Source organism: Sander lucioperca, chromosome 4, assembly GCF_008315115.2.
Source record: "Sander lucioperca isolate FBNREF2018 chromosome 4, SLUC_FBN_1.2, whole genome shotgun sequence".
In the NCBI taxonomy this organism is placed as follows: domain Eukaryota; kingdom Metazoa; phylum Chordata; class Actinopteri; order Perciformes; family Percidae; genus Sander; species Sander lucioperca.
Genome location: NC_050176.1, coordinates 27101982 through 27162929, shown reverse-complemented (window position 1 = coordinate 27162929; position 60948 = coordinate 27101982). Strand labels below are relative to the sequence as shown.

The following is a 60948-nucleotide window of genomic DNA, read 5'->3' as shown; positions in this document are numbered from 1 at the left end:
TAATGTGCTTCTTGCAACAGAACGTGTGCGTAAAAGGCTGCTGGGGGTGACTTCAGCGAGGACAGAACAGACAGAAGGATACACACGGTGGACAGTAGAGGAGCAGAGTGTGAGTAAAAATGATCTGCCCACCATATTCACACAAGTCCGAAAACAAAACCGGTACGTGAATATGCGTCACGTACGCCCCACCTTCCTTCCTTCCCTCTCTCTGACTGCCTCTCTCTCCCAAATACTTCCCTTCCAGCCTGCACACTTTCCATTTCACACACCCCTCCCCCTGACATCAGAGGAGGCAGAGGCGCTCCTTCGCCCCGGTCCAAACTCCACTTACAAAGCCTGACATTCTATCTGTCAGAGAGGAGACCTGCATGGACAAATACCGGGGACTAATACCCACGTTTTCGTGCGTTTTACGGCGATGAGGGATTCCAGAGGCTTAACGCAACTCCAATTACCAAAGAAGAGGCTATTAAGCTCAATTATTTGTTAGAAAAAAAAAGAGTGGGGGAAAGGAGAAGGGGTGTGCATGTTACTCGGTGGGCTTCATTTCCTCGGTGCTGCAGAGCAGGAGCTGGATGACATGATGCTGCAGAGTCCGCTCACCTCCACGCCGTTTTCTGTCAAGGATATCCTGAAGCTGGAGCAACAGCAGCGGCAGCAGAGGCAGTGCGGGTCCCTAGAGCTCCAGCTCCCGATCCATACCCAGCAGCAGTTAGCCGGCTCTCCTCCCCAGCAGCAGCAGCATTTCCAAACCCCGCCGTCCTGCATGCTCGCCGGAGCCCGGGACAGTCCTTCCTTCTCGGACGGAGAGGACAACCTGGCCTACCTCAGCGCGCTGGCGGTGCGGGAAGAGGACCGAGGGGAGACCAGCTTGTCCCCGGACATGTACGTCCACCCCGGCCTGCAGGGAGCCAAGCTGGAGGCCGCCGAGCTGGACGAGCAGGAAAACAGTGAGTGTGAAGCACAACGGGCCGAACAAAAGGCATACAAAAGGACACGTGAAACAATAACTATTACAAAAAATATCAATCAAATGTTTTTACAGAGAAATATCAAAGTGCAACAACGTGAATTGTAAACGTAGGCAGCTGATTTGGATGTTAAATCTTACATTTCCAGTGTCCAGATTAATAATTTGCATGTTTAGCCACAAAAACACAGCTTAACCTGAAACCGGTTGTCACAGTGTAGAAATGTTTCTTCTGTTACGCACAAGTGGATTTGTTTTGTAAATTAAAATACAACTCTAATCATATAGCTTAATAGCCAAGTGATAGGTACGTTTTAGCCATTTATCTATAAAGCTCAAACACACTGTGAGCCAACTGGAAAAAAGAACATTTTCTAAATAATCCTGCAGCTCTGTTATGGCTTATTATTCCAGTATTTTAATTACTATTTGATCACTTGGGTGACCTTAAAGATGAACCGTCACTATAGTTCCAAATATAAGTTGTGCAAAAAAAAAAATGTTCTGATCTGCACAACAGTGTCTGTGCTCAGAGAGAGAGTGAGGCCTGTTCTCGGCTGTTCCACCTCCAGACGACAGACATTATCCCAATAAAGAGCTATCAAATGGTGGACGTCAGTATCACCGCGGCCAGAGGCCTGAGACGAACCCAGTAAAGTCTGGAAATGTCAAACACTTTCTAGTGGTTCAGCTGCGCGCCCGTTGTGCGGAGTCTGTTATGATGTGTGAACCATAAACCGACAATTAGTTTAAAGAGGCTTGTAAAAGAAATGACACGGCGAAGTAGCGCTAATAAACACAGTCACAGTCAGACACATCTTCTTCCCGTGGTACATATAAATATTCATTAGATATAAACAGTTTAAAAAAAACGACTTTTTAAGCTGATCGTGTCTCTTTCTAAGTCACTCAATTTTATACTATTTGCCTAAAACTTATAATTAGCCTATTCTGTATTTTAGACAAAAGAGATTTTTTTCCTCCTATTTGTTGTACGGTTTATCCTTTAAAGCTCAGCCTCCTTGTGTTTTATATTTTATTGTCTCATTATTTCTTTTTTTAATAATAATTGCTTAGCAGTGTTGTTGTGCACTCTGGCTAAAAGCTGTTGTAATTGTATAGGCCATTGCTAATGAAACTAATTTACCAGGTTTAAGTGTTAATTGGGGAGTTGAGAAATATTTATTGAAGTTTAGAATAGGCACTATATATATATATTTACATTTCATGATTTGAGATACAGAACATACGTATACATATAGACGTCTTACGTAACTTTCCAACCTACCCAGAGAGCTGTGGTTTGGTGTCCCGGGAGGAGGCATCGGAGGGCGGGCAGGTCGACTCGGAACGGCCGATGCAGAAGCAGAGGAGCCGGCGGAGACCCAGGGTGCTCTTCTCCCAGGCGCAGGTCTTCGAGTTGGAGCGGCGCTTCAAGCAGCAGCGCTACCTGTCCGCCCCGGAGCGGGAGCACCTGGCGACCACCCTCAAACTCACCTCGAACCAGGTGAAGATCTGGTTCCAGAACCGCCGCTACAAGTGCAAGCGGCAGCGGCAGGACAAATCTCTGGAGGCGGCGGGGCAGCACCACCCTCCCCCGCCCCGGCGCGTCGCCGTACCGGTGCTGGTCAGAGATGGGAAGCCGTGTCTGGGCGGTGCGCAGAGCTACGCCGCGGCTGCTGCCCCGTACGGATCCAACCCGTACAGTTATAACGGATACCCAGCGGCATATGCATACAACGGCCCCGCTTACAACACCAACTACAGCTGCACGTACACAGGCATCCCTGCCCTTCCTCCGTCCAACACCTCCAACGCCTTCATGAACATGAACTTGGGAAGTGTAAGCGGCCTCGGCGGCTCCCCACAGGCCCAAACACACCAAGGGACAGCGGTCACATCCTGCCAGGGCTCCCTGCAGGGGATCCGGGCCTGGTAGCCTCACCAGAACAGATCTAGCGTCTCTTTTTATACTTTCATTTTCGTCAACCCACACGCTTTTAGAAGTGTGTTAACTTGTGAAAACGCCTCAGAAAACAGTATTGCTTACATAACGGATCTGAGTTTGGATTCTCCTGTCAGATGACTTGAAATTTCACTCATATTTCTGGCTAGTTCAAGTGTATTTTAGCCGAAATGAGTGCGAAAAAAAGGCTGGACGTCTCACAGAGGCATCTGAACAGTCACACAGCTTGGGTGAAATTGTATTTTTTTGGTCCAATAATTGTCGGTGCTCTACTTTGGCACTGGTAGGACTGAAGCACAGGGGGGGGGTTACGCACACGCTTGCGCATTTCTCCTTATTTGAACTCAAAAAGATGATTTGTATTTTATAAACGTTTGTTTCCAACATGGTATATTTTTTAGGCTATATGGAGAGATTGAATTGCTTTAAAGTGTTTTTTTGGTTCAACAGAGATTTGTTTTAGTCTATTTCACATCTATTCAAATAAATCAGAGAAAATGAGAAAAGGTGCGTTTTGATTCTGTATCCGGGCAAAAAAATATTATTTTCTTTTGGATGTTAGCTTCACTGTGCGGTTAAAAATAATGGCAAGCACTTCGCCATCACGTAACTGTATTTCTCCCTGAAGAATGAAAAGAAAGAATCATATAATAACAAAGAATAATCCAATAATGATTGCTCCCACTGTGCCCAGAAGTGAGTCAGATGCACGGAGGCAAATTTGGCTCGTAAACATTTTAAGGGGAGAGCTGCTGGAGGAGGCCAGGCCACAGGGACTCTTTGTCCCGATGCCAGGCGACGTGAAAGGAGGACGTAATTCTCCATTTGAGGTCCTTAAAAAGGACGCGATTAAGCACCTAAAATACCCCCGAAGAGCGAGCTGTAGCCGGGCTAGGGAGCGGGAATAATGGCTCTTATTGGATTGTCGGACAAAAGGTGTGTGGTAGGCAGAGCCGGGTACTCAGCAAAGACAAAAGCGCACAGGGGCCGCGAGATTGACGTCCTAATATTCCAATTTGAGGGACATTCTGCGAGGAAAAGGGGACACGGAGGAAAAATGTGGTCACTTTTGTTCCCCTTCAGGAGGCTTTTTTTGTTCGCGGAGAAAAGCTCTCCGAGATGCCCAGCCGCGAGGCTTCGGGGGCAGCCGGGCTGGAGGTTATGGCAGCGGGGAGGCGTTTTTGTGAAAGAAGGGGGTATTATTGCTACAAGTTTCACCATTTATCCCGATTTGGAAAATGGACAGGAAGGAGGAGGGAGCGAGGTTCGTGTCCTGTAGGCTATTATTTCAGTTTAAGAGGTTTTATTTCAGATCAGACCGTTGTTATTCTCACAGGTAACAGAATAATCCTGGGGGGGGGGAAGAAAAAGAAAAATCCTATCATAAATACGTAGACGTAAATGTAAGAAATATTACAGACGAACTCGAATATTACAGAGATTTCACGTGTCAAAATGTCCTTATACACACCACACAGGGATATTGATTTATGGATTCAATGTTTTCTGGTTACAAAAGGATCTTCTTGGAATGTTCAGTTATTGATTAAATGAGTTATATAATCAAAAAAAAACTAATGAAATTTAGTTTTTTGTTTGTTTGGTCAAAGCTTGGTTGAGTCCTGAAATAATTCATTCAGAAAATCAATGGACAACAATTTGACTTATTTTTAAAACAAAAATGGCAAACTTTATTTCATTCCAGCTTCTCAAATGTAAGAATGTGCTGATGTTCTCTGTTTTATGCATGCCTTATTGTAAACTGGACTGCGGGTCGCACAGAAGAAGGCATTTAAAGACATCACTTTGGGTTCTAGGAAGTTAAAAGTATCCTTGACTATTTTCAGACATTTTCTAGACTAAATCCTTTTTTGATTATTCGAAAAAAAATGCAAGTTATAAATGAGGGCAAACTAGAGCCAAAACCCTAATTTGGTTTAAAAATGAGCGATGTTTAAAAGGTTAACGTGCTTCTTTATTTAAGGTAGTGCAGCCTAATTGGGGCCCATAATGAGCCATTACGCACAAATAAGGGCTAAATAAATTACACGCAGGGGTCAATTTCAGACCAAGCTCCTTTCAAACCTTTGTTTTTTCTCGTTAACGGGACAAAAACCTGCCAACTGATAATTCTTAAGAAGAAAAAAATGACCATGGAAGTTGTGTTAAAATGAGGAAATTAACCATCAATTGCTGTTTTCCACTGTGCGTAATTGTTCCTCCGGCCTGAGAACAGTTGTTTCCCACACCCATTCTTTTATAATTACACCCACACGCACGTCCTAATGTGAGACAGCAGCTAAGACTGAGAACAAACAGCAGGAGCCACATTTACTAAAACATCTCCCACTGAAACCTCCAGACCCCGTTTACACTGAGAAGAGGGGGATTGTGGGAACAACTCTGATGACTGACAGGAGTTCAGTACTGCGTCAAAATCATTCTTTTTTTTTTGGAAGAAACAGTCACATAAAATGCTCTTCATGTTGTACTATTTTAAGTACAGAGATCTTCAACAGGGGGTCCGCTACCCCTAAGTGGTCCTCAGAGGTACTGATTATTGTTTGATCATGTTTTCATAGTTTTTTTTTCTTTCAAAAATTCAAATATGTCCGAAAATATACATTAACGTGAACCTAACACATTATTAGCAAAGCCTTTTTGCTTAAAAAAAAAAAAAAAAGAACATTTAATTTACACATTATTGATGATAGGCCTATTACAAAATAGTCTGTTACAAGTAAAAGTCCTGCGTTGAAAATGTTACTTAAGTAAAAGTATTAAAGTATCATCAGGAACATGTACTTAAAGTAATAAAAGTAAAAGTACTCAGTGCAGAAAAATCCTCCCATTTCAGAAACTGGAAACGATCCAAACAGTTGTGTGTTTGATGGTCTAATCATTCCAGCTGGACTTTCAGGCCGTTATATTGTTGGCTAGTTTAATTTATAATAAAACATCGTATTTTATAAACTACATGTGTTTTGGGTGCAGGAATCTTAACTTGTAAAGTAACTAAAGCTGTCAGATTAATGTCTTGGAGTAAAAAGTACAGTATTTCTCTCTGAAATGTAGCGGAGTAGAAGTAGAAAGTGGCATGAAAAGAAAAGACTCAAGTAAAGTACAAGTAGCTCAACATTTGTACTTACATACAGTACTTACAGTAAATGTACTTCGTTACATTCCACCACTGTATGTGAATGTCATTTTTCATCCATCCGGCCCAGTTTAATATGCAATTCAATCTTATACAATATATGTAGTGTGTGTGTGTGTGTAGGGGGGGGGGGGGCTGCTCCGTCTCTCTTTTAGCTAAGGGCTCATTTGCTTAAAAAACTTTGAAGACTAAGTTATTATGTCCAGACTCCACGCATAAAATAATTGTTGTTCCTCTCAATTAAAGCTGATTTATGAAGACCAGATAGAAGAAATACATGTTACTAAATGTCGCTGTGTTATCGGCAGTGATCTGTGCCGCTCCTCTCCGTGCCAGACAGCCGGTCTGTGCAATGGCCGAGATTGAGATCTGTCCGTCTGAGCTGTTAACCAGCTGATCCCCTGTTTGGGGACAAAACAACGTTCGAGTCCACCGGAGCAGCCCTAAAGCCTTCTCCTTACTAATGGGGATTAATTGAGAGGTAAACAGAGAGCTGATAAGGCTCCATGCGCCCCGAGGTGCTGCCCGCACCGGCCCCAGGACAGAGACTGATGGAGGGAGGCAAATAAAGGCGAGACACAGAGGCGTCTGCCAGGTAAACACTACTGCCTGCTAGGCCGCCATACAGCGACAATACTAATACTAATAAATAATAATAATAATAATAATAATATGAGTAAAGAAGATCAACAACAAGAAGAAGAAAAAAGAAGAAAATGTGATAGACTGATTGTTAGATTTTTCCACTTTTCCACTAAAACATATCAATAAAGTAAATGTTACTCCACAACAAGTCAGTGTCATCTTAAAAAGTTCTATTTAGTAACTTACTGTAGCTATGTTAAATTGTTATATGTTACTTTAGACACTTATTGACACGCTCTTTTCTTACTCTTATTGTACCTTGAATTTGGCTCTGAGCAACTGCAACTAAACTATTTCCCTACAAACAGACTACAGGCTACTATTGATTTCTGCCGGGCTGTTGTTTTGGTTTCAACTGTTACAGGTGTTCCTGTTATTGTGTCCACCCCCCGGAATATAAATGACGTCATCTAGTCTCTGAATCTAAAAATGTATTCAAACTTCCTGACCTTCTAGTAATGTTAATATGATACTTTAGTACTACTATGGCACTTATATTACTGTTATTACTAGGGCTGGGTCTCGCCAATGAGTTCCCCAAAATGATTGGATTCCGATACACACGGTTTGAATTGATCAATTGGGGGAAATTTCAGTTCCAATACCAATTTTGCTTGGCTATAAAAGAGAACTTCTGCTGTAAATTATACGAGCAAGAAGCAAGCCTCAAATAGTTTTTATAATGCACCAGGTTAATGTGTACATTAAGAATTAAGTACTTTTCCATGGTGAAAAGGCATATATTAAAAGATTGGTTTCAGGATTTTCTTAATCAATATCAGATCACTCAAACAAATATTGATTTTAATTGGAGAATCCTTTACTTTAACCCAGCCCTACACTAAGATTGATTTCTGCTCTCATATCTATACTAGTAGTATTCAGATTCTTTACTCAAGTAAAAGTGCCACATTTTAAAAACACTCCATTACAAGAAACAGCCCTGCATTCAAAAAGTAAAAGCCCACAAGTATTATTAGCAACATATCAAAAACTATAAAAGCAAAACGAGTTGGATTATTTTATATTATGTCATTTGACTGACATGTCAGCAGTATTTTTACTGTTGTGGCTCATCGAGGTGGATAGAGTCATAAAAATGACTTTATGTACTGTTAGAAAAAATCATCATGTTCCTTAAGTAGCCCACTTTAAAAAAGTACAATATTTTCCTCAGAGTATAAAGTAGCAGGAAATGGAAATACACAAGTAAAGTATATGTATCTCAAAGTTGTACTTGATTACATGAATGTAGTTACATTCCAGCACTGCTAATAAATACTAATAATAAACACTGTTCACAAACTGCTCCAAACAGCTCTATTGTAGTCCAGCCTTTACTTCAGAGACAAACGTGGTCACTTTGTAACACACGTTATAATGCTCGCCTAGCTGCTAGCGTGGCACGCCCTCATACTCTGCTTCTGACTGGCTAGTAGTCCTTACCTAGCTACTGCGCATGTGCGACTCCCAACAAAGATGGAACAGAAGTGTGATGTCTCACTCTGTAGCTAAAACAGAGAGCTCAACACACAGGGTGAAAAGAAGAGCTGCAGAAATGTGCAGTACAACAAAAATATGTTTTTTGAAAATTAAACCATGTAAACCTATTCTGATATAACCTCTAAATACAATTATGAACCTGAAAATGAGCATACAGTAATACAGTAATATGAGCACCTTTTGCATACAATTGACATTTACGTTCAGAGTTTTGCACACAAACCAGTTCTCTTTTTACATAGAGACAAAGAAGACAAAACAAACACATAGGATACTAAAGATAATGACACAATGAAAAGAAGGTAAATAACATGAATCCGTTTTGAAAAAGAACATATGTACATACTAAAAAAGGGTAATGATAAGAGCAAGAATACGAAGAAAAAATGAAATAAATAAAAACGGTATAGCCTATACACATCCATACTGTAAATAACCCCCCCCCCCCCAAAAAAAAAACAAAAACAAGAAGTTGTGCTTCTACACTAAACTCTTATTACTGCTGCCAGTGCTACTTCTCGGAAACCATGACACTAATCCTACCTAAAGGCCATTCGTTCTTACACAGACATACAAACTTGCGACACAGTTTTTATTGTTTGCTCCATCTGTTAGCTTGCTGATCTGTTTACACTCCACCCAACAGCTAACCACAGCTGCTCTCTGACTCTCTGCCCGGTCACACAGACACCAGTCATCAGTGGTACTGTACACTGTGTGTGCATGAGGGTGCGTTTGATTTTCATACTCGGATTTGTTGAATCTCTCTCAGATTCCTTTCAAGATTGACTGTTCTACAAAGTTCTCCACACATATGTGAGTTCCATTTGAGTTTCGGGGAACAGTGTGAGGGGTTGCACGGTCTCCAGGATCCAACTGTGGCACACAAATCACTCTGATATACTCACTGATATGCTCTATGTACATTTACACGGGCACAGGCTCTTAATCTCTTCATCTAACCTCGATTTGTTACAATCTGTGTTTTACATCTCTACTCTGGGGCTGTTTCCAACTGCTTATCATTCATTCAAAAATATTCTTTCTGATTTCAACAACAGAGACAACTTTTGTGTGTATTAAATACTTACCTAGGATCATCACTGATCAGTAAACCAAGTCATTGACGGCACCCCCTGGCCGCACACGTCACCCATTCTGAAGGGAGATCCAGCGATGCTGATCAACACATTATTGGGATTTTGCTCTAAAAACATGGACACAAAGTAACACCGTTTACTATTAAAATAAACCAACACTATTTAGGATTGAGATCTGTAAAGTCAGTATGTGAAAGTTCGGATTTGGATAACATTGCTAACTGAATCTCCTGTTAATATTTGTTTTAAGCAAAGATTATTTATTATCATGCGTTTTAAAACCCATCATGTTTTTTTGTTTTTATAAATTGCAATGGAATGTAATTTTAGTTGTTGTAAACAAGACAAGAATGTAATGTGATCTTATCTAGTGCACATGTATTTATATTTGTATTTAACGTCATGCTCATGTTAGGGTGCCTATCATTGTTTTTAAGGGAGTCTATTGTAACAGCTGGCCAGGGACTGCAGATGAAAACTAGCCTTTTGGCTAATTCTGGCATATTTACAGAAATGTTTATTAATATGCACTGTCCCTGACAAATACAGATACAATTAAATTAAATCTAGTAACAGTAAGTGTTATATATTGGGGAACTAAAATGGTAATCTCAAACTGGTCTGAGCTGGTATTATAGAAGAAAACATTATAAAAGACCAGCCGAGCATGATTCCTTTAAGTCTGTCAAAGACTTTCTAGATCATGTCTAATTAAGACTCTTTCTCCAATTAATTATTTCTCTATTAGTTTAAATGCACAATTGTGGAAAATTGAGCGGGAAATTCTCAAAGGTTATCAGTTATCAAAAGTATTTCGTGTGTATAGAAGAAGCTTTGTGGGGAGCTTAAAAACTGATTTTAGAAAAATATAATGTTGCTTAAAGGTGTGTCACTGAATATATGACATAACATAACCCAAAACATGTTTAATGCTCTCATTTCTAAAAACATTAAAGCTTAAAATGTGTTACACCTGCAAGCTTTACATGTTTGATGACACATTTTCTATTCAAATGTTCAAAAAGTAGCTCTTCAAATGCTAATTTCAAAATAAAAACGTCACCAGTTTACATTCAGTTCTTACATTATCAGCTAGTCCCCATCAACTTATGTTAAAGTGCTCATATTATGCTCATTTTCCGGTTCATAATTGTATTTAGAGGTTATATCAGAATAGGTTTACATGGTTTAATTTTCAAAAACCACCATATATTTATGTTGTACTGCACATTGCTGCAGCTCCTCTTTTCACCCTGTGTGTTGAGCTCTCTACAGAGCTACAGAGTGAGACCTCTCACTTCTGTTCCATTTTTGTTGGGAGTCGCACATGCTGCAGTAGCTAGGTAAGGACTACTAGCCAGTCAGAAGCAGAGTATGAGGGCGTGCCCTGACAGTAGCTAGGTAAGGACTACTAGCCAGTCAGAAGCAGAGTATGAGGGCGTGCCCTGACAGTACCTAGGTAAGGACTACTAGCCAGTCAGAAGCAGAGTATGAGGGAGTGCCACGCTAGCAGCTAGGCGAGCATTATAACATGTGTTACAAAGTGACCACGTTTGTCTCTGAAGTAAAGGCTGGACTACAATAGAGCTGTTTGGAGCAGTTTGTGAACAGTGTTTTCTGTTGGAGATGGTAAGTCCCTTTGGGGTGGACTTTGGGCTTTTTCACTTTGTAAACCTATAACGTACACAAAAAAGATATATAACACAATAAAGGAAAGGGAAAAAGCCCAAAAGCATAATATGAGCACATAATTCTATTAAAACCTAAAACGTACATTATGTCTCTTTACTCTAACATGGATACTGAGGCTTTACTTGTTATTGCACTCTGTGCTCTATCGAGTCCAAGTTCAAACTAAGTCGTGTTAATGCTTCTCGTCTTTTAGTATCTCGATCAGTTTGGAGAGTGTCTCCTGGCTCGCTCTGTCATAACACCCACATGTTGGTGCAGGAGGTGTAGTCATTTGCTGTTTACTGTATGATTGGTCATTAAGGAGCAACCCCCCCCCCCCACCCATCAGAGGACGATCAATGAGCCGCTCAGGCTGCAGAGCGGAGTACCGACAGGCCCAGACAGGCTGCATTCACACACAGAGACTCCTCAGCTTATGGCAGATGGATCTGAACTTACAGCAGAGGCTCTTACTGCGGGGGGGGGGGAACGACACATTATAACCGGGGCTTCTGGGGGTCGCCCCGGTTGACAAAAGTCAAAATCTTAATTTCCTTATCTTAATAATAATTAATCTTAATAAATCCGTAAAATGAAGAAAAAGTTCTGGCAGCATATTACCCAGACTTTGCTGTAATACAAAAAAAAAAAAAAATTAGATGTGTAGCTGCAGTTAAAATATAGAACATTTTCTTTTAGGCCTATATAAACATTCTCTTATACGAAGCTGCCTAGTTAATAAACTTCTGAAAACGTTGAAGAAAACTTCAAAATTGTCCAAAAAAGGGCGACATACATCGAAAAAAAACATTGAAAAAGAAAATCGTCACAAAAGGTTAGAAAAAGCGACAAAACACCCCCCAAAATCCCCAAAATGTCATAAAAAAGCGACATGTGAAAAAACAGTGACAACGTGGACTTAATCTCCCAAAAACAATCTTTTTTTTTTGGGGGGGGGGGGGCATATCCCTTGCATCCCCCCAGAAATCTACGCCTATGACTACAACAGCTGCTTCATCAGCTATCACTACTACTGTTCGTGGCCTGCTACAGGGCCCCTAGGGCAGAAATGAGCTGCTGGTACCCTATACACCTCCCACTCCTCCCCCTCTCGTTATGTGCAATGTTTTTATACAGGAATAATGCCTGGATCCAGATTTTAATAAACAAAATGTATTCAGGCATATGAACAGTGCAAAACTGTCTCAGGGATCTTTCTTAAGTTTAGGTGGGAGAGCTGGACCTGGCATTAAAGGGGGCGTGTTGCTTCAAGCCCCGGCAGTGAGACATAAAATATAATCCAGGGAGTCTGGATCATATTTTATCCTGACATCCTAAAGCTTAGATCGGGCCCAAAAAATCGGCCCGACACATTAACTGTAATTATGAGCCTGAGACCGATTTAAACCTGACAATTTTTTAATACGTGGGCCGTTATAACTGACGTTCTCAACTACAATTCTGAGTTGTTTGAACTATCTTAATGAATAATGCAACAAGGACGAAGCATGTAAACAGTATTGTTTGTTTATTCAGAATGGAATGGATTGCAAATGGATCCGAATTAAGAAACGTAAAAAAAAAACGAGCTTGATCAAGGGCCCGGCCCGGCCAGAGGATAGTGGCGGGAAATATCGGCCCGACCCGGCCCACGGGCTCGAGCAGAGAATCTATCTCTATGACATCCACTTCCACTCTTTGTGTGTTGCCGTTCTCTAAATCTCTTCTTCGGTGAAGAACAACAGACTTCGAGCTATCGATACACGCTGAAAATGTCAAGTTTTGAAGAAAAGTTGGATCGTGCAACAAGGCATTCTTCTTAAGACATTTATGAGACAGGAGTCTCAAAACACAGTTACCATAGCGTCCTCCATTTTGGACTCTTCAGCTCTCTGTTCCACTAAATGTCAGCACTGTCAAGTGTGCGGGTCAAAGTTTTGTTGAACTGTATATAAATTGTGCCGATCTACTTGGCGCGTGCGATCAAATCCACTGGCTGCAGAGATTCCGTTAAAATGAACTACTGTTGGCACAAAATGTTGGCATTAGCGAGCTTAGCATCAGCTAACACTGACAGAACAGAGCCCAGACTGACAAATATGCTCAGTCTGACAAGCTGAATCTTAAGATGGCCATTTTTCATCCCTCCAATGATTAGTTTTCTGGTGTGAAAAGAGCATCACAGCCTCACACAATGTATATATGTGGCTGTATCATTTAGCAGTCCATTGCCGTTTCCTACATCTTGTAAAAGAACACTGGACAACACTAATAAACTGTCAAATTTAAAGAAATTATGGCCGATAAATATCAGCTATCAGTTGTATAGGCATAATCCATATTTGTCAAAACCTTGCTAAATATCAGAGTAACCTCCTCTGTGCTAATCTCTGTGGATCGCAGCCTGTGGGAGTTTGGCTCTTAAATGAGATATCCACCAATTGAAAATTTGACACCTACAAGCTTCAGTGTAAAGTGCTCTTCAGAGACTGCACAGTGTCTTCTGAGTCAGCTCACACACACACACACACACACACACACACGTAATGCTCACTGACTTCAGCGTAATAGATGTTGCAATGGACGTGGATGTTTGGAAATGTCTTTTTAACTGCTTTTCCCGTTTTCTGGGATGGGAGACGGGGAGGAAGGCCAGCCAAGAGAACGGATTCGCCTCGTCCATCAACCCCCCCCGAGATATCTAAATATTTATCCTGTGATCCACATTTATCCATTCACTGCTGCAGCTTTCTGGGTCAAAAAACGTTATGTTTTCTGGGAAGATACACGAGTATACTGTGTTTATCCAGTGCTATCCACAGAGATTTATCCTAAACTGTCAGGGTTTACAATAACACACATAAATTGCGGTGCGTGTCTCACTAAAAATCATTAGAGTCATTAATTTGAGATCTGCGCCAGCTGGGAAAGTCTGGGTAGAAATGAATGAGTAACGCTTTCGCTTTACATCAGCAACTGATAGCCAGGTGCTCTTGAGCAAGGCACTTAAAACAAAGCTGATCAAGCTGATTAACCAACAGCAAAACGATCACGGTTCTACCAGAATGAATAACATGCATGTCAGCTAATTTCACGTGAATAAATTGCATGAATTCTAACAGGCACACTTCTGGAGAATGGTGATTTTTAAGAGGAAAGAGTTGGGCCTTCGTCCATGAGAAGGGTGCGGCACAGAAATCCAACTCAAGGCACTCAAGTGGGGCGGTTGACAATAAAAAGCCTTCAGTAAATAGGGCTAATACAAACATGAAGACACTCTGAAAGGACACCATGCATTCTCACTTTGCGTTGGTGTATTTTTATACACATTAGCTCATGATTAATGGCCTAATACCACCCAGTTTAGCGCCAGGAATTTTCATGCCACACCCTTTCCATGGATATATTTCTTTGCCTTTTTATTCTGAAAGTTTTCTTTTAAAAATTTATATAACAATACATAACAATCGGCGAACAAAAAAAAGAAATTGATGTGGCAGAAAATCAAAAACTCCGTTGATTTGGCAGGTGAAAAAGCCAACAGTCTACTAAATGCTTAAAGTTGCCCATATTATGAAAAAAAATCACTTTTTCTGGGGTGTTATTTTGTGTCTCTGGTGCTTCCACACGCATACAAACTTGGAAAAAAAAACATTCATGCTGTTTTGAGTGAGATACAGGTTTCTGAATGTATCCTGCCTTCAGGACATTTGGTGTGTGCTAACCACTTTAGCTAATACCACATCAGCTAGCTGTTCCTCCAACTTCGGCCTGTACAAGGCAGGATTAGCCGGGAGACTTCCTTTTAAACGAGGGCGCACTTCCAACTTTGTGTGGAATACCTGCAGACGAGCGACATGTAAGTAGTTCTATACAATTTCTTTTGTAGATTAGGGTGAACTCGTGTGTGTTGTAGCAGTGTTTTGCCATTGAGAACGGGGTGGCTAACCGCTAACAGCGCTAGCTTCTAGCTAGTAGTCCTTACCTAGATACTGCGCATGTGCTACTCCCAACAAAGATGGAACAGAAGTGAGATGCCTCACTCTGTAGCTAAAACAGAGAGCTCAACACACAGGGTGAAAAGAGGAGCTGCAGCAATGTGCAGTACAACAAAAATATGGTGTTTTTTTTTTTAATTAAACCTATTCTGGTACAACCTCTAAATACAATTATGAACCTGAAAATGAGCATAATATGGGCACTTTAAGTTTTGTGATTTAACACTTTTAACAGTAATATAATAATAAATATTAATGAATATTAATATAATAAACTATTATATGGTTAGGGATTATATACAAAAAATCAGGATGCTGTGCACAAAAAGCTACATTTAATTTAAATAAACACCTACGTGTGTTTTCCTTTATAAAAGTTAGTTGCAAGAGTACTTATTAGCATTGTTACTTCCCTTTAAAATGAAACGTTTCTGGTAAACAGTTAGTGGCAGGTTGTCGGCAGAAGTCATCACGGTATTTTTACTTAATTCTTAGTTGTACTTCAAAAACAAAGAAAGTAGAGAATGACCCCTAGAGGCTGCAACATTCATTCCAGACTGAAATATCTCAACAATCATCAGATGGATTGCAGTGAAGTTTTGCGCGAATATTAATGGTCTCCAGAGGATTTAATCCTGATGACTTTGGTTATCCTCTGACTTTACATCCAATGGCAATATGAGCTTTACATTTTTGTGTGTACAATTGTGTTTAGTGCTAGTTAGAAAATGTTAAACTAAAGCTGGTAAACGTATAAAAATCAACATACTCACACTGGCATTGCCTTATCAATAGTGGGGCAAACATGTACCGTTCCCCCCCCCCCCGAGGCGGTTGCTAGAGAAAAGACCAAAATCAAAAGCGTTCACCCTCTGGAGAGTCAGAGAGAGTAACTGAACCATTTGAAAATATCTCGTATACATATGAAACCATATTTGGTCTGATGGTGGCCAATAGACAAAGGTCAGAGGAATCACCAAAACCATTAGGGTTCATCCTCAGGGGATCATGAACAGGGTGCAAAATTCACTTTTTGTCCACCGGACGGCTGGTAGCATGGTGCTAATTTTTTTATTTTCACAAAATGTCCCCAGGGGGATGAATTAAAGATGCAGTAGGTAAGACTTATAAAACTAACTTTCTGTCATATTTGCTCAAACTGACCCTATGTTTGAGTAGAACTACATGAAGCAGGTAATAATAATAATAAAAAAAAAAATCTGGCTCCTCTGGCACCACCTACAGCCTGTAGTGCGATTTGCAAAAATCCACAGCTCCCTGTTCAGATGCACCAATCAGGGCCAGTGGTCACTGCTCATGCACACGCATTCATTCTCCCTTGTGGGGGGAGGGGCTTAGGAGACAGGAGACAGAAAGGGGGGAGGGACTGACAAGTTGTCGATGTTCAAATTCTTTGGCTAAAGCCTGGATCTTCACAATCCTACCTACAGCACCTTTAAGTATATTTCCATCTAAAGATGTGGCCAGTAATTGGATATTTTGTTCTGGACCAATGTGTCGGACGGACCAACCGACATCCAGAGACCCATCGACCAACAGTGGCATCCTGCTAGTGGAGATCAAAGTCAATAATAAAAAGAGAAGAACTGAAAAAGTCATATCAAAAGACAAAAAAATGTTAGAGCAAAACAAATGTATATTCACTTACGTAATGAAAGAGGTGTGTAAATTGTATACTAGTTTATAATTCTAAGTGGACGCTGTCCATGAAGTGTTATATACTGCATATACTACTACTGTTATATACAGTACACTGCAGGGGAAATCACATGTACCATCCTCTGTGGGTTTCAGGGTGTGTTCCTCTGGAGTGGTCCACCTGTAAAACATGGCACTTCATGAGGCAAACAGCATGTGGGGGGCACTAACAACATGCCACACTGCTATTCTAAATTATGATTTATGCTGTTTATATTAAACCTGCAAAGTAATGTGATGTGCGGTATCGTCTATACAGTATTTGTGTGACCTGCAGGCGGAGCGTCACCGATGGAGAGATTAGAAACTCATCCCATATTTTAACACCAAAAACAAACCATTAATCAAACGAAGGATGGCAGGGAAGCGTGTTGGTTCAAATCACTTCTTCTTTCTTTTCTAGCTAAACATACACACATATATTCTCCGGGGTAATTGTTTGGAGGGATGTGCAGAAGGTGTGTTGGGTTTCTGTCACCTCATTTGTCTCTTTGTATTTCATCTACACACACACACACACACACACACGCCTCATGTTGACCTTGGCTCTGACCAGACCTGCTGCCGTGCGCCCTCCAGACGAGGGCCTGACCTCACTTGCCAAGAACCTTCCTGTCCGACTAAACGGATCGCCTTACGTTTCAGAGCACCGACGCTGAAAAGGAACAACAGTAGGGAGGAAAAGGGGTGGCAGCAGAGGGGGGTAAAGTTAGATGAGAAACGAGATGAAAGACAACATTTTAGCTTGTAGGCCGCGGGGAATGACAACAAACATGGGGCCTCGAGTGAAACAGGATCTGCTTCTGTCTCTCTGTGTGGAGGCCTGCCTGTCAGCTTTCAACCAGGAAGCACGGGAGCTTACCCTCTACCCAGAACTGCAATTGTTTAGCTACGGAAGGCCCGAGAGGACACAAAATCATTTTGTTACCTCAACCAAAAGCTTTTGTTGTTGTACCCCAACTGAGCAACCATACTGCAAGTGTAAAACACGTCATTATAGTTTTTGTTTCATGGTATTAACACAATTCGAGATCATGAAAGTAATAAAGATACTATACTGTGATTCGGGCTGTGATTAATGATTCTTTTCATTGTCGATTATTTCCCCAATTAATCAATAAGCTGTTTGGGCTATAAAATGGTTAAACATGTGGATCAGTGTTTCCCCAAAAAGCCCAAGATGACGTCCTCAAATGTCTTGTTTTGTCCACAACTCAAAGATATTCAGTTTACTGTCACAGAGGAGAGAAGAAACTACAACAATATTCACATTTAAGAAGCTGGAATCAGAGAATTATTACTTTTCATAAAAATGACTCAAACCGATTAATCGATTATCAAAATAGTTGCCGATTAATGTAATAGTTGACAACTAATAGATAAGTTGTTGCAGCTCTATTTGTGATAAAAAATAAAAATAATAATCCTTTTTGATGTTTCCAATGTTAGAACAGAATATAATCAGGTAAGTCCCACTGAGACCTCATTTTCAAGGAGGACTTGAGTGCAAAACAGTTTTTGTTGTAGGGACAAAACCAATTACGGATTATTTTCATTATTGAATAATAAAAAATAAAAAAATATATATTCATCCATTAACTTATTCATTTGGTCTAAAGAATTTCAAAAAAACTTCAAATCCTTCATCGGACAGGTTCAGAGCCCGAGGTGACATCTCAAACTCGCTTGTTTTGTCTGATCAGTCCACAAGATATGTAAAAATAAAAACGTTTTCTAGGGCTGTGCTCGATTAAAGAAATTCGTAGTCGACTAACACTCATTCAATTGTATCGACTAATCGATTAGTTGATTTAATCGACAGATCTGTAAATCTGAGTTTCTCTGCAAAGTCATGCAAAAGCACCACTTTAATTCGTGTTTACCAGAGATGTGCTCGTACGTTTAAGCATAAAACATGACTAATCGACTAAAGAAATCTAAGTTGACTAAGACCAAAACGACCGATTAGTCGACTAATCGACTAAGAGGGAGCAGCCGTAACGTTTTCTATGTGCTCTGACTCTGCAAAGTGCTCTCTATTTAGAACCTACATCACACCGTTACATACTGCTCAATTGTGGTCTAATTATAAGAAAAAGAGTATGCAGAGGCTCAAGGTAGCATACAATGATGCAATGAGTCTGCTGCTCTGTGTCCCTAGGTGGCAGAGCGCCAGTCATTTGTTTGTGTCCACTAGAGTGCCAACCTGTGAGGCACTCTTAAGACAACTGATGTTTAGTTTTACATGTCACCTGGACAAGTCAGAGAACCACATAATTGAAGCTCTAGTCAGCCCTCTGAAAAGCTGCTATAGATACACTTCTAGGTTACATTGGTGTAATAGCATGTATATCCTACAGGCTAATATGCAATTTTTATGTATTCTTGTATCTCCTTTTTTATACCATTTATACTGTATGATGTGCGATATGGACCTGTGTCTGCAATAAAGCTTTATTATTATTATTATAATATTCAGTTTACAATTATAAAAACAGGGAATCCTCACATTTTAAAAACTGGAACCAGCACGTCATGAACTAGTTTTTTTAAATATAAAAAATGGTTGTCAACTTTCTTCCAGTTGATAAATCAAGGTATTGTTTTAGCATTACAAATTATAACTCGCAGTAAGAAAAACCTCTCATGTCAACGTCTGTATTTTCTGTCGACATGTATCCTGCATTGACTGAAAGTTAATATTGTCGATGGCATCGGCTACTGTAAATCATGAAAAGGTTCAGTGTTTTTTTTTAACAATCTGGGTCTTATCTTTGTAGAGTTGGCCATCATTCTACTAGTTATCATAACAGTGCTGACATCTGTGCATACCAACCAACAGATTTGGCAGCGAGGGTCGTCCCCGTATCAGCGACACCTGCTGGTTGATTGGTAGACCGACATTAAAGTTGCACAGGTCAAAGAAATTGAGATGAGAAAAAAAAAAAAAAAAAAAAGTAAAATTTGCTCATCAGAATTTTTCTAAACCAAAGGGTGACTGACCAATATTAAAACAAAACAACAATATATACTATTTACGTTCACATAACGTATCTTATGTGACATAAGATGAAGAAAAGCAGCAAATCCTCACAATTTAAAAGCTGGAGCTACCTAATGTTTGGCATATTTGCTTGATAAATTAAACCAATTGAAAAAGATCTTTTATTTTTTTTTTTTATTTCTGTCAATCAATTCATTGACTAATAATTGGCTTTTAATACTTTCCAAACCAGCCCAGCCCTATTTTAGTAGAGAAAAATTATCAAACATAATCTACAAGTTAATACAAGCAGCCACATGCATCACCCGAATTAACTTAAAACAACCTGTAATGGCAGAAGTTCCAGCCTAAAAGTCTTGTGCCTTGGGGGGGGGGGGGAAGAGTTCAATATGTGGAAAGGGAGCAAGGAGAAAAAAAAAGTAAGACAAGTAGACAAAAGTAAGTTCTGTCAGCGCTTGATGAGCCAGCACCAAGAGAAGACCCTGCTTCTGCGAGGAGCTGCCTTAGCGAGTTTATTTACAATTCACAAAATACAGGTGTCGCTCTCAGACAGACAGTGTTCAAGCTTTTCACATTAGTGTCGTCCTCTGACAAACCAACAGTTCCTCTGCTGTCTCGGTCTCTAGCACTCTCAGTCTTTGGTTTCCCCGATCCTGAAACTTGGCTTCACATGAGCAACACAATCATTTTTTTATAAATACTCCTTAGCCGTTTAACTTTTTCTCCATACTCGTATGTCTGAATTTAAAAGAATCCAGGTATTCCTTTGTTGCTACCTTCCAGGAGGGAGGATCTGTAGACTTTCTACAAAACAACCCTCTACTTTTACAGCGCAGTCTTGATAAAATCTTCTGTTTCATATATTCGTATAATTCAAAATACAGGTTAGCTTCAAAACTTAGCTGGTTAGAGAGTTTGGGTATATTATCTAGATTTGTCCGTATTTATATAGAATATATATTATGTACAATTTCATCTTCTTTACAGGCTTCAAAACACAAAACGACGTCTCTATCCGAGGATCTCTTTGTGGTAGTTGTGCGTTTGATGTATAGCGGCTAACCGAAGGCATGTAAAAGTAATGCTACTTTGTTCTGTGTACTTGTTTTAAGGTCAAAGTTATGTTTGTTTTTGTCCTAACAATAACTGCTATTAAGTGCTAGGATGTTGTGCATTTTAAAAAAAAAAACATAATAAAAACGTAACATGAAGTGACTGTCTAAGGTGAATACTCATGCCGTTTTTGGTCCATCTGTAATTCTTGTTCCAAAACTCTACATATGCATAAAAAAAAAAAATCTTAGATTATAAACACTTTGCCATTTGTAGGAGTGTTTACATTTTGTTAACCAAGGGTTAACATTTTCTTAAAAGATGTAGCATTATTTTTTTTTTGCTGCGCTGAATCTTTCTGATGCGGTATCTTCCATATGATCGATAGATTGTTTTAGAAGAAAAATGGGATTTAAAAACGTAACCAGCACGAGTCTACAAGCCTGTCAGTGATGTGTCCGTGGCTCCACCCAGAGACAATCCTTCACGTGTGCGTGAATTTGAAAGCAACCCGCAAAGATACAGAAGTGACAACATGAGACCGTTAAAGCAATAACCTCTTTCATACGGTCCTTCAAAAGAAATTGCACTGTGGTCAGACGCTCACCAGAAAGAAAGCTAAATATGTTATGTTTGTGCGTTTTTCCTTTGAAGGACAACGCAAAGTGGATAGCTCAGTTAGGCCGTGCTGAGACCGGATCGGGTCAGAGTCGCGGCCGAGCTCTATCAAACGGATCCAGTCCACCTCCGCTCATCCAGTCACTGTAACACACACACACACACACACACACACACACACACACACTCCGTTCCACTCAAGTGTTGAATACTGGAGTATTTTTTATCCAGAAATAATTTTTGACCTACAAAAAAAGAATTACAGGCAATGTGTCGCCTTCATGACTGAGGGATTTGAGTAATTTCTAGTTTCATTTAAGAAAAAAAAAATGTAAGTAGAGTGTTACTTAACACCAGCACAAGTATTCAAACTATTTTGATATGGCTGATTGTGTAACCTCCAGTTATTTCTCCATTGTTTTGCCGTTGAGCTGTACGCCACCACGTGGTCAGAGTGTATTATGGCAATAATACCTTGCAGCAGTGCAACATTTCAGAGAGGGGTGTAGCTCAGCTCATGGTGCAGTTCTTAGAACTTTGATTGTGATGAATTTTCGTCTTGGCTCTGTACTCAAAACGCACTGGATTGTAACTATGAGGTTAAAGTGCTGACTTTCCCCATCAATGTAGGATTGCTAGCCCTTTTTATCCTTTTGGCGGGTACGTATGACAAAAATGCTATCATTTCTACACAGTTCATTGGAAGTGAAAGTAAACACCATCGAACTAAAGCTCAAAGTCAGCACTTTAACTTAAGAGTCATAGTTTCTTTCTTTATCCAGTGTACTTGAGTTCAGAGCCAAAACAAAGTCTAAAACGCTAACAAACTGCGCTGTCGCTGGTTGAGGGGAAGAGAGCATTTCTTTGATCAAGTGGCCAAATACAACTTTGCTTTTACTCTGCCTTACCCTCCATGAATAAGAAGCTTTTTGAAAGCCAACATAGGGAGTTTGTCAAGTTGAACACTAAAATGAAAAATAGTTAAAGCGTCATCATTTAGTGGGGCGAGTTTAGGAATCAGGAACTTCCCGTCAACCCCTTCGAGGCTCTTTTCTTACCGATAGGTATTGACGGACATTTCGTCAACATCTAGAAAGGAAGAATTTAAGACTATTTGCCTCCTAGGTGTACGTGTCCTCACCTGCTGTGAACTAGAGCTGACCGTGCTTAATAGATCTCAGGAAACAAGTTTGCTCAAAGAATCTAAAGTTCAGGAGCTTTTTTTTTTTTTTTTTTAAACCTTTAGATGTTTAGTGATCAATACCGATTGAACCGCGATCGATTGCAATAAACCGTTGCGTTGCCGATACCCAATCTCATGGCGCGGTGTTTATTTGTCGCCGTCACGATCCCCGCGCAGCCGTCTCTCGTGCTGGCGCTTAGTGATGATGTATTTGAAGAACTCGTAGACGGACCAGCTGATGGCCGTGGAGGGCATCTGGTAGATGATGCGGGCCTGGACGCCTTTGAAGAAGGCAGGCATGCCTCCCGTTCTGTACACCGTCCGAAAGGCCTCGCAGAGGCCAGAGATGTGGCGGCTGCCGGAGGCAGCGGCCGCCCCAACCGCCCCGGATGCCGTTGCGGCCTCGGCCTGGATCACGTGGATGGCCTGAGCCTCCTGCGTGTTGAGGAGGGTCTTGCAGACGTCGAGGGGCGTGGTGGCCGCGGCGGCCAGGGCTCCGGCCAGCGCGCCCGACACAACGTGGGAGGAAGGGTTGTACTGTCTGTGGGGGTTGAGGAGCTCCTGGAGGTACTCGTAGGTGATGAAGTGGAGCGCCTGGAAGGGCACGTTCATGGTCAGCTGGGTGGTGTAGCTGCGGTAGAAAGCGGCCGGGCCGTCGTGCCGCCACAAAGACCCCACGCAGTCCAGCACGCCACGGTAAGGAGAGTTGAACATCTGCATTCGCTGTTTCACAACTGAGGGGGAACGAGGTGAAGGAGAGGAAATTAGCAGGGAAAACCCCAAAGTATTTATGTCACATGATTACACAATCAAACCGGACACTGAAAAGAGGAAGTGGGAGGAAGGCAGGAACACTAGAAAGGAAAGAAAGACGTTTAACCAAACTTTGTCTTTAAAAAAAAAAACCTTGTTTTCTTAATACAATTCATGGCAAAAACGGGTGGAATACGTGGGACTAAAGTCACATAAATAAACTGAAAACAATCACTCATCAATTGAACAATAAATTACAACAATGTAGCAGAATTATTAAAAGGCCTAATGCTTGAATATCGAGGAATATTGTTGCAGATGTATTAGCATTTTTTATAAGCTTTAAAAAAAACTTGAAAAATCATACAACTCTTAGCAGAAATAAAGTTTAACATCAAATAGGATCGTTGAAAAGACAGCTGTGGTCAAGAAAGTCTATGTTACTGTGTTGGAAAAAAAATGCAAAACGGGCTAAATCTTAATGATCAGAAATATTATGATGACGATGCTGTAACGCTGATAAACTATATTATCAATACATATTTCAAAGTAATTATGTAACTCTTCGACTGGTTTGTTGCAGTGACATTTTGGTTAACAGCTCTCCAGTAACACATCTTGAGTCTGGAGCTCCACCAAGTGTCCTGATGGCAGAATAACACCAGAGACTTTCTACAAGGGCCTTTGAAAGAGGGTGAGAACTTCTATACATAGACCAACAGTAAGTCTTCACCGTGCAGAATATACCTAAGTGTGTGTGTGTGTGTGTGTGTGTGTGTTTTACCTTCGGCTGGGTTCATGGCGGCGTCGTGCAGCACTGTGGCCATGCAGCCCGCCACTCCTGCAGAACAGAGAGAACAGTGAAGCGGATGTTAAAGCCTCAACCACAACAACCTCCTCCCATGGGTCACTCTGTAGGAAAACGTAATGGCAGCTCCACGGCCATATAATGGATAGGATTGGGCAATCGAGAACCGATTCCTGCTTGGAATCTCTTCCAAAAATTACGATTCCATCGGAATCGCTTGGAGGATTTGGTTTCAAAGCCGATCATCGGTTCCAAATTTAACATGCGCAAGTTTTGGTTGTGTTGCAGCCTTGGACCACAGTAAGCGGCGCTCTAGTCCTAAAAACGTTCCTCTTATTTGGGAAATAAGCATGTGACCCGTTTCAACTCCACCACTCAAAGAATCGGAATCAAGAATCGATAAGAACCAGAATCGAAAGGAAGAATCTGAATTGGAATCAGAATTGTTCAAATCAAAACGATGCCCAACCCTAATAATGGGTATGGATTTTAAGAGTGAGAAAAGAAATATTTACCAAGTACTTGAATTTACTTTTAAATTGAACATTGAACATATTATAATAGTACTCTCATATTTAATAGACGACACGTAATAGATACACGTAACCCTACCTGTACAGTCGTATAAAGATCCATGTCACACCAAATAGTCAATTGTAACATTAAACACACTTTTATGACTAAAAGGTCTAGAAAAAATGTAAGACCTTTGTAAACGAAATTCAATACTTTTAAGGCCTTATTTTGAAAATGCAATACTTTTTTTTTTAATACTAATACTAAAAATACTAATATACACTAATAGTTACTTAAAACCCTGTATTGTCACTAAACCTGCCTTAAAATGAGTTGTTAAATTGTTTTTAAAAAAAGTGAGTGAGTTACTTTTGAGCATCGTGAATGAAAAGTAACATTTTCATTAAGGTCTGTGTGTGTCTGTTGGAAGACACCTTACCATTTGCAAAGTGGCTGTTGACTCCGGGGTGAATGGCGTCACTCAGCGAGAACTTGATCTTCTCGTAGCAGGCAAAGTAGAGAGCATGGGCAGGCCCCGCCCCCACCGCCAGCACATTCACACCTCTGATTGGCCGCCACACACCCTCCGTCCGCACAATCTGCCGAAGGGCGTCCATCACGTTCCTGTAGCGCGCCCCTGGCTCGGGGTGCAGGCTCTGCATGCGAGTCTGGTGTGAGAGGAACAAAACGCAGACACCAACATAAAGGACATATTTATCCCAATTGTTTTCACAGAAAGGTGTGCAGAGTTCACAATTCCTGACTTCGCAGAGCTACTGAATTATTTTTTTAGATTAGATCGGTATCAGATGTTCTTACAAAGAAAAACAATGAGCTCTTCCACCATCAGTTGTTCCAGCTGTCCCGGTAATTCTTAAACAACAACATGATTGACTATAAAACTGAGACCGTGCCTCGACATCAAACTTCCGAGAGAAATAAAACGACTGCAGACAAAGTCGCCGACCACAAACCACGAATGAGGACTGAGAGTGCTGAACGCAACCAGGAAGTGGTGCAAAAACAAAAACACTAGTATTGCTCAGATAGGTAGTACCGTTTGCTGCAGAAGGAACATCAGTGAATCAATGGACGTGAATTTATTTAGCGCTTTTCTAGTCTCAACGACTGCTCAAAGCGCTTTTAAACAGTACAGGAACCATTCACACACGGTGGCCGAGGCGGCCACACAAGGTGCCCGCCTGCTCATCAGATAAACCTTCACACACATTTACACACTGATGGCGCAGCATCGGGAGCAACTCGTGGTTCAGTGCCTTGCCCAAGGACACCACCGACCTTCCGATTGGTAGACGACCGCTCTACCGCCTGAGCCACAGCCGCCCCCGCGTGTGTATAAATAAAGCGGCCGAATACGGGAGCAATGAATGAAATTCCACAGCCGCAGACCAAGATGGCGCAATATTTTAACTTTTCATAACATGCAATAAGGGAATTGCCCGTGCCTACACCCTTCCCCCCTCAGGGGTGATTATTTACAGCGGCTGGGTCCTGGAGGCTTACATGCACATTCCTGCTCCCTGCTTCTGGGAAATGATAACTCAAATGGAATTTGCCCAGTCATCCACCATATGAGCAGTGTATTCAAGTCTGGTGGAGTTTTTCTGGAGCACCAAACAAAGAGCCAGATAGTTATACCAAAAAGCAGAATCAGATGCCAGTGAACAAAAAAAAAACAACACAAAGGGCTTTGTGTTCATGTCACTTTTTCCACATACATAAATTATCTTGACATGTACCTTATTGAAAAGGACAGATATTAAGACTCAAGTACAACAGCTGAAGCTTGCCAAACAAGAGTACTGATGCCATCGCAAAGCTGTATTTGCAAAGATTTAAAAAAGGCATGAGGACCTCGGTCAAGCAAACAGCTGAAAGGCAATCAAGATGCAGTCATTGACTCACTTATGTAACATATAGTGTTATGTAATTGCTAACAGGAAGTGGAGGAGGGCATGTTAAATGTATGTAGTGCTTGACAATTTAACTACACATCTGACCAACACTTGTAGAGCTGTATAGCTGTTTTTGTGCCTTCAAAATAAAACTATACATTGTCAACTTGTCATCTTGTCGTGCACTACATAATATTTCACTTTTGGTCCGACTCCATATTGGATGTGTCTATCTATGTGACGGTGTCTCTCGTTAAGTTTGCTTTTGGCCTGTAAGATGACAGACACTAACCTCTGCGACTCATCTTCAACCTGGCAGCTACAGCTGACTCTCCTCTTGCTTGGAAACAAAAAGGCCCTTGATTGGATGACAAAAGGAGTAATGCTGGTAACATCTACTATCCACACAGCCGGGAGAAATGTGTCTCTGCGGTCAAGTTGTTATAGCATATAGTAAGTAAGTAGTAGTCACTAGTAAGTGAGATAACTTTGGGGTAATTTGCACTACAAGGACAGAACGAATGTTATTATTACTTTTTTATTTTTTTTTTATTTTCTTTGTGCCATGTCAAATGACAACATGGTGCCCTTTATTTTGTGCAGTGTGAGAATATTACTTCCTCACAGCGAGACATTTAATCACAATATACAAAGTATATTAGTAATATAACAGCCACACTGCATTGTGCTTCGCTAACTTTCAATCAGACTGTTACAGGAAGCAACAGACATTCCTACTAGGAAATACATCTCTGACATTTAGGTGTCTTTGCATACGTCATTGTCTAAATACCGTGGTGTACTGTAATACCTTGATACCGCCCAAGCCTAGTAGGAATGTAGCAACTTAACACCAGCTGAAAATCCTTTTTGCTATCATGAAGTGGTTGAAAACATCACTGTAATGATGGAGAGAAGTGTACTCAGGGTGCGGTCAGTATATTTTGACATTAAAGTTGGGTTCGGTCAGAGGTGCAGCCGAAACAATGCGTTAATCCTGGTTTTAGGTTACGAGCTGCGAGCAATGAGGAAACAGAGTCTGAAATTAGTGGAAAGAATCAACTGGTAGATTAAAGATGTTGGCCAACCTGCTGTGTAGGAACACGGAACTAAGATTGTGAAAATCTAGAAATCTTTGGGAAAGAGGAAGTTGAGAGCACAACATTACTGTAATCAAAAACCAAACTGGCTTCCTTGAGAGTTTGGGCCACACAAATTTCTAATGCACTTCCTCCTCCTCCTCCTCCTCCTTTGACTTTGTGGCTGAAACAGGCAGCCACTGTCTGTACCGAAGGGGGAACAGAGAGTTATGGGAAAAAGGACCATTCAAAATCTTTCTTGTCTTCAAATTGCCTTGTTGCTGATATGTGCTATAGAAATAAAGCTGTCTTGCCAACGATCACATTTCTTAATATTTGTACTAATTAATCCAGGTCCACGGTGCCCATTTACAAGCCAACCAGAACAACAAACTTGTTGGACAAAGGAGTACAAAACCTGTGATCTTGCCAGGGTGGGTCTTGAGCTTGAATTTAAGGGTAGACGTTAAACTGTGCCTCATTTCTTTCTTTCTTTTTATTAAGAAAAAGGCAAGCTGTTTTAACATAAATTACTTTTCTTAAATATCCACAATAAAAATTCAAAGATATACTGATGCATTTTGACAAGTCCTAACCACAGGGTGACCATTTCAAATGGCAATATACGCCTATCATAATGTGATAAAGTAACATAAATTCAATTTATCATATACTTTAAAAAAAAAGAAAAAAAAGAATATGTTTTACTATTACTTTTTCAGAATTCGGAATAACTACAATTCTGTCCGGTGATAATCGTTTCAGACATCTGAGGAGCTTTACACGACATCTTCCACCGATTTGCAACGCTATTGTAAACAAGGGGTGATCAGGTTTAAGGTTGCCATGCCAAAAAAACGTGCCAACTGGAAGAGCTAATTACCAAGGAATTTGTAGTGAACAAGAGCTTTGTTTGAACTCAACAGCAGTCTGGATAAAGAGAACCAATGTCCTAAGAACAACCAGTTGCAGACAGCAAGACCAATACGCATTTGGTCTCGATGTCGACAACTGACTTTTGACTAGAGAGGTCGATCATTCTGACGAGTCATTCCTAATTCTTATGAAAGGAGGTGACGGTGTCAGTCCAACACCTTTGAGCGTTGAGGTACGCAGCGAGTGGATAGTTTGCCGGCTCGGTTCAGGCCCAATAAATGGTTCCTCATTTGACATGTTGCAATTCCAAACAAACACTGCACAGTCTGTGCTATTTATGCTTACCTTCGTAGTATAATGTTTTTACAATATAGGTGCACAGGAAATGTACTGTACGTTCTTTTCCCCTTCTCGGGAAATAACAAACGTAAACCAATAAACATGAGCAGAATTCTTTTTGTTTTTCTGAGGATTCTTGTTCTCACCACTGTCCACTATTGGTTTCAATTTCTTCCACTTCGAACATGAGTGATTGGTAAGACAACTGTGTACACTATCACAAGCCAAGGTGTGTTTTATTTCTCTATACTTATCCATCTATACTGTCGACCATTCATCTGGTGACTCCGACCCATGTGTGTTAATAATTTACTACTTAGTTTTCTTCACAAATGGACTTTCCACATGATGGCCTCAGACAGTTTTCCCCTCATTAAATTCTCAGTAATGTCTTTACAAATCACAAACAGACCAACGACTAACAGCACCATATACACAGGGTTCAAAATTACAACCACCCATCCAACAGCCAAATACTGGTAAAATATGCACGTGGCTGGTAGATTTGTTTCAAAAGCCAAAAAAACGAATTAGCCATTTGGCTGGTGGACGAAACGTAAATTTTGAACCCTGCATGTACATCTACTACAATTACATCTTTGTTTAGATTACCTATGCTAATTTGTTTGGTATGTTGAACCTATTCTTCCACTGACAGACACATACCTGTATCTACCCATGAAATGTTAAATGTAGCCTACACTTTGCCGGCATTATTAAAACATATCGGATTCATAGATGATTTTAGCTAGCTGTAGGGAGAGACTAGCCTGGGAAAACCCTGACAAACTTCCGGCAAATTTGAGATTTGCTCTGCAAGTCAGTCTGGCCAAGAGCCCATTCAAGCCCATTTCCACTTTTTACAAATCGAGGCAGCCATCACAACCGTTGAGGCGGGCTTTACACGATGACGATAGCGCAGCGACGGCAAGCAGCTTTTTGTTTACGTTCAACACGACGGCCACCGAAGCGCAGCAACCTGTTGATGCCGCTGTCGCTGCTACGTCACCCGGATCGTTGGTCTGATTGGTTGAAGGACTATCCAATTGCGCCCAGAGGCATTTGAGCGGCGTCCGTTGGTGACGCCCCTTTGGAAATGAGCTGCGGATGAACCTTCCCCAGACCCACTCTCAGTTACAACTGAGAAGGGTCTGGTGTCAACCAGGCTAGGGAGAGACAGAACATGGAGAGAAAATAAAGAAACGTATGTGATAGTAAACAAAACATTGTCACGCATCAATGCATATTAGACCTACTGTTCCAGGCATGGAAAATTTAGGTTTGGAAATTCCATGACTTTTTCCAGGTTTTCCACGACTGTGGGAACCCTGTGTATGTAGCGTGCTAGCTAAGCGAGAAGAGACCATAGACTGTGAAAATAACGGACTTAGCAGCAGTTATGTCACCCATTGGTTGTGGACTACCGTTTTGAAGCCTCAAGTTTAGAAATTTGGCCGTCGCCATCTTAGTTTTTCGAAACCGGACATGACAATTTTTGGACGTGAGGGTGGAGTTGGGGCGAATGACGTGGCTAAGCCAGCGTAGTCTATGGTTTTTAAAGCGCTGCGCTAAGCCAAATGTTAAAGACAGAAAGTTGCCGTAGTTTTACCGCTAGCTAGCTTAGGTGGCAAGGTGCCACCGAACGCTGAACTAGACATTTTTAAGTGACCCATATGTTCCAATTAACTTTGATGAAGTGAAAGTTAAGGCTCAAAGTTTAGGGTGAAAACATGGACAGAACCTAATAAAAAGTTCCTGGCTATTTAAACGCAAACGGTACCATGGTTAGCATTGCTAAGCCTTTACCGTTGACAGTTCGGCATGTAGCCAGCCCTAAAGCATGCCCGTTTTTTTGTCAATTTTAAATGGGACCATAATTTATAAAATGAACAGCATGCTGTATTGAAGAAGACTTGAAACTAGCAATTAAGACAAACTCATTAGAAAAATGTTTACTGGAGGTAATAAATAAAGCCATTTTCTCATAAACTTCTATACAATCCGACTTATTTTTTGCAATCGGTGGAGTCGCCCCCTGTTGGAAATTCGATCGAATGCAGGTTTAAAGAACTTGCGCATTGGCTTCCCTTTTCAGAGCCGGAAGCTCCGTCCATTATTTGTACAGTCCATGGAGGAGACGCATCTGTCAGTTTGTTATTAAACAAAGTGCGACCAAAATGAAAGCGTAACTGCGCCAAACATACATACTCGTATATGGAATTTTACTTTGACCACCTTGTGTTGCGTTATTTCCTGCTTAGGTAATGCTAGTTAGTTAACTGACCTCTGTTAGCAAGGTTACTCCATCTGCTTGTAGCCTGCTTACGGTAATCAAGCTCAGGCTTGTGTTCAGGCCTAGCTACGTTAAACAACCAGTGGCTGCGTTCCGTGTGACATAAACTGGGCATGGAGAAATATTATTTCAAATAAGCGGTTTTTTGTATGTCTTTGCTTAAATACCTTAACACAGTCGATGGGGTACATAAGGCAGTGCTCCATGATTCCAGCCACGGCTCCAGCCAACATGTGTGTGGTGGTGGCTGCTTCCTGTGGTAGCCCTTCGTAGTCTATTTCTGGCTCGATGGAGGTCGAGGTTTCGGGAGTTGCTCGATGCAACACCGGAGCAAAGCCCTGTTCCCCGGCCATTCTCGGTGAAAGAGACCCAACAAATCCTCCCGTGGTGTCCAGGAGCCTTCCGCCCATCCATCGAAACCCTGCACCGGCTGCAGCGCCAGTAACCCGGCTTTCGACGCCCGGTGTTTCCACGGACGTTCGGCGGGACACGAAACCGTCCGCTTCCATTCAAGTGAAAAGGATATTAGTCCGTCTAGTCTGTTATAATCGGCGACTCTAGCGACCCGCTTGTTGGTGTAGTCTTCCCGGCAATGTAATTATTATCCCAACCGGCCGGAGAGACTTGGCGGGTCGCTGCAGCTTCTGCGAGACAGCAGCTGTGTAGAAAGTCCGGGAAACGGGAGTCCAAGAGGGTGGGACTTTTGTGGGTTTACCAGTGAGTCACACTAAAAGCTGAATTATGATTCGACAGGCTGACTGTCAATCACTGATAGTCCCCTCAATTGGCCAATTCTGTCTAAAGTGGGCGGAGCTCCAGCATCAGTGGGTGTTGACGATTTTGTAACATTTATGTCACATGAATATACGGGAAGTTTTAAACAGGACGTCCCAAATTGGAATTCATGTCACTTATTATACTTATATTATTGTTTCATTATGGTGTTGTATACAGAATATTCGTAGTAAGTAGAAGAAAACTATTTTCTGATACTGACCTGAATTATTCATTGGCCTGTATGATTCAAACACATTTCAATCTATTTTTGACAGAAAGCCAACAGTACAACAAAACAAAAGCAAGATACTAATATATTCACATTTATATATATATATATATATATATATATATATATATATATATATATATATATATATATATATATATATATATATATATATCTTTATTTCCGCTGTTGTGGTCATGCTGAATAAAGGGACTAGTGACAATCAAAAACTGGAAATAATCTACAGCATGTTCTCATGTGTCCATGTGGTGGCGTATGTTGTTATGTATGATCTATCTATCTATCTATCTATCTATCTATCTATATGTAGTACATTTTACCTGGATAAAGAAATAATTCTACAAAACATTATCCATCCATTTACCAAAACATGTCGTACCAATATGACGCATATGCCTCTGATATGCAATAATAAAATGCATAATCCCTCAAAATTTTCAAATGTTCCAAAATTACATTTGAAAGTCTCAAATTGTCACATTTTTGTCTTTACAGTGACTTTCTTTTCTTTATTTCCCTTACTCAAACCCAAATACAGTAATGCATCATAGAATACAAATGGAATAATGTTCATATTATTTGTTTATAATAACATATAATATATGTTCAGTGAATATATTTTATAAACAAAAGGAGTGTTTTTTAAATTCACCACTCATATTCCTACAGCACTTGAATGCAGCAGACGTTCAGCGTCAAGATACGTGTTTGATGACGTAGCACCCGGGCCGACAGGAAGTCTGTTGGATGGTTTCGATCCAAGGGGGTTAGCTTCGCCTCAGAACTCGAATCTCCTATGGCGCCATTTTGATGCTACAAAGCGATCACCCGACGTTAGCATTCCATTGACTGCCATTCATTTTGACGTCACTTTGACAGCGAATAACTTTACATCTGAAGCGTTTAAAGACTTTATTTGTCCGTTGTTTATTTCTAAAGAAACACAACAATGTATAAAAGGCTCCATTACCTTGTACCTCACGTTATGGCTCCGTAGTATACGTTTTTGTAAAATAGGCTAACGATTGTGTCATAACCACGCGACTTACTGTCGCATAGTAGAGGAATTACCGTATAGTACAGGAGAAGCTCACAGGCAGTTTGGACTTACATTAGCTGTTTAAGTGTAATTACTAATGTTAACTAGCATTTTAGTTAGCAATAATTAGCCTGTGTCCACGTTATCTCCTTACATATACATATGCTCTCCTTCTCTGCAAGATTGGGAATGATTGAGATTTCTCTTGGCACAGCTACCAGAAGACTTCCAAGTTTCAGACACGTTGCTCACGGCACATTTACGTTGTTTCTCTCAGTTGGAGGCTGCGCAGTAACGCTCAGCGCTCACCGGAAAAGTGCTTCTAACGGCCTTCACTGGTCTCCGTCCAGAGCAACGGGATCTGTTGGTCCATTCTTATATACAGTCTATGTTTCGATCACTTCCTCTTCATCGTCTCCTGTCTTCTGTCTTTAAAACAATCTCCGTAAAGCAGCGCGAGAGAAGAACATATTTCATCATCATTTCGGGTCGTTCACTGTCACTGACGGACTGTGCTGTCATGGCGGAGGTTAGGCATATTTAGGTAGGTTTACGTCGAACAGTGATAGCATAGGGAATGGATACACTGTACTCAATTAACGTTAGTAGTTCACGAAAACCTACCGTAACTCAACAGTTGCTAACTTACACATTCATACATAGGTTTCAAAAGCAACAGTTGTAGCTAAGTTAGGAAATTAATCAACTGTAACATGGTTCTGTGTGCTGTTTGTTATGTGAAACTGTTCTTCTGTCTTATGTAACTGGGAAATAACGTTAAGCCTCCTTCTACTGGCCTGTATTTAAAAAAACGGGCGTAATACTGCATACGCTGCATTTTACATGGATGTCACACAAATATCATAGGAGAATTTAAAAATAACATACCATCAGCCACTGTTCGACCTCGGCGCTGCTGCATTATTTAGCTACATATGCCTCTATGCCTCTTTTATACTATTTTATACCAATATTATACCGCACCGTATACACCCTCGCACTTTAACCACACAGCTACTTTACCTTGTAATTTTGTCTCCATATTTCTAATATATAGTTCTGTTTTAGTCTATTTATCTGTATTGCTGTCCTTGTGCTGCTGTAACAACAAAATGTCCACGCTGGGGATCAATGATCAAGGCTAATCTTATCGTATCTGTGCACCAAAAGAAGATAGAGGAATACTACAAAGTACATTATGGCCATTGTACTGTATATGGAGATTAGAGTTTAAATACTGATTTTATTTATTGAATCGGAATAATTACACAGCAATGTCACATCCATCACAAAACAACTTAGGTGATTTTTTTTTAAAGTTACAAAGAATAAACAATAACTAGAATAAAGTAAAAAAACTGAGACTAGATACAACTTAAACAAGGACCATTCTTAAATATACACTGACTGTACAATGGCAGTCAAGACTGCAACTCATGATTAATCTACCAGTGAATTTCTTGAGTACCGGTAAGCTGTTCATTGTTACGGTGTAGCACTGTTACTGTAAGCAATATTCTGTCCCTCTTCTTGCTTTCAGGTAGAAGAAAAGTCACAACTCTGGACAGGATCCTAATCAGACGGCGGGCACCATGAGGTGACGACGGTGACATCTTGTATTTTTGCCGACCGGGACACATGGCAAGGTAATAAACTGATAACGCCATCTATGAGAGTGCCCTATTGTTTGGTGCTTCATGATGTACACTGTCACTTTTGTATCTAACAGTATATGGCCTGATTTAACTCTGCTGAACTCCACAGTGTTTATTGTAGGGATGTAACGATACACTTTAATATGTAATATGAGTCACGATTTCAGGTTCACAAAACGATTTTCTTACCTTTTTTTTTTTTTTTTCAATGGAATGAGCTGCAGACAAATGACTGACACTATTTCCCTTATTATATAAAATAATACAGTTATGAACCTGAAAATGAGCATAATATGAGCACTTTAACTAAAAAAAAATATCAAAACATCACAATTCTTTTTTTTTTTAAACAAATTTTGCATCCAAATAACTAAATAAATAGAAAAAAAAATCACTTCAAATAAACTAAGAACACCTTGTGACGTCTCAAGTTAAACAAGTGAAATCAAAGTAGATTACACCCTAAGCCGATTTAAAAATGGCATTGTGATTACATTTTTTTTTTTTTTTTTATGTCAACCGGTTGTAATCTTTACACATTTATTCAGATTTTTACCCGATTTATGATGCATCGTTTCATCCAGAATCTCAAAGTACAACAATCACTTAACATATAAAGAATAAAAACAGAATGACCGTAAGAAATATAAAAAAAATACTGTTAAGTATACAGTATAACAATACAATAGAATTGAATTTAGAATTTGAATTCCCTAGTTTATTGTAGTTTTTGGTTGTGTTCTTCCTCCACAGGATCACCTTTTCCTGCCTGCCGGCCTCCTGGTACTGCAGCGTGTCCCTGCTGTCTCTGGGCTGTGCCCCCCGGCAGAGACTGCTACTGCTGCTCTTCATCACCTGCGCCCTACTCCTCATGGGAACCTACCAGAGGCAGCTGTGGGGCCCACAGCGGCGGCCCGGGTCCCGAGTCAACAAGTGAGTAATAATAATAATAATAATAATAATACATTTTATTTATGGGCGCCTTTTTTCGATACTCAAGGACACCTTACACGAACAAATAGCAAAGGATGAAAACAGTTGCACACAAAGACCACACAGAATTACCAAGCAATAAACAATAACACAAAAATACTATACAATTACACTGAGTATGCCTAAGTTTGAAAAGGTAGGTTTTTAGACCCCCTCCCCCACACACACTGGTACAACTTAAACAGTATTTAAGTATTTGTACATTTTTCCCCCCAATTCATATGTTTGTACATTCTTTCCTTTGTATTTTTTTATCTTTATTTTTTGAATATTTGTTCTTGTATTCTACCCTATTTATTATTTCTTGTATATTCTGTATGTGTACTGTGTGTCTGATATTTTGCTGCCATAGCACTGACATTTTTCCAATTTGGGATCAATAAAAATCTAACTAAATCCAGACAGGATTTGAATGTGGGGAGAAAGTCAATGTAGACAGAGTAGACACATTCACTAGTTATCGGAGATGGAAAAATGACAGAATGAGCTTGAGCGTTTTCCGAAAAATGATCTTTAGAACTTGTCATGTTGGAGTGTGACAGAGAGGCAGTACAGCCCAGGTTTTGAACAAGCCATTTCTGTAAAAAAAAACAAAAAAACATACTTTTGGGATCCCTAGTAGACTCGCACCATCAACAAGGATCAACAGTTGTTCCACAGCTGGTCGATTTGAACAACAAACAGGTTTCTGAACAGATATTTTAACCTGCCGGTTTAATTTGCAGGATTTCGAAAACAATAATCTTAGAACAATAATTTACACAGGAGCATGAGGACAGTTAATGTTCTATCTATCCACCTTCTTACAGTTTTTTCAGGGGATTAAAAGAAAATGTCACCTCACAGTAACATTTTGTAACCGTGAGTGCATTTCAGAATCGCCAGTGAAAGCCATGATGGGAATAACTGAAACCAAGGAGGTGCTGGAATCACACAAACAAAATATTGCTTCAACAATAACACAGCTTCCACAAAGTTTAATTATTCAAGAAATATTCCTGGCTAATAAAATAAAAATCGATATAGTTCGCGCTAGGGCTGCACGATGTGAGGAAAGTATCTAATTGCGATTATTTTGACTGATTTTGCGATTGCGATATGATGCACGATATTGGAGGGAATGATCATTTTGGTGATTTTTTTTTGCGAGGATCTGTACCAAAAGAAGATTTCTTCTTTAATCTGTAGAATATAATTTCTAGGCCGGGATGTCTCTGCAGCACCACAATACTTAATTAAGAATGGTTTGACACATATTTTGCCTTTAACAAATATTGCGCACCCCCCCGTGTGATTTGGATATTGCACTAGTCCATATTGGGATTTCGACGAAATTGCAATTCATTGTGCAGCCCTAGTTCGCGCATGTTGTCCTAAGCTGTTTTAACTCTTTCCCTCTTTCATGTGAACGTGGGAACATTTGTAGCTCGGCTGGGAAATTCTTGGTAAACAGAGCCAGCTGATTGCCAGCTCTGTGAGAACACTTATCTAATCTGTTTTTTGAAGCCAGACGGCTCAAAGTGACTGTGTGAGACTGACTGCAGGTGTCTTTAGTAACCAAGGACAGCTAGAGATGCATAGATGACTTGCATGTATGAGTCAACCCTCACGTTGTCTTCCCGTCGACCAACAAGCAACTTTTTGTTTTTCTGGGTCAAAGTTTAAAATGAAAACTTTTTTGTCAACGTTTTGGTCTTTTTTTTTGGCACTTTTTTCAGCATTTTTTTTCACTTTTATCCAAGTAATTTTATGTCACTTTTTCTGATGTTTTTGTCGATCTTTTTGCAATATTTGTTAAAAGCAAAATATGTGTCAAACCATTCTGAAGTATTGTGGTGCTGCGGAGACGTCCCGGCCTACAAATCCTATCCTACAGAGTAAAAAAAAAAAATCATCTTTTTTTGCTACAGATCCTTGCATAAATCACACTATAATCATTTAGATTTTTTCAATTTTTTCAATTTTTCAATGAAAACGAGAGTAATAATACAACAATTATCATTCCCTTCAAGATCTTGAACCATATCACAATATCAGTCAAAATAATCTCAATTAGATATTTTCCTCATATTGTGCAGCCCTACTTTTTTTTTTATTTTTTTTTTTAAACCCAGCATATAAACACAGGAGTATATTCTTCATATCTTAATGTTTCTGTGTTTGTTCTCTTCCAGGTACCTCTCCAGCGCGGAGTCCATGGAGGCCACCGACGTCCTCAACCCTGCTCTGAATTATGGGATCGTGGTGGACTGTGGCAGCAGTGGTTCTCGGGTCTTTGTGTACTACTGGCCCCCCCACAACGGGAACCCTCACACCCTGCTGGATGTCAGACAGATGAGGGGCCACGACCGCATGCCAGTTGTCAAGAAGATCAAACCTGGTAAGGAAGCGGATGTAGGGCCCTATCTTGCACCGGGCGCAGTGCGGCGCAGTGCAGCGCAAAGCCCGACGCAAGTGTCTTTGCTAGTTTAACACCGACGCAGTTGTCAATTTCCCGTCCAGCGCCCGCATCGTTTAAATAGCAAATGCACCTTTGCGCCCATGGGCGTGCTGGTCTTACAGGGAGGTGTGTTCAGGTGTATTCTTGGTGTATTGCTATCTTGAGGCAGCGGGAAGTGATCGCACCATTGACCAACAAAAACCTGGTCTAAAGTTAATAGCGCAGCATTTCATTGTTATTTTAACAGCGAATTAGTAAAACGCACCTAGGCTTGTGCACAGCGCGTGCACACTATGCTTGTTACACACACACACACACACACACACACACACACACACACACACACACACACACACACAGGGAAGTGCAGCAGCACACAAACATGCAAAAGATTACAAACAAAAAAATATTACGGTGCAAATCCTCCATAACAGCAATGCGCCAAGGTCCAAACGCGCCTGGCTTTTAAAGGGAATGTGAGATGATCTCTGATTGGTTTATTGCGTGTTACACCCAAAACACACCTCTGAATTAATGAAGACACTAAGTCCAACCCTTTTGAACCATGCACCCGGCGCACGGACCCTTTTTTCCGCCGTCAAACTAGCAAAAGTGGATTTGGACACGCCCTAAATGCACCTGCGCCAGGCGCTTCACGCCGTGCGCTTAGATCTGTCACAGCAGTTTTTTTGTTAAGCTTATTTTTTTGTCTTACGTCAGCGTGCCTTTCTTCTTACCTGTGCTCTGTATGCAACGATCGAGAATGTTAGTGCTTTCTTGTGTATGATAGCTTTTTACCATCTTGATGTAAAAAGTCTTGCACACAAGCAGCCCAGTACTAGGCAGACAAAGCTTGGCTGTCGGCTTTCTGAGGACTGAAATCTGAGTATTCATGCGTGAATGTTTCTACAGTCCTCCATGGACAACTGTAGTTCCTTTGTGCATTGCACACTCATTCTTTCCAGGGCATTCTGGGAAAGAATATGGAACCGTTTTTGATCAAGAATCAGCTGAGCCCAAAGCAGCAACCTCTCAGTCGCTCTATATTTTCATTTCAGTATTTTTTTTATTCGTTGAGCCAAGAAGATTGTCAGGATTAGGGTTTCTGATGACGTTACCTTGTGAAGTAATTAGTCATTCCAGCAGAATGGACCTTTCAGGCCCCGTGACTTTGTTTTATCTCAGTCCCAGCAGACAGATAAGATACAGTGGGTTTGTTCCAGGAGCAGTTAAAAGGCTACGTGGCACGTTGAACCCTGGGACAGAATGTAACAACCGCGTAACTGACCACGTGGCCTGCACAATTATTTATTGAAAAATGTATTGGAAAAAAAATTCTGGTACAGGATATAAAATCCTCTATTCCAGACTCAAGCAACACAAAACAAATATATATATTCACATTTGAACATGTTTTCATAAAACACATTAATTCCATGATTGAAATGTTCTAACAATTCATAAAGAAGTTACATAAATTACTGACAAAGGCAAAATGCATCCAACCTATTCTTAAAAAGAATTGATCGAAGGGGAACGCACAACTTCTTCTGGAAGCTCGCTGCATGATTTTACCACACGGATAAAATATAAGATATTATTATCCCAATCATTCAGATATTGCAATCAGGATAATTGATTTTGGGAAATTGAAGAATCTACATTTGTTTGTGATTATTTATTCATACATTTGTCATTTTATTTGAACTAGAAAGCCAACCGATAAATTTGGCCTGGCTGAGCTTATAGTATTGGCCAATATAAATGTAATAACAGATGTTTGTGAGTCGACATATATGTCATTAAGAAAACAAATACGTGTGTGGGAATTAGGAGGGCTGCAACTAACATTTATTTTTGTTATTGTCGATCAATCTGCCGAGTAATTTCTCAATTATTTGCTTAGTTGTTTGGTCTATAAAATGTCAGAAAATGGTGAAAAATGTCGATCATTGTTTCCCAAAGCCCAAGATGACGTCCTCACATGTCTTGTTTTGTCCACAACTCAAAGATATTCAGTTTATTGTCACAGAGGAGAGAAGAAACTAGAACATTTTAAAAAAATATTTACATCTTAAAAGCCGGAATCCGAGAATTTCTGCTATTTATTTTCATAAAAAATGACTCAAACCGATTTAATTATCCAAATAGTTGGTGTTTAATTAAATAGTTGACCATTATCAATACATCTTTGCAGCTCTGATAATTAGTGTTCTATATGTGTCTGCATAATTAGCTGTCTTGTGAAAACAAATGTGCATTTAGTTTAGTTTTGTACCTGCTTGTGCTAAAATGTGTGTGTGTGTGTGTGTGTGTGTGTGTGTGTGTGTGTGTGTGTGTGTGTGTGTGTGTGTGTGTGTGTGTTTTTTCTGTCTCTCTCAGGTATCTCCACCCTGGCGAACACGCCCACGCAGGCCAGCGACTACCTCCACCCTCTCCTCAGCTTCGCCGCGGCTCACGTCCCAAAGACCAAACACAAAGAGACGCCACTCTACATCCTCTGTACTGCTGGCATGCGGCTGCTGCCGGAGAGGTAGACACGACAGCATCATTACTCTGTGGTCACACTTGAAATTCCAATATGATTTTTTTAATCATAGTACTTCATATTAGGGATGCACCGAATCCAGATTTTTGGGGTTCGGCCGAATACCGAATCCACTGGTTAAGATTCTGCCGAAACCGAATACCGAATCCTCCTCCCAGTTTTTAGCTGTGACTGGTCCGGCGTAGGGTCTGTGTCTCCACGTACCTACCTACGTACGTAGCCACGGCGTAAATTGAACGCAGAAGCATAAATCGCGCTTAATACAGCAGTCCTGCCGTAAATCCTCCCTTCACGAAGGTTATAATATTCAGGTTATGCTGAAACAGTTTTCACACTTCACATTGTTTTGTTTTATTTCCCGCTCATAGGAGAAGAAACATTTTGTAATCACACCACAAATGATTTGCTATATCACATTACATATCAATAATTGGAAATGTGATCAAATGATACAACAAACAAAAGTAGAAAGACTGTCGGTCAGTTAACAATTCATTTTACAGACAAAAGAGGGAGAGGGAGAGAAGACCAAAAAAGAAAGAAAAGAAATTGCAATTATATTAATAATAACAATCAAAGAAATACATTCATCTGGCAACTTCATGTTGTCTGATTTTCTTTTCCTTGTACATTCTCTGACACTGAAAGGTATTGCTATTACCCTTGAAATCTTTATCCAAGGAGCTCCACAGTTTGACACCACATACTGAAATACACACTGGATTGAAAGTTGTTCGTGCATACCTGTGTTTTAAAGTGAAATGTCCTTCTCTGATTCTCATTTGCCGAACGTTTTAGACGCGTATCTGTGTTGTGTTTCGTGTTTCTCTGTACGTAGCCAGCAGGCGGACATCTTGGAGGACCTGGTCACTGATGTTCCCTTGGAGTTTGACTTCCTGTTTTCCAGATCCCATGCCGAGGTCATCTCTGGGAAACAAGAAGGTGTGATGCTTGCTTACTATCATGCTGTAACCTGCTGGTGCTGGTTGGAGTATATATTAACTGAATTAACCCTTGTGTTGTCTTCCCGTCGTTTAAATTAAAACTTTTTTTTTTTTTCAACATTTCTTTTTTGTTTTCGTCACTTTTTCCGACGTTTTTGTCAATTTTTTCAAAGTTTTTTGTTACTTTTTCCGATGATTTTGTCGATTTGTTTTGGTCACTTTTTTCAAAGTTTTTTGTTGATTTCTTTCCTCCAATTTTTGAATCTTTTTCTGACATTTTTGTCACTTTTTTCATCGTTCTTTTGTCTTTTTTTTCTTCAAATGCTATAAAATAGAATAAAACACCCGAATTCAATGAAAAGTGTACTTACTTGCAAAGAACGTTGTATGGAACCATCCACGTTATTTTCTTTGACAATTTGGTTGAAAGAAACTTTTTGAAAATGGGTCAAATTTGACCCAAAGACCACAGGAGGGTTAAGAGAATGTAACACTCGCCACTGGCAGGAAGTATCCTTAATTCTGTCATTTCTAACCGCTTCCTGACTGTGTTTTTGTGCCGCCTCATCATGTTTGTGATGACGTGTTCCTGTCGCCTCTCAACCCTGAAGGAGTGTACGCGTGGATTGGCATTAATTTCGTGTTGGGCCGCTTTGAGCACGCCGATGACGGTGAGTGTGAAGGTGTAAACAGGACGCATCTCAAACGGACCCTAATTACTCTCTCACGAGAAACAAAAACATAATAACATCCGAGTTCTTTCACGTTTCTCAGAGGACGCCACAGTGGAGGTGACGACGGGGTCTCAGAACCAGCAGCCAATCAGCAGGCGGCGCACCGTGGGCATCATGGATATGGGTGGAGCTTCGCTGCAGATCGCCTATGAGGTGCCCAGCGCCATCACCTTCAGTTCACCACAACAAGTAAGGAAGTGACGTGAGACGTGTGTTCCTGGAGAAGGAATTTGATAATACGACGTTTATTTTCATTCTCCACTCATCTGATGATTATTTTCTCGATTAATCATTTAGTCTATGGGGGGAAAAATGTTAATGGTCATCTCAATATCCCAAAGTTGTTTTTGTGCGACAAACCCCCAAAATATTCAGTTCACACTGTACATTTTACAGTCGTGTAAGCATCAAAGTCTCACATTGGAGTGCCTTGGAGTTGGAATAGGGCTGCTCCATTATAGAAAAAAATCATAATCACAATTATTTTAGTCAGTATTGAAATCATGATTATTTAACACAGTTACTCATTGACTCTTGGAAGGATGTTGCCTTTATTGACCTTTTTAAAAGAACAGTGAAACTGTAAAAAAAAAAATCAACAGCGAAAACATCTTGAACTGTGAAATTTCCCTTAATACTTTTCCAGTTGAACTTTTTAAATTTCCCTACAGAACACAAGCAAAAATAAGAGTTTATTTGCAAAACGTAATGTGCGAAATAATCGTTTTTTTTTTTTTTCACGATTACATTGTTTTTGTCATCGTTAGGAGCCAAACTCAAAATCACAATTAAAATTCGATTCATTACACAGCCCTATCTTGGAACCTTCAAATATTCAATTTTTTTGCATGAAAGATTAATTGGGGACACTTTACTTGAAGGTATCTACATAAGGGTGACATGACACTGTCATGAACACATGACACTGTCATGAACACATGAACCCTAACTCTAACCATAACTTGTCATGACAAAAACCGAATGACACTTAATGACTGAAGTGTTATGTCATAAACGTTTGACTTGTTTATAATGTTTAAGACACGTTCATGACAGTGTCATGTCACTCTTATGTAGATCCCTTCAAGTAAAGTGTAACCGATTACTTAAGTGATGAATCAGCCATCAAAATAGCTGCAAATGAATGGACTAATTGTACCAGCTCTGTTATAGACATGTATTATCCTTGTTTGTGTTGAGCCCTTGTCTTGGTGGAGACAGGTCTGCAGCGATGTAATCTCTCTCTCTCTTTCAGGAGGAGGCCAGTAAGAGTGTTCTCGCGGAGTTTAATCTGGGCTGCGATGTCGAGCACACACAACACGTTTACCGAGTCTACGTCACCACGTTCCTCGGCTTCGGAGGAAACATGGCCAGGCAGCGCTACGAGGACCGTCTCGTCAACGACACGCTGGCCAAGAACAGGTTCAGAGTCACACCGAACACACTCGCTACGTGCTATTCTTTGGGCCACTATGCATGCTCTTTTAAGGCAGTTACACACCAACCAGACGGCCGACCCTCGGCAGAAAAGGCAGTTGGGCTGATCAGTCTCCCCGAGTTGGTCAAAAAAATACCTCAGAACACACCAAAGCGACGAGACGTAATATGTCTCCATAACAGTAGGCGGCGCTAATCTGTATTGTCGCCCAAAAAATGAAAACCGGCAGCTGATTGGACGAACGTGTCACGTGGTTCTGGCTGCTGCTTCCTCATTCAGATTACGATCTCATATTTTACTAAAATAGTTCACCGAAACGTGTTTCTGAAAACATTTTAAGTAAGAAATAGGCCATGCAGTTGCTGAATCTGTCTTCATTTCAGATCGACAAAGGTCAGTTTAAAAGATTTTCGTCACATTTTGAGAGGCTTAGTCACGCTCATCCCACTTGCCATTTCCGGGTGAGTCCCGACTGCCCTGTCTCCGACCGAGCATGTCAGGTCGGCCAAAATGAAGGCCGACAGCTCCTCCAACGGACGACGGCACGGAACACACGGAACAGACTCGAGTCGCTGACCTCACCACACTGTCCAACGGCCGATTATCAGCCCGGTGTGTAGCTGCTTTTACACGTTATAGCCGCTTTCATCTCCTCTAATGCCAGCTGTAGTATCAGTGCTATTCAAAATCAAAACCTCATTTTATTTCTGACAACCTGTCAGGCTTTAATGAAGCATAATAATAATACATTTCATTTATATAGCGCTTTACATGGTACTCAAAGACACTTTACAGTAAAACCAGCACATATAGCACATTAAAAACAGATATGCAATAAAACCAACACATGATACAAGCATATTACAAACAATAAAACCAGGAACTATCAGGTGAGAAATGTAAGACTATTGTATGTGGAAAGCTAATCTGAAGAGGTGTGTTTTGATGACTCCCACTTTTGAATGTGTCCAGGTCAGTACAGTCACGGATGTGTATGGGGAGGGGCTGCAATGGTGAAAGCTCTGTACAAATGTTTAGATTTTTCCATCGACACCTGTCAAAACTGAAACTTTCAGCTGTTGTTTTCTCTGTTAAAACAGCACCCTCTTTCTGCTTTGTGCCAAAAAGCACAATGCATATTTTCTGTGTACCAGGTGGTACATGATGTAAAATATACAAGCCGGTCAGTACTGGCAGTCTGTCGTTTGTGGTAATTATACAAAAACCTCTAAATGAATATGGGAAATAACTCTTGTAAAGATGCTATTACTAATGAAGTCTATAGAAGTTATTTCTATTGCCATCTCTTTTGATGGTTATTATCTAAAATGAGGCCACAGATTGAACCTAAGTGATCTTCCTTACTAGTGTTCCTAAAATGTAGATTTTTCTTTCTTCATGTTCCTGTTTGTCCAGGTTTCTAACCACTCAGACGGGCCTGAGTGAGGACAAACCGTACCTGGACCCCTGTCTGCCGGTCAGCCTGTCAGAGACGGTTTTCAGGGACAACCACACGCTGTATCTGCGGGGTCAGGGCGACTGGCCTCAGTGTCAAGAGGCCGTGCGACCCTTCCTGGGACTCCACAACGGCACCATGTCACCAGGGGGCGTCTACCAGGTACCAACCTCCATGTCAATACCGAGATTTTATCATAGATGAAGAACAAACAAAGAAACACTGGGTTTTGCCGGCAGCTTTGTACAATTGCAACTCCGCTACCGCTCTGCAAAAGTGAACTCAGAGTAGGGTTGCAAGATATTGACAAAATGTGATATTGCAATATCAATATTAATTTAGATATATTTAAACATATGTTAAATTACAAAAGTCATGGGAAAATGCATCAAAATAGTTTCATAACAAATACAACACAATGTTTATTTCATATTGGACTGGTCCAACATGAATAAATAAATAAGGACCATGTCTACAGAACAGGACATGTTTTACTGGTTGGACAGTATAAAATCTATAAATAAAGAGAAGAGGACACAACTTTTCTTTCGCTTCTCTGATTCGTTCCGTTTTGTTGTCTCTATCTATTTCTTCACTTACACTGTCACTCAAAATATGCACACACGTGGTACGCTCCATCGGGTTTGTCACGTAGTGGACCCGTACGTTGACGTGTTGAAGTGGCACGGTAACTGGCCAATGAAACATGATCATTATATCGTTTCAAGCGGGCTCTAAATCAAACACAACTAAGCCACACAGCCAACGGACGGGACGCAGCGCTCCTCAAAATAAACAAAATATTGCATACTTACAGCGACACTTTCGATATAATATTGCGCAACGTGATAACGATATTGAGTCGATATATCATGCACCCCTAACTCAGAGTCAACTTTGGCAAACAGGCTGGGGAGCTCTTCTCTGCTAATTTAGAGGTCCAAGCCAGACTCCTCTTCAGAGCCAGATGTATTATAAGACCAACCAGGTCAGATTCCGTCTACTAGCGGCTGCTCTGCACTTGTGACCGATAGCGCGAGACAATTTTTACCTCGACGAGAACTCTCGTCACATTTTAATCTCGTCACACTTCTACCAATCACAATTGCCTTGGGCGGCGCTAAGCTCCGGACGCAGCGAGCGTGGCTCTGCTAAATAGTCTCGGGAAGGAACTTGTTTTGGTGGAACATTTGCACCCGGCAAAAGAAAACGCCACATACTGTATACATGTATAAAGTATAAATATTAAATGAAGTTAACTGTTCACACAATACAGTAACGTGAGCTATTTAAATGAGCTGGATACATGCTTAAACCTCATTTGCTCGTCCCAGTGTATCTCCGTGTGTACTTCGTCCACAGCAATCCCACCATTCGGTCCCAAAACATCCCAGTTAGAGAGGAAATGCCATAAACATATTCTTTGTAAATCTTTATTCCCCGAAAGAACCAAGCAGGACTGCCTTTCTTCAAAAGTCGCCATTTTCAGCGTGTAGCTTGCTAGCTCGAAGTTTGTTGTTGTCTCCCGAAGAGAACGGAGTGAGAACGACAAGGCAATTATCCTGGAAATGTACTTCTGTTGATCCAGACTATTGTTAGCATAATGAATTGGCATGATGTCCTTTGGACATTTTAGTAAGTCAATAAATTACGATTGCAATATGATACATTTCCTTCATTTCTATCCTCTTCTCAAAGGGGGGGTTCTTTAATTGGGAACACATATTGAAGTCAGAGCTCACTGGACAGCCTGGATTTGAGTCTTCACTAAGCACAAATGGCAAAAAATAACTTTAATTCCATGTTTTTTTTTCAGGCTCCCATCAACTTCAGCAACAGTGAGTTCTACGGCTTCTCCGAGTTTTTTTACTGTACGGAGGACGTGCTGAGGCTGGGAGGACAGTACGACAGTCAGAAGTACTCCAGGGCTGCCATGGTAACCAGACACAACACCACTGAGTGAAAAATAGGATTTTCCTCTTATGTTGTTGTTTGTAGAAGTTTACCAGAGAATTTCTAATAAGGGGAGAACTTCCACTCTCGGGAAACTTCCGGCTTCCGAACTGGTTGCAGTTCCACTCTGGTTCCATATGAGGGCGCTCACGGGCAAGTGAAGAATGACTGGAGGTCTATGGAGCTATACTCCTCAAAATCCACTTTTCTCAGGATATCATTTTTTGTCTAGTAATTTGAATGTTGCATTCGAAAGGGGAGGCAAAGAAAATACACACTGCTGGGTGTTAGATTTTTTAAAGAGGCTTTTTTGTTCTAAAAAGCCTTTTAAAATGTCAATGACGTCATACACATCATACGGCCAGAGATACTGCTTTACGGCCAGCTCTGAGTCACTTCCTTTTTTCTCTCGAGGCATCGACAACACAGCTGACAGGTTAGACTCTCCCTGTCAATACACGTGCTAGAAAGAGTCCACCTTAACATTCTCAGAGAATGCCCGTAGACGAGTTCTGGCATTCTGGTTCCGCTTCAGATGCCATCAAGCGGGATCTCTGGTCGTAATCAGTCCTTCACTGACCAATCAGCATTCATTAGCAGAATGCTAGCGTGTTATGGGCAACCACGACTCAACCTGTAAGAAATCGAAAGGACATAAGTACTCGTTCATTCAACTTACGACCTATAATCCATGTTGAACTTGCAAAAACTACAATCAAATCTGAGATTTCTCAAGAGACTAATTTAGCCGTCTAGCTCCATAGACTCCCATTCATTTTGCGCTCGCCAGCGATCACCCCCAGTGGAACTCTGGTGGAACTGCAACCAAATTCGGTACAATGGGGCTGAATAGGGAGTGGACAGGCTCTCCGTAGACAGGCTCTGAGTTTACTGGTTGTTTGTTTTGGGTTCTCTGCAGGACTACTGCGCCACCAAGTGGCCGATACTGAAACAGCGCCTGGACAACAAGCTTTTCTCTCAGCAGGCCGACATCAGCAGACTCAAGTAAGTTCACCTCTCTTCTCCAACAGTCTTCATCCTGATCCAGAGCCTCAGTGTTCATTCGTACAATGATGTAGGAATACAGCACACCTTCCTTTTTTGTTTGACTTCCTGTTCTTTTCTCTCTCCGTTCTGCCATGGTGGTCATCGCCTGTCATGCTAGATACCGAGTTCCTCTTGTGTTTATTTCCCAGCAAAACACTAGGGCCGTCCTCGACTAAAGAAATTCTTAGTCGACTAACACTCGTACAATTTTGTACACTAATCGATTAGTCGATTCAATCGACAGATCTGTAAAACTGAGTCACTCCACAAAGAATCATGCTTTAAATCTTGTGTTCACCAGAGATGTACTGATAAGTTTCTTAGTCGACTAAGGCCAAAATGACCGAATAGTTGACTAATCCAGTGCTACACACACACACACACACACACACACACACACACACACACACACACACACACAGACACATCACTTCTGTGTGTCAGACTTTTTTCCATGAAAGAGCTACCACATACTATATAGAACAAAATGTACAGGCTTTCATTAACTTGATATAGAATAGGGTTAAGTATTGTTCTGCTCTGTCATGTTATATCAGTGCTAAACAGTTGCAAAACTGTCATTTCGTTGGAGTAAAACAGTGTACATTGTCATTTTAGCCCTCCTGTTGTCCTCGGGTCAAATTTGACCCATTTTCAAAGTTTCTATGTCACAAATTTGGGTTTCTTTCAACCAAAAAGAAATAATGTGGATGGTTAGTTTCCTATAACGCTCTTCACAAGTAAAATAAATGTTCAGTTCACTACTTTCATTGAATTTGGGTGTTTTATTTAATTTTATAGCATTTGAAAATCGATAAAAGAATGTTAGGAAAAAAACAAAAAGGTCAAAAAAGCGCAGAAAAGTGACAAAAAAACTTGGAAAAACAGTGACAAAAACATCAGGAAAGGTGTCGAAAAAGACCACCAAGATTTATTTTGACCCAGATATACAAAATTGCATGGAGGAGGGACAACACAAGGGTTAAAGTTGAAATGTTTCTTTATTGAAAGCCCTGCGAGGGTTTGTATATATTCCCATTTTCTTTCAATGGTTGCAGCAATGTACAGATTGTGTTTTTTTTTTTAGGTGTAAAGGGTGTAAATTAGTCCCAAACGTACCTATTCATATTTAGCAGGCTGCCGATTCTCCACAAGGAGGTGCTGTTAGTTCAACATCTGCTCCACCAACAAGAAAGAAGAGGTTTGGACCTGCACATGTGGACATGTCAACATGACCACATGGCTCAAAGAAAGCGTTTTTTTGTCATAGCTGCTGTTCTTGTGTATTTGTGTGATGAGCAAAAAAATACAAGTACTAAAAATGGACATCATCGTTTCCCTCAAACCTCCGGTGGATGTGAAATACTCCTATAGAAGTTCATTTTAGCTAACGGCTGTAAAGCACCAAAGGATTTGATGATTTTGTGAATGAATTAGTAATTTATTTCTCAAATACAAGCTAGGCCCAACAGTCAGCTTTGGCAGGCACTTTGATTTTGAACACTTGAGGCTTGACAACTGAGCCTCAGTGTTAATTCTCTGGAGAAATCGTCACAGCCAACTGTTCTACCAACGAGCACCAGGCATGTAGATGTAACATATCAGTAACACCCAAGTTTATAGCTCAAATATTTAGCGCCAAAGACGGAACGGAGTCAACTTGCATGAATCGTTTGCTTTGAACTTCCATGTTCAAAGTAATCAGGTCACGTTTCACACCTAGCAGAGCAAACGCTGCACCATTCCCAGTACTCATCAGGAATGTGCTCTAGTTAATATTTGTTTGCAGGTTTAAAAATGCCAGACACAAAACCCCAAAACCACATACAAAACACCCATAAAGTACAAATTTGCAGCTGTTAACACTCAGGGCGTTTTCACACCTGCCTTGTTTAGTTCGGTTGAATGGAGCGAAGTCTCGGTGAGCAGAGCAGATGTAGTAACATCACTCAAGAAACAATGTCTGGAAAAAAATCATTTTAATGAATACATTGAGATGTGAGAAATATGCACTAGTCCAGAACACAGGACCTTCTTCCTGTATTTACTTTCTTGCTCCCCGCCCCAGACACATCTGACCAATAAGGGGAGTGAATGCTGATGCGTGGTTTGTAGTGACGCATTTTGGTCTGGGGGGGGAGAGACGCTCCAAGTTTACAAACTCCTCAACTGATTCAGACCAGAGCAAACAAACTATACATGTGAAAACGCCTGTAGGGCTCTATTTTAACGATCTAAGTGCACGGCGTGAAGCGCCTGGCGCAGGTGCGTTTAGGGCGTGTCCAAATCCACTTTTGCTAGATTGACGGTGGAAAAAAGGATCCGTGTGCCGGCCACATGGTTCAAAAGGGTTGGACTTAGTGTCTTCATTAATTCAGAGGTGTGTTTTGGGCGTAACATGCAATAAACCAATCAGAGCGTCATCTCCCATTCCCTTTAAAAGCCAGGCGCGTTTGTACCTTGGCGCATTGCTATTATGATGGAGGATTTGCACCGTAATATTTTAATTTGTAATCTTTTGCATGTTTGTGTGCTGCTGCGCGTCCCTGTGTGTGTGTGTAACAAGTATAGTGTGTGTGCTGTGCATAAGCCTAGGCGCATTTTACTAATTTGCTGTTAAAATAACAATGAAATGCGTCATTGACTTTAGACCAGGTTTTTGTTGGTCAATAGAGAGCCGAAGTTACGCCCCTTCCGGTGGACCTCACGGGACCTTAACTGACCTTAAAATATGAACAGTAGTGAACGGGGAGAGGCAAATTATTTTTTGATCCCGTTTGAATTGAGCCATGGATTACAACTATTATGTTCGTCAATTTAAAAGAATTTTTCAACCAAAGAAAGTCTCAGTTAGCCGTAGGTCTGTTATATGACCACTTAGTTTTGTGTGAAACCGCTCCGTGAACTACATCTCTCGTCTCACACAATTTACGTCACCTAGCTTGATGCTAAACTTGCTCGCTAGCTAGCTATCTTAGCTCTGTTCCACAACACATGCAATGTTATCGTACCTGATGTGTTTTATCCAGTGAAGTGTTTTCAGCAGATATGAAAAAGAACAGGCAAAATCCTCATTTGCTCATTTGGGTAACGTTACATCGCCGGTACGATACACACAGACATCGTAGCTTCAGCGAGACATCATCCATGCGACATTGAAGCGTGGAGTCTTTCTAATTACTTATTTTCACAGTCTTATACGTCAACAGTTTAACAATAAACTGAGACTTTCTTCGCTTGAAAAATAATGTTTTAAATTGACGCACATCATGTTTGTAATCCATGGCTCAATTCAAACGGGATCAAAAAATAATTATTAACTCTCCACTGACTCTCGTTCATATTTTTTTCGAAAGATAGGTCCCATTGGCCGGAAGTAGAAGGGCGTGACTTCGGCTCTCTATGGTGCGATCACTTCCCACTGCCTCAAGATGGCAATACGCCCAGAATGCACCTGAACACACCTCCCTGTAAGAGCAGCACGCCCATGGGCGCAAAGATGGGCGCAGGTGCATTTGCTATTTAAACGGCGCGGGCGCTGGACGGGAAATTGACAACTGCGTCGGCCTTAAACTAGCAAAGACACTTGCGTCGGGCTTTGCGCTGCGCCGGGTGTAAGATGGGGCCCAAAATTGCAGAAGCTGTGTCTTTTCTTGCCTGTAGCTGGGGCAGGTTGGACCGTAACTGCAGGTCTGAAACTGCTGAGGTGCAGATGTGCCACTGGCTGATATTCACTGTCCCTTTGCAGACATCTACAGCATAAACACCCGTTAATTTACCCCCCCCTCTGGCACACCCTCCTGCTCTTGTTAACCCAGGTATCAGTGCTTCAAGTCGGCATGGATGTACGAGGTGTTGCACTCCGGCTTCCGTTTCCCCACCGAGTACCTGAGTCTGAAAACAGCCCAGCTGGTTTACGACAAGGAGGTCCAGTGGACTCTGGGAGCCATCCTGTTCAAAACTCGCTTCCTGCCTCTCAGGTACCTCCATCATCACAACACACAAATACATATATATCAGTTACCCCCTGATTTTCGCACTATTACAGATGGTCGCAATGCATCGATGCAATGATTCATTTCAACACCCTTACTACTTACTGTACTTTAAATAATGCTAGCCGCTAACAGTCGAGTGAAGAGCAGGACTTCCCTGAACAGGATCATTGAAGTAGCTTCATTATCTCTTACGTAGATTTCTAAACAGCACTGATGAACTTCAACCCACGCAACGTTTTGCTGTTTAACATCACAGTAAATACATCCACTGTATGTGGAAGATTTAGTCGTTTTTTTTTTGTGTTAAAGGTCCTATGACATGCTGCTTTTTGGATGCTTTTATATAGACCTTAGTGGTCCCCTAATACTGTATCTGAAGTCTCTTTATATAGACCTTAGTGGTCCCCTAATACTGTATCTGAAGTCTCTTTTATATAGACCTTAGTGGTCCCCTAATACTGTATCTGAAGTCTCTTTTATATAGGCCTTAGTGGTCCCCTAATACTGTATCTGAAGTCTCTTTATATAGACCTTAGTGGTCCCCTAATACTGTATCTGAAGTCTCTTTCCCGAAATTCAACCTTGGTGCAGAATTACAGTTACTAGATCCAGTCCCACAATGAGCTTTCCTAAGGATGTGGAATTCTCTGGGTGGACAAAGCAGAGAAAGGGGAGGTAACCTTTCCCCTTATGACAACATAAGGAGAAGATTCCAGATCGGCCCATCTGAGCTTTCATTTTCTCAAAGGCAGAGCAGGATACCCAGGGCTCGGTTTACACCTATCACCATTTCTAGCCACTGGGGGACCATAGGCAGGCTGGGGGAACTCATATTAATGTTAAAAAACCTCATAAAGTGACATTTTCATGCCATGGGACCGTTAAAGGACACATACATCCTGCTGTTGTGTTTATCGGTGGTGTTGTGCTAATTTGTATCAAACGTGCCAGCGTTTCTGTTCATGCCGTCTGCTGTGCCCCACCCCCCCCACCCTGTCGTCCCCAGGGACCTACAGCAGGAAACGCTGCGGCAGAGCCACCCCAGCTGGCTGCGCTCCTCCTTTGTCTACAACCACCACCTGTTCTCGCTCTGCATCCTGGTGGTGGTGCTGGCCATCCTGCTCTACATCCTGCGCCTGCGGAGGATCCACCAGCGCGAGCAGCGGCAGGCCGAGGCCCTGAACCTCCTCTGGGCCGAAGAGGGCGAGGCCCTCCTCCCCTGAGAAACCCGTCCGGCATCGGAGGCTCCAGACTGCCTGACCCTGCAGGCTCCCGTGTCCCTCCATGACCACGATACTAAAACGCCACAGAATGGGAGTACGGAGGACAGGAAAAGAAAAGCTGGAAAATTACCCAACAGTTAAGGGTGTGACTCGACTAATGAGGATATATGGGCCAAAGATTTGACTGTACAGAGACAGTTTAATGAGCCCGGAAATCAAACTCCCTCTGTATATTCTTTGATCATACAGCTTTAAACACAGAGCCCATCTCAGACTGGAAAGATGTTTCTCTGTGTTCACTTTCATCTCTGGGAAAAAAGAATCAACGTGGCATAACAGGATTGAACAACTATCATTATTCCTCCCCAATATCCAAAGCCATGTTTTCTGTGTAGGTGCTCAGCTTAGTTTAATGGCAGTCTGCACAGTTAACCTGGATCCAGGGGCTTGATAAATGTCTTAACTGCTGAGCGAGAAGTACAGAGGCGGTAGTGTCCCAGACCCAGGCAGAGTCCATATATCATAGGGATATGGATTTGTTGAGGACTTTGAAGACCATTCAACATCCATTTGGCCCTGTTTTTCTTCCAATTAACAACTTTGTTTGAGGCTAGTTGCCTGCCAAAGTTTGTATATTTTACTAAACACATTGCATCTTTAGTGCTTCACATTTGTCGTAGAGTGCAGATCGGGCCGCATTTTTCTGTCCGAGCCCGGCCCGCGTCTTGACAGAGCCGTGACCAAACCCGGCCCGAGCCCGACAGGCATTAAGATGTTTGTGTCTGAGCCCGACCCGAGCCCGACACAGTTAAAATCTCTTTTTTTTTTTCTCATACTAATGACACATGTATGTTTGTTTGTGTGGAAAGCCCGCTTTTATTAAGCAACTGTAGGAAGGCATTCAGAAATGTCAACAGATGAGCGCATCAGCGCACACGGGGCAACAAGCGCACGTTAATAAGCTGTTTAATTTCAAATGTTCAATGCCTTATTGCACTGATGTGACCGAGCCCGACCCGAACCCGAACATCATTTCTAAATATCTGTTCGAACCCGGCCCGTCGGGCTCGGTTCAGGTATCCATCCTCTAATTTGTCGGCACTAGGGCCAGGACCATGTGCTCTTGTCCCAATTCGATTCTTTCACGATACACGGCTGCCGATTCGATTTTTATTTATTGCGATCTGATAGTATTGGGTATTGCGACTTTTCCTTCTCTAACAAATACAAGAGTAGAATAATACACTTCTAGAGACAATGTATCATGAGACATTTCTAAAAAACAAATTGTTTTCTAAGAAGAATGCACGTCACGCATCAGTCAGTCAGACATTTATTTCATTTGTAAAGAAGAACATAACATGGATTTTCAGAATTTTCTCTTTCGCTCACTTTTCTTTGTATACGGTGCTGCCATCATATCTGTGATGGCAGCACCGTATACAAAGGAAATATTTAGGTGAATTATGGTTAAAAAAATAAATAAATAAATATTGATTCTGAGGAAAAGAAATCGTCGCAACAAAACAAATCATGATACACACATGAATCCATTTTTTTTTTACCCCCTAGTGTGCACATATGATCTTTGAGTATATTCAGGTAACAGATTTGAACGTGACATTCCCACTTGCAAACCAGAGAGAGTAAAGGTGAAGAAGCTTTCACTCAGCTGTGAACTGATTTTTTTTTTTGTTCCACCTTAAATCTTAGTTATCAAAATCCCTCTTTTGCCACCATCTGGCAGTTGAAACGTTCACACCACCAAAAAAGTGATTTTTGCATAGCACTTGAGTGCGAGGGCGATATCATCACGTGTGCAGCAGTTTCCGCCATCAAAGATAGTGTTTCATCTACACCTCCGCACGGTGCCGACTGGGATGATTTTCCTCAGAAGCGGTCCCGCAGAGCGATGATGTCAGCCGCAGAGCTCGGGTCTCTGATTGCGCTTTGATACTTGAATGTGTGTTGTCCCGCCAAGACCTCTGTCCAGCACCGATGTTTATCAGAGGAACGACAGAGCCAAGACGCATTTTAGCTGAAGTAAGCGGAGATATCTGCCCAGTGTTTGGATAAAGCCGCTGAAAGCAGATGAAGGCCCTGGAGGTCTGATATAAACAGATGCCGTCTGATTTCTGAATGCAAGAAGCATGTCTTATGCCACTGGTCAAAATGGAGGCTGGGACATGGCAAAAAAAAAAAAAAAAAATACAGACATGATCTCATTATTTGATAAATAGGGCTGCATCTAACGATTCGTTTCATTGTCGATTAATCTGTTGATCATTTTCTCGATTAATCGATCCGTTGTTTGGTCTATAAAATGTCCAAAAATGGCGGAAAATGTCAATCAGTGTTTCCCCAAAAGCCCAAGAGGACGTCCTCACATGTCTTGTGTTGTTCAACAACTCAAAGATATTCAGTTTTACTGTCACAGAGGAGAGAAGAAACTAGAAAATATTCACATTTAAGAAGCTGGAATCAGATATTTTTTTCTTAAAAAATGACTCAAAAGGATTAATCGATTATCAAAATAGTTGCCCATTTAGTTGACAACTAATCGATTAATCCTTGCAGCTCTAGTGTTAAAGGTCCAGTGTGTAACGTTTTTAGTTGTCCATTGTCAAAATCTGTGTTGCCCGTTCACAAACTTGTCCTTTTTCATGAATATTTACCACCACCATCAATTCCAAGTATTCCTTTTGGCTTGAAATTTTACATTTGCGTTGGCATGAACTGGGGTAGACGCTCCATATTCATGCTCCATCTTGAAATACGTTAGCCGGTAAGGGACATACAGGACATACTGCTCCGCCTTTCACGCTTTCCCTGTCACATGATAAACTCACAGGTGCTGCTAATGCTGCTAACGGGTATCGTAGCTTCCCGGCCCCGGCAAGTTTGAAAAAGGAAACATGGAGGACCACACATATTCAAAATCCAAATTTCAGGAACAGGAGTCTTCTTTTTCTTTTTGAAGCGTGAAGGCTACCGTAGCTGTAATACGTACTTTGAACTGCGTGGTGCGAGAGAGTTGATTGCGATATATGATCTCAACACTAGATGGGAGAAATTCTCACACACTGGACCTTTAAACATCTGATATGGTTTAGGGTTAGGGTTTTCAAAATGAACTTCTTTAAAGCCATTTTGAGGAAAAAAAGCCTTACTCTGAAAAAAGAAGGTCGATTTTATTCAATTATTTTTACATTTACTGTATCTCAGCTGTAACTGAAGCCACTGTTTTGATGTTTTTGTTTCAGTCAGCCTTGGCGTTGTGTTATATGCCGACTGCTGTGCGACAGACCATGACGATGCAAATATGGGTCTGAGAAGCAGCTGGTGAAACTTCCTGAGAAGTTTAAACATGTGTTGATCCCACAGTGGGAGATTATTATTATTTTTTTTATGTCCAAAATTCAGATTTCTTGCTGATTTAAGTAAGAGGTGTGGAGCAAGACTCGTCAAAAACAAGAAAAGAGCTGTTTTTATAAGCTAAAATGTGATTCACACACTTTGTTCCCCTCCCTTTTTTTTTGTTTTCTATTCGCCTTGACACAGATGAGTTGTGACACATCCCTGTCAAACTGTCAGTGCGTGTTTGTAACCTCCGTCTCCTCGTCTGTACTTCAAAAACACTTTTCCACTTGTGAGTCCTGCACCAGTTAACGGGAGTTTACAGCAGCCAACAGAGTGAAATGTAAACGCTGACAGAGTCCTTTCTCTTCTGTTTTTATTCCCCTCACACGGCGAGGTATCTGTGGATCTCTTTCCGATTTATCCGGATGTGGTTTCCAGGATTTTTTTTTTGGCTGCTCCTCTGATGTTTTTCACTCCTGAATATAGGGACCAATGGTTAAGGGTGTCTTTCCAGAGCTGGGCATTGTGCAATGTTGAACAGTAATTCACTGAAGGGGACACTTGACTTTCATGTTTTTAATTACAGTACCTTTTAACATCAATGTGAATAGGAACAATTCCAAATCGAATAAAGGATTCTTTAGTAATAAAATCTCGAGTCTTGGCTGTTGTGTGTGTGTGTGCTCTGCCTTGAAGTGGGTGCAGGATTGTGGAGCACTATAAGCCTCACAGACACTCAACCTTTATGCCACCAACATTCAACTGCTTCAAAATTGGTTCACTTTGGATAAAAAGTCAGAAACCATAGGGCAGGGATGCTCAACTTGCTTTGCCAGTGGGCCCAGTTAAAAAAACAGACATTAAAGGTACACTGTGTAGGAATTTCTCCCATCTAGCGGTGAAATTGTATTTTGCATTCAAACGAATAGTGCTCTCTAGCGCCTTGCTTTTTCAAATGCGCGTTGCAACTACGGTAGCCGTTATGTGTCACGTTGCCTTTTTAATTCCCTTTTTTGGCGACGAGGATTCCTTCTCCTGTGGCTCGGCATAAGTCTGATCCTCCATTATGAACTAAAGTGCAGTTGCAGGCTTTTAAATTTGCCGGGGCGGTGACAAGCGCCCCTCACTGATCTCCTTCTCCGTTTCAGCTGGTTTTAGTCACGTGACGCTGGCTCTGAACGAAAACGCGTTGTGGGTTAGCTAGACAGGTAGGCTAGTGCTTTACGTCCCTCTCAGCCATTATAGTTTTTCAAAATGGCGGAACGACATTGGAAGCCTCCTTGGACTTGCCCATCCAATGTAAATACAGATAAGACGTTCTTTGCTTACAAGGATAAGTCAGATCATTGGCAGAGGTCATTTTACACCAATGAGGACATTTTTATGAATGAAGACATTGATTTTAGCTCATAAAATACTTAAAACACTACACAGTGTACCTTTAATAATATTTATCAGATAAAAACCTTGCATACAATTGTCGTTTGGCAAATTAAACAGTGGTTTAGGATTGGTATGAGGTGGCAAAATAAAGGCAAATTCATCCGTCCATTTTTTATTGAATTGCCCTTTTTTTCAACCTTTTAACTTTTGCCGTCCTCACTCATCTTGCAGGATGTTCATAAATGCTGCACAGCACTGCCAGCAGGTCACACAGAGTTACTGCATCGGTTATGAAAGTAGCTTTTTTTTTTTTAAACTTCCTGAAGGAATGAAAGCAAAGATAGAGCCCTTTGTAAGTTTTGGCGTGCACTGGCAATGATAGCTTGACAGGCTGGCAACGATTCACCCACGCAGGATCCAACTCATACCAGTTTTGTCGAGACAAGCGCCAACTGCCAGTCAGTCTCCTCCTTCAGCTCATGGGGAATTTTAGCCCTCAGCGTTGACTTACATAGGAGCAACTGTTATACTTACTCCCAAGGTTGTGTACTCTTGAGGACAAATGTCTAATCCCAGAGCTTTACCCTGCACTAAGCCCAATTTAAAGGGTCAGTTGACCCAAATTTAAACACTTCCAAATCTGTTTTTTTCCAGTCGCAGCAGCTCCACACAGGTCAGTTGTACGCAGGGGCGTTTCTAGGATTTAGGGCAAACTTAGACGGTGTCCTCATCTGAAAAATAGGGGGTAGAAGCTCTTCCTGAGCCTCTCGGCGCAGACCTGGTGTATCCGGCCCGTTCTTTCCAACCTCACCAGGGAGAAAAGGCTGTTACCCTTGTGGTTTAAATCTTAATGATTCTCTTAGCCTTTTTCTTGCAGGGTCCATCAAAACACTCTGCAGATCTCTACCTTTAAAGGTCCCATATTGTAAAACGTGAGATTTAAGTGTCTTTCTTTTAATTAGAAAGAAGCAGATGCAGAAGACCCGGAAACGCTTACCAATCAGAGCACACTTTTTCGGGAGGAGGTCCTTAAAGAGACAGGCGCTAAAACGGAGCGTTTCAGACAGAGGGTGAATACAGGTATATTTAGAGGAACCGTATGAGAAAAAGAATGTGTTTCTATAACATTAAAGCATGTAAACATGCTCTAGTAGAAACCCAGAATACAAGTATGAACCTGAAAATTAGCATAATATGGGACCTTTAAAAGTGCTTAGAAAGAAATTTGAAACATCTACGATTCACTGACAGCTGGGCAACTGTAAGCAACAATGCCAGAGACGGATATTTTAGAACTTGTGCGAATGAAACAAAAACTATCCACATAGTTTGATACCAGTAAAGGCAAGTGAAAAAAATAACAGATTTGGAAGTGTTTAAATTTGGGTCAACTGACCCTTTAAATTGGGCTTAGTGCAGGGTAAAGCTCTGGGATTAGACATTTGTCCTCAAGAGTACACAACCTTGGGAGTAAGTATAACAGTTGCTCCTATGTAAGTCAACGCTGAGGGCTAAAATTCCCCATGAGCTGAAGGAGGAGACTGATTGGCAGTTGGAGCTTGTCTCCACAAAACTGGTATGAGTTGGATCCTGCGTGGGTGAATCGTTGCCAGCTTGTCAAGCTATCATTGCCAGTGCACGCCAAAACTTACAAAGGGCTCTATCTTTGCTTTCATTCCTTCAGGAAGAAGTTGGGGAAAAAAAAGCTACTTTCATAACCGATGCAGTAACTCTGTGTGACCTGCTGGCAGTGCTGTGCAGCATTTATGAACATCATGCAAGATGTAAATGAGCAGAAAACACAAACAGCAACACCTTAAATTGATCTGACTGCCTCACACTTAACACCTGACAAATCGCAATTAGCAAGACAAAGTTAGAAAAGTGCTTTAAGGCAAATTTGGAAAATGTAATAATCACTTTTACCATCATTACAGGAATCATTTTTGTCAAAAAAGAAAAATGTCACCACATACTGTAGCAAGTATTTCATCTTCTCTGAACTAACATTAAAGGAACACAGCCCCATTTTTTATTTTAAAAATATACTTTTAATACAACAGCTGCATATAAATATTAAAATATACATTATACAGGTGTACAGTACACTCACACAAAACAAAAACAAAAAATATTAGGCTTCTATTTGTACGGCACTTCTTGTATTTTTTTGTTTTTTTCTATTTTCTTAAAGGTTACATACTGACGAAGGAATTGTACATAAAGATGTGTTAATGTGTTAACAGGTCCGAAGTATTACTGTAGTATTGTGGTTACGGAAAGACGGACAGAAAAAGGAAGAAGAGAAGTAAAGGTTGCTGTACATTATATGACATGGTTATTATTGTGGAATGTTTGCTAGTCTCTTGGTTTTCCTTTCCTGCCATCATTCGACATGTTTTCAGATGGATTAAAGAGCCAGCAGGGATGTGATTACTCCGTCTTTATTCTCCCCACGGGGAGGCTTCCTTTAATACCAAGAAGGTATCATTTCATTTCTCTAACGAGACGCCGCGTTTTGATGTCCTCACATCCAATGC

At 41.0% G+C, this 60948-nt stretch overlaps 3 protein-coding genes across 6 annotated transcripts; 2 read left to right on the top strand and 1 right to left on the bottom strand.

Annotated features, from left to right (window-relative positions):
- The first annotated feature begins 243 nt into the window (after window positions 1-243).
- On the top strand, window positions 244-5076 carry LOC116049895 (homeobox protein Nkx-2.5-like). The gene is made up of 2 exons (XM_031299943.2): window positions 244-953; window positions 2266-5076. Exons 1-2 carry the CDS (start codon window positions 530-532, stop codon window positions 2910-2912), a joined length of 1071 nt encoding a protein of 356 aa, XP_031155803.1. The 5' UTR covers window positions 244-529; the 3' UTR covers window positions 2913-5076.
- Window positions 5077-20175: 15099 nt separating this feature from the next.
- LOC116049897 (mitoferrin-2-like) lies at window positions 20176-31867 on the bottom strand. 3 transcript variants are annotated; one of them, XR_004896993.1, is made up of 5 exons: window positions 31338-31679; window positions 25107-25335; window positions 24128-24184; window positions 21215-23324; window positions 20176-20540 (listed from the first exon to the last, which is right to left on the bottom strand). XR_004896993.1 is itself a non-coding variant. In XM_031299945.2 (5 exons), exons 3-5 carry the CDS (start codon window positions 25327-25329, stop codon window positions 22738-22740), a joined length of 867 nt encoding a protein of 288 aa, XP_031155805.1. In that variant the 5' UTR covers window positions 25330-25335; window positions 26876-26941; window positions 31338-31427; the 3' UTR covers window positions 21969-22737. The 3 variants fall into 3 exon arrangements, 2 of the variants coding, with proteins under 2 accessions (XP_031155805.1, XP_031155804.1); XM_031299945.2 differs by lacking the exon at window positions 20176-20540 and adding an exon at window positions 26876-26941 and having other exon boundaries at window positions 21969-23324; window positions 31338-31427; XM_031299944.2 differs by lacking the exon at window positions 20176-20540 and having other exon boundaries at window positions 21969-23324; window positions 31338-31867.
- A 1743-nt stretch (window positions 31868-33610) lies between these two features.
- LOC116049899 (ectonucleoside triphosphate diphosphohydrolase 7-like) lies at window positions 33611-54360 on the top strand. Of its 2 annotated transcripts, XM_031299947.2 has the most exons (15): window positions 33631-33784; window positions 34580-34585; window positions 34784-34882; window positions 35645-35824; window positions 38059-38264; window positions 40707-40857; window positions 41711-41814; window positions 42428-42487; window positions 42591-42739; window positions 43806-43972; window positions 45405-45606; window positions 47261-47380; window positions 48317-48402; window positions 52263-52424; window positions 53449-54360. In XM_031299947.2, the coding sequence occupies exons 3-15, from the start codon at window positions 34875-34877 to the stop codon at window positions 53663-53665; spliced, it is 1812 nt and encodes a 603-aa protein (XP_031155807.1). In that variant the 5' UTR covers window positions 33631-33784; window positions 34580-34585; window positions 34784-34874; the 3' UTR covers window positions 53666-54360. The 2 variants fall into 2 exon arrangements, with proteins under 2 accessions (XP_031155806.1, XP_031155807.1); XM_031299946.2 differs by lacking the exon at window positions 34580-34585 and having other exon boundaries at window positions 33611-33780; window positions 34777-34882.
- Window positions 54361-60948: the final 6588 nt, after the last annotated feature.

Coding starts and splice junctions, on each gene's coding strand:
- LOC116049895 (XM_031299943.2), top strand. CDS start 530: ATGTTACTCGGTGGGCTTCATTTCCTCGGTGCTGCAGAGCAGGAGCTG. Junction 954..2,265: donor GCTGGACGAGCAGGAAAACA/GTGAGTGTGAAG, acceptor CAACCTACCCAG/AGAGCTGTGGTTTGGTGTCC.
- LOC116049897 (XM_031299944.2), bottom strand. CDS start 31,679: ATGGAAGCGGACGGTTTCGTGTCCCGCCGAACGTCCGTGGAAACACCG. Junction 25,336..31,337: donor ACCCCATCGACTGTGTTAAG/GTATTTAAGCAA, acceptor CTCTCACACCAG/ACTCGCATGCAGAGCCTGCA. Junction 23,325..24,127: donor CGCCATGAACCCAGCCGAAG/GTAAAACACACA, acceptor GTTCCCCCTCAG/TTGTGAAACAGCGAATGCAG.
- LOC116049899 (XM_031299946.2), top strand. Junction 43,973..45,404: donor GACACGCTGGCCAAGAACAG/GTTCAGAGTCAC, acceptor CTGTTTGTCCAG/GTTTCTAACCACTCAGACGG. Junction 47,381..48,316: donor AGTACTCCAGGGCTGCCATG/GTAACCAGACAC, acceptor GGTTCTCTGCAG/GACTACTGCGCCACCAAGTG.